Source organism: Solanum lycopersicum, chromosome 1 (genome assembly GCF_036512215.1).
Source record: "Solanum lycopersicum chromosome 1, SLM_r2.1".
In the NCBI taxonomy this organism is placed as follows: domain Eukaryota; kingdom Viridiplantae; phylum Streptophyta; class Magnoliopsida; order Solanales; family Solanaceae; genus Solanum; species Solanum lycopersicum.
The window spans coordinates 83,171,162-83,239,237 of NC_090800.1; the positions used below are offsets into that span (position 1 = coordinate 83,171,162).

Consider the following 68,076-nt stretch of genomic DNA (forward strand, 5'->3'; position numbering starts at 1 on the left):
ATATGAAAATTGCCCTAAAAAATAAAACAAAATGTACTAATGAATTGAGGTAGGAGGAGGGGTAAGTGAAAGTTGAGGACATGTTGTAAACCACCTAACACATGTTTTGTAGCTTCTTGTTTGTTTTTGGGCCTATGCGTCAGACCAAAGGAAACGTTTTCTGGACCCGCTTTTGCCAGCCCAGTTCTGACTGTGACCTGCTAGTTGGTATACCTATTTGAAAATATAATTAAATAATAAAAAATATATAATTAAATAATAAAAATGTGTTCTTTCTAACACTTAAGTTTATGGACGAGATTATTACACACTTTGATATGATATTAGAGTAAGCAGAGCTCTTGGGATATAATTTCACTGCAGTCCAAAAGTAAAAAGACTTTTTATTGACCCATTAAAAAGAATCAGACTCGCACATAAAGAAACACGTTACAAATAGTCACCTACTTTAACAATACCAAACCTGCTGGGCATATAAGTGAGATAGATTTTGGAATATTGTGGTAAGAGTGATTTGGAGCATTAAAGATTGACGGTACTTGTTGATTGTGCTGTTTGTAACTATAACAAACAAAAAAAATGATCCTAAAGTCTTTGATTATGTTGTTTGTAACCATAATTCAAAATGTTTACAAGGCTGGATATTTTGATCAATTTAAGGTTGCTCTCTAGCTAAATTGAGATTTTTTTAAAAAAAATCATGAGGACTGGCATCAACCTTTGATCTGAAAATTTGTATAGATGTTAGTTGTTATTATTAAGATATAAACGCGAGTAGCAAATTTCCATTGTTCTGGTCATTTAATGTCCATTTTCTTTAATTTTGTCGTATTTACATACTTAATTTCCTTATTTTATGTGGTTTTCGTTTGGCAGTTGGCACTGATATTTACAAACTTATTGCTTATAAATTACTGTCCGTCCTTAATTATTTATTAATTTTTTTAGTTATTTTTAATTATTTATTTATTTTGATAAATTAATGATAAATTTTTTTTGGCAACTTTCACATATAGCAAACAAAAAATTCATATTTATATGCTATAGCAAACTTTGCATAATTGCGCTTCATAGCAAACATAAAACTGTATAATTTGCTATACATATACAATTGTATAATTCGCTGGCCTATTTCGCTGCAATTGTATAATTTATTTTGCATACAGTTGAATCGAATTAAAATGTATGTATATTGCATAATTATAAGTGTATAGCAAGAAGATATATGTTTTTCTCGCTTTATACAAAAACAGAAACACAATATATACACTTCTGTTGTATAAAGCTAGAGAAAATTGTATTTCACTGCAATTGTATAATTCGCAATTGTATAATTCGTTGGCCTTTTTCTCTGCAATATTTGAAGTAAAATGTTTGTAAATTGTATAATTAAGTGTATAACACGAAGATATACATTTTTGCATGTGTATATACAATTTTCTCTCGCTTTATACAAAACAGAAACAGAATTATACACTTCTGTGTATAAAGCGAGAGAGGCGAGCGAGAATGGAGAGTGGCGAGCGAGATTTTTGGGAGAGAGACACTGGCAAATTTTAGCTAATGTTTGCTATGGAGTACAATTAAATCAAACCCTAGCTATTCCATTTAATTTAGGTTATTAGTTTGCTATTATATATACAATTTTCCCATTTTTTTACCTGATATATTCTCAATTAATTATTTTTAAAAAGATTGAACTTTTTGAAAATTTTAAAATTTTAATTTATCTACTTCATAATTAATAGGGGTAAAACGATAAACTTGCTATGCTAATCATTATCTCCTTTAAATATCAATTTAAAAAGAGAGTATTTAGCTTAAGTTTTGAAAAATTTTCTGTGTCAATTACGAAAAGCCTGATTTTGAGCCTTCACAAAGAAAATTCAATCTTGATTCAAAAAAGAAAAAATAATAAAAATAGGTTAAACAAATTTGAAATAGAATGACATAACACATTTGTGCATTATTAGTTGAATTTTTGAACTATCAAAGTTAATTACTTTAGTTGATATAAACAACTCCTAAATCTAATAGTATGGTTTTTGGTTTAGACAACAAATTGGCAAATAATAGTGTCGGTGCTGCCACTCTCAAGAAAATGAGAATGACCCCTGCTTTATGTACCTTTTGACCATTCAATCATGACTTGTTACTTCACCTACACTTTGACTTACCTTCCTCCTCCGTCCATCCGTTAAAAAATATTATATGACTAATTTAAAAAAAGAAATATGAGTAATTTTTAAAATTTGTTATTTATAAAATTAATATTTTACAATTAAATATTCGATAAATAGAAAATATATGGGTGTATTTTGAAAAGAAAAACTCAAATTACTGCCATAATATTATGTCTCTTTTGTGGGAGAGTTATCAGATTGCATTAAGGTTACATTATTGTCGTCACGTGAATTTGCTGGAACTGTACACTAAAAGCCCATTATTTACTTTTGAATCCTTTTTTCAACAACAAAAATAGAGAGCAAGGAGAAACAAAAAATGTATACATTATCAAAACAGTCAGAATTGCTTTTGACTTTTTTCCCTTCATATAATATATATATATTAGTAGAAATTCCAAATGTTTAATTCCTTTTTACCCTCATTATTCGAAATAAAAAATGAATCAACATTTATGGCCTCATTTTGCACTCTTTTGTTGTTGGAGTTGAGATTTTTCTTAAGATACAGATAGAGAAAAACGGATTGATAGAAGTTATTTCTGACTTCAAATTAAATGACTTACGTGCATGAATTCTTATGAGTCAAATTCTGTCAAAGAGTATAATTAAAATATTATTCTAAGCAAGCTCATAAATATAAATGTTACTTTCCTCTGCTCAGTGCACCAACCGTTCATTGAATATGATAGTTATATTATTTCTTTCGTTTTAAAATATTTATCTTTTTTTATTAGTCTATTTAGAAATAAAAATTATTTGAAAAAAATAACTTTTCATATGATATATTCGATTAAAAAATATTATTATATATCTATAGTTTAAAATAAAAATTTTATTTTAATTTAATTTTTCTTTATGTCAAATCAAAATCAAATAGAAAAGTTAAAATACAATAAATATTTATATTGATGCAACAGAAGTTACGGAGATAATGAGGTTTTGTCATTTTAGGGCCCCCATTTGGTTGTCTAATGTAGGGTCCCACACCAAACCAATCAACTTTAACTTTTTGATTAAATTTTCATAATTGGAAAAAGGTTGTTGTAATTATAAGGCACATAAGCACTATGGTCCCTCCATATAATCATTAGTTGTTTTCTTGAAAGGCTAATTACAACGCATTTTCCCGGGCATTTCGCCTTAAATTAAGATCCCCACATTAGAAAATAAAATCAATCAAAATAGTAACAATCTTTACATAAATGGAAGATTTTAATAAAACACACCAACATACACACACATTTATTCAGTGGCCGAATTGAAACAATTCATGTCAGGTCACTGTCCAGTGTCACTCACTCTATACAAAATGCATCATCAAGACCAGTAAAGGAGTAAATTACTAATCATCCAATATTTTTGTGTGTGAAGAATTTCAGGAACAAGTTGGACAAGACGATGAATCAAGAAATGAGTGGCTTTGAGGATCAAATGAAACGTGTAAATGGGGTTCATCATAATGAGGATAAAATAGATTACGTGTTTAAGGTTGTGGTGATTGGAGACTCTGCTGTTGGTAAAACTCAGGTGCTTTCCAGGTTTGCTAAGAATGAGTTTTGTTTTGACTCAAAATCAACAATCGGTGTTGAGTTTCAGACTAGAACTGTGTCGATGCAGTCTAAAGTGGTTAAGGCACAGATCTGGGACACTGCTGGACAAGAAAGGTTTGCCTCTCTGTTCTTCTCATTAGTAATCGATTCATTCATCTTCACATATTTAGTTTCCCTTCCATTTAGACGTTGGGTGTACGAACAAAGTCTTAAATAAGAGATGGAAGCTACATATAAGGTTGTGAGGCTGGCCTAAAAGTGGACAATTTGAGTTGTATTAGCTCAACATTAGTTTTATGATGACTGCTGCTATAAGCAATTTAACTCATCATTTTTTCAACCCAATAGGAACTTGCATTACGACATTTGTGCAATCACTAAGTCAATGGAGTTGCCGCAACAGAAAAATCACTATAAAATGTTCGGTGGTTATTTTCAGAGATACTTTAATTGAATACGTGAGAATCGAAAAAATAGCAATGATTTCATATGAAAAATTTATGAACTTTCTCCACTATTTCAGTAAGGATATGTTTTTCACTACGCATTTTTTTAGTGAGCTTGTTTGGTGAAAAATTAGCACGGTTTTAAGTGAAAAAAAAATCATTGTTTCTGGTAGTGAGCCGAATAAGTTAATTTTGAGATATTGTAGTGATGTTTTAGTCAAGCTAAGCACAGTAGCAGGAACATGGTTGTGGAATTAATAAATTGATTGTACCTGCTACCTTTCACAATCTAACTTAACGAGGGCCCAAATCATATATTTGATTTCGTAGCTGTTAAGATAGGATGATATCATGTAATGACAATGTTATTCCACCTACTATGAATTTAAGAATTTAACTTAGTTGTAAGCTATAATTTTTTAAAATAGTTTGAGCTAAAGTCAATGCGTCTCAATAATGTACATTGTCGCGGGTATTGAACAGATACAGAGCTGTAACAAGTGCATACTACAGAGGAGCGTTAGGAGCCATGTTAGTTTACGACATAACAAAGAGACAAACATTTGATCATGTAGCTAGATGGGTTGAGGAGCTCAGGGCTCACGCGGATAGTTCCATTGTGATCATGTTGATCGGTAACAAAGCTGATCTAGTAGATTCGAGGGCAGTTCCAACTGAAGACGCGGTTGAATTTGCAGAGAGGCAGGGGCTATTTTTCTCTGAGACATCCGCTCTTAGCGGGCACAATGTGGAATCAGCCTTCTTCAAACTTTTGCAAGAAATATTCGACATGGTATCGAGGAAGACTTTGTTGGTGCCTTCTGGTGCTAATGGAAATTACATCAAAGAGACTAGTAATGGATTGCTTAAAGGATTGAAAATTGATGTTATTTCTGGTCCTGATTTTGAAGTTAGTGAGATGAAGAAACTATCTTCTTGCTCTTGCTAAATATATTCAAACAAAAAGATTTGACTATATAATGATGGTAAGTGTGTGGTTGTATATGGGATGCTTGTCAACAGAATTATTGCTCCCTATTTTGGCTTTATATGTAGCTAATGTTTAGATTATATTATATGAGAATGTGAAGTGTGTTGTGATCAATATTTTTGTATGCAATTGATTCTCTAATGTAATGAACTTTAGTTAATTATGTATGTACATGATTTTCTCAAAGTATCATAACAAGAAAAAGACGGTAAAACAGAATATAAAAGGAAGAGGTTAAATTATATATACCATCACGATAAGCAATGTTTATATCATCAAATTTTTATTTGTGTTTTAACGAATAATTATTTTATTTTCAAGATTATAAATTTTATAGAGAAAAAACATATTCGCATATATCATGTGAGTGACCATTCAAAGGCAGTAAGTAATGTGGAAATGAATAGGATCAAATTTTCACAGCATCAAAACACGTGTAAAACAAAAAATTTAAAAAGAAGAGAAAATTAGATAAAAAAAATATACATTGAGTCAAAATTCTTTATCCAAAATAACTCAATTATCACTTATTACCTAAAATGGTCATTCGTCGATGTTGTCACAGGCGAAGTTTACTTGATACAAAACTCCGTTGCACGAAGCCAACAAGGTAAGTTTTCAATCATCTGAAATTGTGATACATTATATATACACTATTTTTACAGTATCGATATATTACATAACATGCGTTGGTATGATTTGGTTCTTTTTTATTTGCTTACATTATATATCCACAATTATACACTATTTATACAATATCAATACGAGCCATTTTAATTGATCTTTTTCAATCGTCTATACAACAGTTATATAAGAAGCTGAACAAAATCCGTGAAATGCATAGATTAGTGCTTAATAATTTTACAATTTCACAAAATGACTTCAATATTTAAGAAGAGACCGTCGTAAAATAGAGATGGTTATATTTCATTCTTTTTATCGAAATTACTATTGGCTACATTTGGTTAAATGTGTAAATTTAACCCTATGAACATCAATTGCTTTTTAATGTGTAAATATAAACTCCTTATAAGTTGGAATAATAGAAAACCTACACGGAAAGTTATATTCTATAACTAGCGTAACTACTTAAGAGTTTTATTATATAATTAGGAATGACCCCTTAAAATCGTGAATCATCTATTTCATTTAGGTTTGAACAAATTAATAAATCACTTATTTTATGAAGTCAAGTAGTTTTGATTCAGTCTATTAAACAAAACATACAAATATAATCCAAATTAATTCTGAGAAACTTTGTTTAAATATTTAAAAAAAGATAATCCTAATATTTTTTATTTGAAAGATATTTAGTGCTGCAAGTGTAGAGGAGTAGGAGAAAGAAAGGGCCCGGATGGATGAAGAAAAAATAGTGATTTGGTAATGTTAGGCAGAAGAAGAATTCAAATATGATTTGACCACTCAACAATAATCACATCAAATATCCAACCTAATTACTATCGTTAAGTACTCCTCCAGTAATTCCAACTTCCAAGAATACGTAATTTAAACGTATTTTATATGTTTCAATTTTATTTATCAAGTTATTAATCTCACCTTTTCTTGAGTGTGATATATTCTTTTGTCACTTAATTTATAGAGTTCAAAGTTTAGGCAGGGGCATATTTTGGTTCTATTAATATGGTTACCTCTTTTCTACCAGCAAAATAATTTAAATCTTCGGTTACAAGTTACAACCACCTCTTATAACTACTTATTACTTACTAATTTATAAATGAGATCACATCATTTATAAATGCTTTTACTTAAAAAAAGATTTAAATAAGTCTTTCACTATTTAACTTATTTTATTTAGGGAAAATGGTATATAATAACAAATTAATAGCCTAAATTAAATGAAATAGCTAAGGTTTGATTTAATTGTGCTCCATAGCAAACATTAGCTAAAATTTACCAGCGTCTCTCTCCCAAAAATCTCGCTCGTCTCTCTCACTTTATACACAGAAGTGTATAATTCTATTTCTGTTTTGTATAAAGCGAGAGAAAATTGTATATACACATGCAAAAATGTATATCTTCGTGTTATACACTTAATTATATAATTTACAAACATTTTACTTCAAATATTGCAGAGAAAAAGGCCAACGAATTATACAATTGTGAATTATACAATTGTATTGAAATACAATTTTCTCTAGCTTTATACAACAAAAGTGTATATATTGTGTTTCTGTTTTTGTATAAAGCGAGAGAAAAACATGTATCTTCTTGCTATACACTTATAATTATGCAATATACATACATTTTAATTCGATTCAACTGTATGCAAAACAAATTATACAATTGCAGTGAAATAGGCCAGCGAATTATACAATTTAGGCCAGCGAATTATACAATTGTATATATATAGCAAATTATACAATTTTATGTTTGCTATGGAGCGCAATTATGCAAAGTTTGCTATAATACAAATATGAATTTTTTGTTTGCTATATGTGAAAGCTGCCTTATTTATTCTTTATTATATCTAACTAAAGGGGATCCTAATTGACATAATTTACCACAAGATTAGAGTAATCCTATCAAAAAAGATAACAGTAAGCTTTAAATTTTTTGTATTATCTAAAAATTATTTACAATTTGAAAGCTAATTCGATCTAAACCACAAACTCTAAAATATAAGAAAATAAAATAAAAAGACACCTACGAGACAATTACTTCATAATTTTTTGAAAAATAAGGTGAAAATAATAGAAAAATTTGTCACCGTTCGATCATCCCGGGGTCATGATCGAACGAACTAGGACTCTTACAGCTTTTCAATCTCAACAGTCCGTACAATTTACGCACCTCCTTCGCTCCCGGAACAGAGTCCTTCCAGTTTGCGCCACCTGTCTCCTCCGCATGTGGCGGCGGCTCCAGTCGTAGCGGCGACGATGCACTGTCACTCAACCGTTTTCCCTTCCCGCCGATCTTTCCCTCCGTTCCGCTTGATTGTAACGCCGTGATGACGGACTTCATAGCTCTGCTTGGGGAGCTTCGGTTGACTATCATCAACTCTCCGATCGCCGCCGGACTCATTGTTGCGCCGCTATGGAAAATCTCCTCTACTTGTGGAAACAGCTTGTGTTCCTTAACACCCAGATAATTGTTTGCTAAATATTTGAAGGAATTGAAATCACAGTAAGGGAAGTGTATGTGTACATCGATTCGTCCTGGCCTAAGCATCGCTGGGTCAATTTGCTCTTTGCTGTTCATCGTGAAAACCATTATCTTCTCGTCGCCGCAGCAAGAATTTACAATTCCGTCCATGAAATTGAGCAACCCTGATAAGGTCGTCGTCGTTAATTTCTCGTTGATCAATCGATCGAGATCTTCGATTACAATTAGGGATCTGCTTGAAGTTTGTAGCAAAAGGAGTTTGAGATCTGAATCATCGGAAACTCTGGATAAATCAATGTCGTAAACATCGTAGTTCAAGAAATTCGCCATGGCGCCGATGAAGCTTGATTTTCCGGTGCCGGAGGGACCGTAAAGGAGGTAATTGCGCTTCCAGGCACGGCCCATTTTGTGATAGTAGTTTTGGGATTTAACAAAATTTTCAAGATCCGATTTTACCTTGTTCTTGAGGTCTGCGTCCATGGCTATGGTGTCCAAAGTAGAATGATGAGTAAACGGAACAGATCTCCACCGTCCGCTTATAGGATTTTCCGACGGCCCATTATTGATAAACAATTTCAATTCACTTCTTCGCTGTTCGATATCATCTGAGACGGCATGAATATGCTGAAGATACGGCCGTAGAGTCCTGCGTTTGTCCTTCTTCTTAATCCTCAACAAGAAACTCCGATTACAAACTCCCCCATGATCGAATCTTTCAACTTTGTTCACCCAATCAACTCTTGCTCCGAGAAATTCATCTTGAATCACCTGATTATCATCCAGAGATAGAATGATATCAGTAGATTTCTTACCGGAGAACAAATTAGTGAAATTTGAATCTTCAATGGATGGCAACGAATTGATATAAAGGAAGACCCTCCGGTAGAACTCATTATCCTGGCCATTTTCATTGAGCTCTGCAACTTTAAGATACTGATGAACATGAATTCTGTCATCCATCCAATTCGCCCATTTTCGCAAAACTAATATCAAAGCTGTTCTGTACAAGATAAATCTAACAAGAAACAAAAAACAAGGAACCAAGAAGAGAATCAAAAGTATATTTACAACCAACATGGTGCAACAAAGATGGAATCTTTCGCCGGAAAATTAACAAGAAGAATTCATATTTTGTAGTATATAAATATCAGAAGAGGGCAGAGTAATCGGTGAAGAAGTTTAACGAAGAAGAAAGTGAAATTAGGAAGGTTTATATAGTTTTTTAAAAAATACACGATGCTTCTTTTGGTGTCAGCCTAGCAACTTTCCAGCCAAAAACACAGTTGACACTATTTTTCCCTCTGGCCCATCAATTACAAAAATAAAAATAAATTATTTATATACGTTTTATATTTATTTTCTCTTTTTCCAAAATAATTTTGGGAAGGCCAGGATTTTGTACGGGTTTTTAATGATTTTTTAAAAAAAATTATTGGACTATCAGTTTGGTTTTAATTTTAGTATTAGATTATTAGATAATTTGATAAGGCAATAAATCATTGAAACGATAGTAATTTTCTACTTTATTTTTTATAATCATTAAATATTAATAATTTAACATAATTAGACACTATATCACGACTTTACATACAATTTATACGATTAAATATTTATCTTACATATTTCATTTATATTAAAGTATTTATAATTGATTTACTTGTCACATGTACAATATTATTTTTTTTTAAAAAAAAAGTAGTGTTGGATGACATTTCTTGTGAGAAAAAATAATATTATACTATATGTATATGTGTGGTATTTGAAGTTTGATGGGATAGTAGAACCCCACGTCTAAATACGAGGTGCCTTTGTGACCATTCTCTTCTTCCTTTTTCACATAACGATAATTACGAATTATGAGTATGACTTGGACTACCTTTTTCCACTCATTTTAATTCATTCTATATAATGAATATAAATATCCATATGTTTTATGTGTTTTTTATACCATAGTCTTAGAGTTTATTGAGCACGACGATGAAGACAATGTTTTTTTAGTTGGCTTTTCTTGTCGAATTAGTATTATATACAATACGACTCTACTAGCAATTAAATGAGTTACCCTACTTTCTTACGCTTAAAACAACTTGGCATGACAAGTTATATTCTTTTTTAATTGCTAAGCATTAATGTTTCAAGTTTTAAAAATGGCATGCTATGCTTTTAAGTCATGTTGTTAATTACATTTTCATATTGGTAGATTCAAGAATAAGCTAATTAGTATAGCAAAAAACAATTACTTATTATTATTTTTATCTAGCAGTATATAAATAATCGACTTACATCAAAAAAAAAAAAATGGTACAAAAATATGTAGCAAAAAATTATTGTTTGTATCAATTAAAAAAGTTACATGACTAATATCTTAATAAAGAGATCGTGGAATTCTGAATTTGTTACATTAAATGTTTGAATTCAGCATTCACTTTTTATTCTTCCTATTATATCATATTCAAACTTTGACGAACGTATTTCAGCATTCTTACCTTTCTTTTTCTCAATTCAACTCCCCAAGCCAACTTCATCTAACCACAATTTTCAACCGGTTGACTCTATTTAATTCAATTTTTTTGAAAAAAATAATAATTTCTTGTATTCACCGTAATTAGTATCCTTTTATTTTGATTTATGTGATAATATTTTTGTTTCCGCTCCTATTTGATCATAATTTTTTAAATAAAATTTTGAAAATAATATTTGCTCTTGAAATTTGGTCTTTTTTGAAATTTTAAAAAAAGAGTTCCAAAAATTGGTCTTATTTTGTGTGAAATTTCACTTTCACTCGTAAAATTTCAAGTAAAATACATGTCTAATCACATTTTAATTTCAAAACAAATTATATTTTCGGAATAGAGCCTAAAATATCCTTGAAGTATTAAAATTGGTACAAAACTATCTTCCATTCACCTATTGGCTCCAAAATACCATTTTCAACCATATATTGACTCCAACATACCCTTTCAACCATATATTGGCTCTTAGAAACCATTGTCAACCACATTTGACTTTAAAATTGACTACTTATTTAGCGATTTTAAATTTAAACTATTTAAATATTTTTTAAAATACGTGGCGCTCAACTATTTGTTATAATTTAACTTATTAATATTATTTATAAACAAATATACTACCCACACATTACTTATTAAACTCCACCAATTAATAAACCCGTCCCATTACTAATGCAACAACAAGAAAGCTAGTGCCTACGAGTGTTTCTAAAACTTTGAGGCGAAAATGTTTATATGAGTACATTATCATATATACATTCAAGTCTTCATTTAAAATATATTATAATTGAAGTGTCTAAATAAAAATTACCGATAAACTTAAAAGTATAACTATGTTTATCTTAATTATTTCTTCGTCTCAATTATGTGATGTTATTTAATATATATTTTTTTAGAAAAATAATATATTAAAGTTTTAATAATTAAAAAAAATTATAAATAATTATAAAATTATATTTTTAAAAGGTTCATGAATTATTCGAGATGACTATTTCTTTACATTTAATCATAAATTCGAATTCAAGCTTGAAAGTGTCCTCCTAAATAAGCGGTTCAACCTAAATTTAATTGAGGATTCAATTCGGACTTGAATCTTTTTGAATTTCAGTTTTAGGAATCTCTAATTTTGTCGTGTTTTAGTAGTGTTTAGGTGATTTTTATATTAGAATTGATTTATTAATTGGGTGGGTAGTGGATTTGTTTATAAATGATATTAATAAATTAAACTATAACCAATAGTTGAGCATCAAATATTTTTAAAAAATTTAAATGGTTTAAATTTAAAATTGTTAAATAAGTAGTTAATTTTAAACCCAAAGGTAAATTGACAAGGATATTTTGGATACAATAGATGGATGAGAAGGGCATTTTGGAGTCAACAGGTGAATGAAAGATATTTTTATATCATTTTCAATACTTCAAAAATATTTTAAGCCCTTTTCCGTTATATTTTTAACAAACTTCAAAGACTATTTTTTTTTCTATCCAAGTTTTAATTAAATCTATCGACAAGTACTTAGTCAATTTAGAAAAGAATATCATTTTCTTTTATATAATTAGAAGTAATTAACTTTAAATATTTGAATTTACTTTCATGAAATATTTTATAACTACATAGATCTCCAAGACTTATTTTAGTCCACAAAATTTATGTATATCTTTTTATAAGAAAAAATAAATTAAAAATGATATCCCATAAATCGATATGAACAAAATAAAAATAAGAATTGTTTGAGTTGGCTTAAAAAGTACATTTTAAGTAAGAAGAAAAAAGTAGATGGAAACTTACTTTTAATTTTAAACTTTTTCTAAAGTCAGTTTTAATCCTGGAAAAAACTTTGAAAAGGAAAAAGCTTATCCGTACCGAATGTTCCAAGTCAATATAATTTTTATCATCATCTAATTAATAAAGTAAAACACATGTCAATTAATTATGATTAGGTAAAATAAAATATAAATTTAAACACATGTCATGCATGTATGACTTGGTGTAAACACCTGATGCGGGTAAGTTTTACCTTTTTAAAAAGTTTAAAATGACTTTAGAATAGGTTTAAACCAACTTTTAAATGAAACTACTCTCATGCAATGAATTCGTGTGGTCAAACTTGTTGACCCAAGTCTAATACTCCTCCATTAATAGTTGTCCATTATATTATTTTGAAATGTACAATAATATTAGTTCATTTTATAAAATTAATGGATAATTTTACACATAGTTTCTAATTCTTCCTTATCATTAACTAGGGGTGTACGTTGGTGCGGATTTTTTAAATATCAAACCAAATCATTTGTGTCAGATTTTTGAATTTATAAATTAAATCAAACCAACAAAACTCTGATTTTCCGACTTCAAGCTTTTTTTTCGAATTTTTCAGGTTTTTTCGATAAAGTATTTGTATAAACATATAATTTACTTGTATTTCAAACATTTCTTTAGTCTTACCAAAATGCAACAATCTAAGTTATTTCTAAAAAAAATAACAAAAAATATGATATGATTAATGACACTAAAATATCCAACAAAATAATAATAATAAATCGTGTAAAACAAATATGCATTAGTACTAATTTGATTTCTATTTAAACTTTATTATAATTATTAATATGTATGAACTATAATCTTTATTAGATCATTAAGAATTCTAACTTCCAAACATGAAAATAAATATATTAAAAGATAAAAACTATGAAAAAGTATAAGAGATATTTAAAAATTATATCAAGCAAGTACTTTTACGTATAAAAAAAAATTTTAAAATTATATATATTGTCGAGTTGATTTGGTTTCGAGTTGGTTTATTTTAGTTGAAACCAAACTAACCCAAATATAGTCTTCCAACACCAAACCAAGTCAAACCAAACCATTACTCAGATTTTTTCCGATTTAACTTGATTTGTGGTTTGGTTCGATTTTATACACCCCTTTTATTAATTATATTCATTTCCTTGTGATATTTTTCAAAATATTATATTTATTTTATTCAAAAAACAAAATAATAAAATTATAATTTTTGAAAACCATAAAATATTAATAATGAACAGATATTATTCAACATTGAATATAACGTTGCACTCTAAACGCAATCTTCCGAGTGGCAAATTAACTCAATTATCTTTTAATAATAATGATGAGTGACGAGCTGATCCACTCACAAATTGAAAATGAACCCCTTCCTTAAATTTATAGGGTTATCTTTTGAAATACAAACTCTTCAAAGATTAAACGGCTAAGTAACCCCTGATTAAGTCCAAAATCCAATTTCTCATTACAAATCACAATTAATTAGCATTAATCCATTGCCGAAAACGACAAGCCCCCTTGGCCCCAATTTCATACTTTTCTGGCCAAGCCGAAAGGTACTTTAATTTGTCCGAAAAAAAGCCTTTTATTTTTTTTTTCATTTGTCAAATTTTCTTGTACTTTTTTTTGTTTGTTTGAATATTCTATGTTTTCTATTTAGTTAAAAATTAAAAAAAAATCCGAAATTAAAACAATTTTTGTTTTGTTTTTGTAGTTAGGACAAATAATAGGGGAAATTAAAACATTACAGATTCAACATTCCATATAATGTCTTTTTCCTTGTAATCCAAACAAAATATGAAAATCGACGTAAATAATTGTTGATCAGAATAATTTGATAAATATATGTTTTATTAATGTGATATATTAAAAAAAATATTTATTTATAATGTAAAATAATATATTTGACTAACAAATGTAATTATTTTTAGTCAGTACTAAGAAAATATACAAAAGCCTTGTAAGTTTAAGTAAAGGGTAACTCTTAACCTATTTTCTTAGATGAAGTATTCATTTTCATTAATAATGTGGAGAATTTTAAAAAAATCAAGCACGTTAGTTTAATAATGTCTTTAATTAGGTAATTACATTCCTTAATCCTAGCAACTTTTCTATATAGAATATAAATGCACAGATCAAGTGCATAAAAGGGAAAAGTCCAACTAGAACTATTCCAAGATCCTTATTGTCCAAAAATATGAACATAATTGTAGATTATAAAATCTCTTTTTGAAAAAAGAAAAGATTGGAGGATATATTAATATTCTTATTTTCTTTTTTTTTCTTCCAAATCCTCATTTCATCAGAGAAATGCAAATTTGAATTTTATTCAATAGTGCAATTTTTAATCGTGGAGAGTTCATTATTTGAACTTTATGAGTTGAGTCCTAAATTCTTTTACTATCTTATTTTCATACTAGTCAAATATATTATTTATATTAATTTAGTGATATTTAATATTTCACGGATTTGAGATCCAATTAATCTGAATTCACGCTCTCACTTGCTTTCTTGAGTTGATTCTTTTAACAAACATCAAAAGACTTTTCAAATACTAAAGTCATGTTTTTAATTTTTTGAGTCTAAAATTAAAGAATAAATTATTTATGGTTATACGTATCTTAATCTGAAAAAAAGAGATTGTACGTAGATAATACTCATGAAAGCACAATTGATGAAGACATATAACTACTAGTATTTAGTTGCTAATTTTATACCTATAACCTATGAGTATATGACCTATTATGACCTATTCCTTTCACAAAATACATTAATATGTATTGTTTTCCCTCTACCTTCAAGGTAGTCGCAATTTGCAACTCCATCTTCAGTGTATATGTACATAGTAGTTTTATTACCCATTTTTAGGCGGTTCTCTCAGTAGTATTTTTCCTAATTCTTATTAATATCGAATTCAAAACAAATAATTAAAAATGGAAGGATTTCAATCATTACATCACGATCATTCCTATTTATTATTCCTTAGTGATTCAAGACGTAACTTTAGTTCGTAGTATCATTTTGGACCTAAGCGAATAAAAAAAGTTGTGTGCTTTACTAATTTCTGTGGTCTAAAATTCTTTGGCCCTTTTCATTTGCCACAGTAGTTGTGTGTTTGAAGTGCTTTTAAATGTAAAATATTAATGATTATTTTCTTTTATTATTACAAGTTTAATTTGCATGTAATCAAGGAGAAATAATAAACAGACACAACAATCCAAATATTGTTTGTAAAGTAAGAAATTGATGTACAAATAATGGCAAGGGACTATAATTAATAATTACATAGTATAACAAATATAAAAAGTATTAGGAAGCGAATTGAATTGGTTGCCACTTAATTCGAAAGGTTTTTCGGAAACAGTTTGTCTATCTTTAGGAGATAGTATCAAGGTTTGCATTGTTGAAGAAGAAGGAAGCTAACGATTGGAACACGTCCAATAAAGCTGACTAACGTGTTTACAACAAGTGTTGATGAAGAAGGAAGTTGACGATTGGAACATGTCAAAGGAACGTCCAACAAAGCTGACGAGTTGACATCACTGTTGTAGAATTACAGTCACACTAATTTATTATATCGACTAGGCTGCTACTTATTGTACTAATTGAAGTCGATTAGGATTCCAATCGTCATCTTTCTTTTTCATCAACACTTGTTGTAGACACGTTAGTCAATTTTGTTGGACATGTTTCAATCGTCAACTTCCTTCTTTTTCAACATGCATATATTTCACCCTCTCCAAATCTCACTCGTAGAATTTTAGTTAGATATGGTGTTGTTGTATTGGGAAGTGAATTTTGATTTGTATGGCTGAAAGTTGTAGTAGGTTATTTTAAGGTACATAAAAATAATATTTGATAATATTATAAATGTTGAAGGCAATGAACGTGGTCCAATCCAAAAACATATTTAGTCAGTTAGGGTATCATATCATATTAAAAATTGATGCCCCTTCGAACAGCGGCGATATGCTGGTGGCCTACTCATTCTGTTTTACTGTCGTCACAGTCAGTATCATATTTATTTTCTTAAAAAACAAAAGTGAAAAGTTCAGAAATATATAAATAGAACCTGTTAAAATAAAATTAAATACCATAATTGTAAGAATAATCTTTCAGAAAATTGGAGATTCCAATATTCTTAAGCGATAGCGAGAATTATTATACCACTAAGCATATTCTCCGCGACACATAATAAAAATAATAATATTATTATTCGAAAGAAAAGTCAATTAACTACATGATATTTTGATCATTATGTTTATGCCACAATTTTGTAATTAATTGGCTTTAATTTGTTATCTCCGTTCCTTTTATTTTAATTAATAATGCTTAAAGTTAAACAGTATATGTGATTACGCGTACCTAACGTGTAAGCAATATTAGTAGTTCTATAACAAGGAACTACCACATATATTATACTACTATTAACTATATAATATAATTATGCATATATGACCTTTTCATCTCAGCTCTGTTCTTTTTTTAGTTTTTTTGTTTCCCTTTCATTATTTTATGCTGTAAAATAGCATTTTATAACCAGAAATTGCTAATCTGAACGGAAATTTCTTATGGAAATTAAGGCTAGTTCGACTAATTTTCGTGGAAATCCTTGTAAAAAATTCAATATTTTTTCAATTTTTAGGAACATATATACTAACAAGAAAGTAATATTAATAAATTTCGTTGTTAGGTTATCAATCCTTTTCGATTTTCAGTTTAACAATTCTTATACTATTTGGGATTATTGGATCAGCCAAATTGGACTTGTTCACTAAGATGACTTAGCCCGCACGATCAATCACCATGTCTAAAATTTTTCTTGCTACAAAACATGGCTTTAAGTTTCTCTTATCTAATAAAAAATTAAAATTATAGAAAACATCAACTCTTAAAAAATAGATTTTAATAAGAAAAGGGAAAAAAAAAGGTGAAAAGAAAAAGAAGTAGACCAGATCTCACAGCCAGGGTGGCTAACTGGAAAAACATAATTATGGGCAAAATTAAGAAAACATAAAATTCCACTTGATTGTTTTGCACGTACGTATACAATAAATAGATAGTACTGAATATATTAGTAATATATAATATAATGTGTAGAATGGAAAATAATTTGAGAAACTTCCTCGCAAGAAAATGCACAAAAGTTTGTCAGTTGCAAGTGTAGCATAAATAAATCTTCTACTTGTATCCATATCCACTGCACATGTGTGCATGTATTTTTGTATAATTCATTACACACACCACATGACTAATGTATATTACATTTGCCAAGGTGTATTGTTTTTTTTTTTTTAAAAAAATATTTGGGTAAGTATTCAAAACACACTTAAATTTAGCATTATTTAACAAATTTATTCCTAAATTATTGATAGTCTTAAGAACATCACTTTATTCGACTAACTGAATTTACATATACGTTCAATTTGTAATATGAGTGAAATATCACCCTGAGTTCTCACCAAATTTAGGAGTCTTTCGATACTTGTCTCTGATATATACTGTCTCATGCTCCTACAAGAGTTTGACATCATTTGTTATGTCATGTGATATATCGGGGGTGTATCTAAATTTGGTCAATCAAATAGAAGAGTGTTTCAACAATTATCAATAGTTCAGAGACGAAATTAATAATTTATGATAAATTTATGAATTTTTTCAATACTCTGTATCATCCCTCGGAACATAGAGGGGAGGTATATATGACCTCTTCATTAGCAAAAATAAAATTGTTCAACATTTTGTTTTTTAGGTTAAGTTTTCACTGTTTGATTTGTTTGTCTAAAAATGTTCGAATTATTAATTTAAGTTGCGGACTTTTCTCATTGAAATATATCATTTCATATTGAGAATTTGAGATCATGTAAAGAGAAGTTTTTCATACTTAAAAGATATAGAAACATGGGCTTGCTAAATTAGTTGGGCCAATGAGCATGGGCCCATAAATATTGATTCATGGGCTAATGACTAATGATCATGAAAAAATGAAGGGAATTGAATATCTTAAGTTTATAGTTTCTACTACTTTCTACTAAAGACTTGACCATTTAGGTGTCCTACTGAGACGTTACTCGAAGTTTCGTACTTCTAGTAAGAAGGAAAAATATTAAAGTACGAATGGCTGTGTTTGGTTTGATATCAAAATATCAAATACGTGGCACATAACGAACGCAGAATGTTAAATGTAGTAAATTTTTTTTTATTATAACTGAGCTAAATAAGCGTATTTCAAAGCATATACTTAGTATTCTATTTTTTGAGTTGAAATAAATAAAAACTGCCGGTAATTTCTTTTTTTACCATATGGAGCTTATCCAAGAACAACAGCATGATAGTATGATTCTTGGCAACAATAAAATATTTAGATTCCTTGTGACATTTCTCAAATGTAAGATGATGCAATTTTTTTATGATGCATTGATACTAAATATTTCGTATTTAATATATTGTAGAAATGTTTATTTATCAATAATTTTTTCAAACATAGAATGATTTTAGCTTTCTTGATCTTAAAAATATCGAACCACACTTTTAGTTAATCTTAAGGAAAGAATATCCCTAGACAATGATTTACAAAAAGTAAATATTCTGATGTTTTAATAGCTTAGTAAATATGCAAATATATAAAATGTGCATCCCTTTTATAGATATGCCTTTGTGAATTCAGTTTTAGAATGAAATGACCTATATTGAACCTTAAAAAATTTGAAGAATATGAATTGGACAGTAATGTTGTGAAAATATATTCAACAAAAGAACTAAACCTAAAGAAAGTAAGAGCATATTTTTGATTTTATTTATAAAAGTAAAAATAGGTACAAAATCAATTCTTTGGAAAGGAGCGGACAAAAAATTTCCTTATCTTTTTCTCCTCCTGTCAATAACATTATCGTCCCCTTTTGTTTTCTTGAGGTTTCTCCTTCCTAAACGTGTCAGACAAAATCTTAGCAGAGACCATGGCTGCCACACTTAGCCTTCTCAAACTTCCAATCTTGCCCTCAAAACCCAAATTCAAGATTTCAATTCCCAGCTGCAAACATTCTCCAGTGACTCTTCTGCCACAACAATGTCATCAAGATTCTTACAACCATCAAAAGTTGCTCCTTCATGACACCATTGAACAGCTCAAATCAGCTTCTCTTCCTCTTACTGCACTCACATTACCTTTCTTTCTTGATGCCCAGGCATGTTTTTACGTTTTTATCGGGAAAGTTTTGATCTTTTTGTAATTTTACTTGTCATAGTGATGATTTTGAATCTTGGGGTTTTGTGAATTTTTGATGGATTTACAGGATGCATTTGCGGCAGGTGGAGAATTTGGGATTTTTGAGGGGAGGAGTTTTGCTCTGATTCATCCCATTGTTATGGGTGGTTTATTTGTTTACACTTTATATGCTGGTTATCTTGGATGGCAATGGAGGAGAGTTAGGACTATACAAAATGAGATTAATGAGCTCAAGAAGGAAGTTAAACCTGTCGCTGTGACTCCTGAGGGCACCCCTGTTGAAAACCCCAAGCCATCCCCTGTTGAAGCTAAAATTCAGCAACTCACTGAGGTCCCTTCTTTTTTGAATCAGTATAATTTTGTTCTTTATACCCTTTAAGAATGTATTCGGAGGATCTAGAGGAGTCCTAGTTGTTCACCCAAACCCCTTGGCAAAATATTATACTGTATATATAAGGTAAGTTTTTACATTTTTATGTATATATAGAGATTTTAAATACCCTAATCACAAGACTAAAGGTTGACTAAGGAGTTCACTTTTCATCTTGAGATTCCAAGTTCAAATCCTAGGCACTACGTTTTTCAAACTCATCTTATGCAGTGGGGAGTTATGTGTGCTTTTTAGGAAGAAAGCATTATTGATCCTTTGTAGCCAAGCTATTGCAAAGTTTACCACACAATCTGTGGATATGCCTCTGTGTGATCTAATATGACTAACTAGTAGTAATTCTTTGATAGTTCTGTCCTTTTGCGATCTTAATGACCTATTTTGAATTAACTTTCCATTGCAAATATTGTATGTCACAGCAAATGAAGAGATATTTCACAACGTGTTGATGGAGTTTATAGTTGCAATCTTGTATTCCCTTTTGGTTGAGCTCCTAGTGAAATGACTTGCAGATGTACTACTAAAACCGGTGGTCATGCTTTATCCACTTTCCAACTTCTGAATGTTTTATGTTGCTTCTGTTGAACTTCAGGAGCGGAAGGAGTTAATCAAAGGTTCATTCAGGGATAGACACTTCAATGCAGGTTCAATATTGCTTGGTTTTGGGGTGTCTGAGGCAATTTTCGGAGGTTTGAATACCTGGCTTAGGACAGGAAAGTTATTTCCAGGGCCTCATTTGTTTGCAGGGGCAGGTAACGTTTACATCTTCTATCAATTACATGTATCTACATCAATATAAATGTGTCATATGTTTCATCCTATTTTGTGTTTTTTCTCTCATCTGTGAGTACTAAATGGTTGTATCATCTTTAATTTATGTGACAAAAAAGGTACCCGTAAAGAATTTTTCAGAATAGGACACTGTTTAAATATCTTTGCTGTACTTCAACTCAATGTGTTATATTTTTCTCTCAACTTGTAGTTCTAAATTACTCCAAACTAGTAACAACTAGGGGAAACAGTTCTATAAATAAATATCTTATCTTCTATACTTGTATTCAGCTATAGTATAGCAATTTTTATTTATGGTCACCCCTATGATTTTCGACTTAAATGCTACCTCACAGATTAGAAGTTGGTTGACACTTGAGAGCTCACTTATGGTTTTGAGGATTATCCGTAACTTCCTTTCTAGTCCCATGCCACTTGCATGCGTTTTCCTCCTATGGTTTTAGCCTTTTAGGCTATAGTTTGCCTTCATTAATCTTAACATAATACTATTTCGAGATTTCAAGCAACTCTTTTCATATTAATCATTACTCCATCTAGTATTGTTTTAAAAACTGTAAATATTTTTGGTAATACCTTAAATAAAATCATGTATGGTTATACTTTAATAGAATCATGTGGTCCACAGAAAAATTTGGCTTTTTTTCCTTCTATTTTTAGTAGTTATGAGCAGCAGTCCTTGACTATAAATAGGAAAAGATGTAGAGGTGCATGCCACTCACGAACGACTGAAAAGTTGATGAAGTAGCGAGTCAAATGAGAGGCTAGAGCCAAAGATACACGGAATAAAACACAAAGTAGGGTAAAAAGAAAAAACAATGCAAAAGCAACACGGAAGAAGAACTATTTGTTCTTGAAATGTTATTTGCCTTTCAATTGAGACGGAAAAAATATGCCTGGATCATACTTCCATTCCACTTCTAGTTCCTATGCTAATAGGTGTGGGACTTTTTCTTTTTCCAATGGCAACAAAAAAATTTCGCTGTATGTGGGCTTTTCAGAGTGTTCTATTGTTGATCATATACACAATTTTTTCTTGGAGAACTTTGTTATTGCTGCCTAAATGTGATTTTTAATTAGGAGTGGGAGCATAGATCTACAATCAGTGGAAATTGGGAGTTGTTGCTCCGGCCAAATTAAAACATTATTATAGCAGACTCTAATCTTCAAAAAATTTCCTGTTTATAGAGTTCCTTGTATTTACAGATGACTTGTTAGATATAAAATATTCTCGATCTGTTATCAGTGAGTTTGATGGAGTAACTTAACGTTGTTTGAGGTGATCAGGTCCTGCATTTCTAAGCTGCATATATTACAAGGCTTTAAAGCCTATACACCTTTGTATAGTTCTTACAAGTTCCAAGGTTATAAAATGTTGTAGAACATAATGTTGGTGCAAACTTGCAACCTTATCTGGAATATTAATTTCTAGATCATTAACCGGGTAGCTCTACATAACTTAATTTGTTTCAACTTTCACGGAACAGGTATTACAGTTCTATGGGCAGTAGCAGCAGCTCTTGTACCAGCAATGCAAAAGGGAAACGAAACAGCTAGGAGTCTGCACATAGCTTTGAATGCAATAAACGTTATCCTATTTGTTTGGCAAATCCCTACTGGAATTGACATTGTCTTCAAAGTATTCCAATTTACCAACTGGCCTTGAATTGGCTTGAAGTTTGAAGGTCGAGGTGTCTGCATCCTTGTGTGTAAAACATTAACTGTAGAAGAGATCCTACTTAGTGTGGCAAAGTTGTTCTACACCAGATGTAATGACCCCTTCAAGGAATTGTCTAGAAAAAAAAAGAATGATTAGTTTGGATGTCAAAACTAGTTGTGTAAGTATTGTTATATCAATCAAAATCTACTATGCCTCAATTCACAATTAGTTGGGGTTTACTATATTTAATCTTTTGTATCCATTCAATTCTGTTCTGGTATTAGAGTTCTCTGTTACAATCCTTTGAATTTATATTCCTTAATTTGTTTAAGCTAAAATACTTCATGGGATCAATAATACACAAGATGTAAGAATGGATGGTTGAAAAGAACTTACTATTCTACAACTAAGATGGAAGTACTAGGAAATCAATCAAGATAGAGAAAAAGTAAGAGAAAGGACTAATGAAAAGCAGCTGATTTATCTTAGAACCCTATTGAAGCCTCTTGAAAGGGGGAGACAGCATCATATTTCAAGCAAGCAAAGTCAAGACAGAGACAGTTGAAGTGAATTACACCCCATATCAAAATACCCCTTTTTTGTTCAACTTCAAATTCAAGAATCTTTATTAGTCGAAAATACAGTAACCTGTTATTCGTTATTGTTCGTTGATTTTTCCCTTTTTGCTTTTGATGTCTGTGTTCTTGTAACAAAATTGAATCTTGAGGCAAAGATAAACAATGGGAAGAGGAAGGACCATAGTTTGAAACAGAGTCTGCATGATCAACAGTACTGTACAATTTTAGAAGCCGCGATTCAAACATTTTACTTCATATGCATACAATATCTAAGATAGATTCTGCATCTGTCTGTCTTGAAAACGGCTTGTTCTAGACTCAGAACTGTTAAAAATTCTGTTACCCCACCACCAGGGTTGTTTCTGCTGTAAGTTGTTATTAGTTGTCACCGAGTCTTTGAGAAGCCAATCAAAGTGAAACCTTCATTCCACTAACAAAAAAGTATGTGATGTATTCTTGATGAATGCAGACAACAAAGATTTGATACCAAACCTTGTAAATGAACCAGATGCTTTTCTTACTTCTTTTTCATCTTTTTATTTGTCAGTTTAGGTAACTTTTTGTCCCCGTTTTCCACGGTGAATTCATCAACAATCCTTACTCATACACATGTATAAATTTATGTGTGCAACAAAGAATTGAATGACCAAACTCATTGAAGTTACCTAAACTCGAGTTTAATTTAATTAGTCCAGTGGGGGTTCTCTACTGTGAGGTGTGTTCCTAAAGAATGTCTAACCAACAAAGACCATTTTCATGGTTTCGTTTAGCTCCTTTTGGTCGCCAAACACAACCAACTCCACCACCAACCCCTCGGCCAACAGCATTTCGATCTCCTGCTCCACGACCATATAGGCCTCCTGCCCCTCAGCCTCGACCAACCATTCGACCACCTGCTGCCACATCTCCTCCTCCACCTGCTACTCCAATTCGAGCATTTTTCCCTGCACCAAAATCTCCAACACCATCTACTGCCCCTGTCTCTCCAGCCAAATCAATACTTTCTTCATCACCTACATCTCCTGCATTTCTCCCAATTGCTTCCTCTTCCTTCAGTTTAAAAAGCCCTGAAACCAAGACCCCTGCCCCTTATTCCTCTTCATTGACAACTGCTCCACTCCCAAAACCAACAGCACCTCCACCTCCTTCCCCTGCCACCACCACTCTCACTGCTCCTACTACTTCAAGAACCGTCAAGCCATGGAACGAATCTCCACCAAAATTACACCCCGAAACAAAGCCTCTGTTTCGTCTAGCCGGGAAAGAAGCCGCTGGAAATTCTAAGATGAATGAGAAATCTGCTATGGATAACAACAAAGTTAGTAGTACTAAATTTGAAAAATTACCAAGGAGGTTGGTAACCCTGATCGGCGAAAACAAAGGGGCAATAATGCTATTGAAACCAAATTCCATCAAGAAATCTTATACTACTACTAGTAATGTATTTGGAGGTAAGTCCCAAACGGTTGGCAAGAAAGAAGAAGGCAATACTGATCAAAAGAAGAAGAAGAAAGAAGATGAAGGTGACATGGAAGAATCTACTATGTTCATTAACAGTAATGTACAAGGAGTGAACAACTCGATTTTAGACGAATCGAGTTTCACCGATCATGATCCTGGTTTCCATATCTTCTTCTCAACAGATTAATTATAGATACAATGTGTTCTTGGTGAAACGCAAGCATATGAAGTTCGGGTAACAATACTATATACTATATACTATATGATGTTTGAGAAATTTTTCCAATTGATAATAAACAAATTAAAATGAGGAGGACGTGGATTCTGGATTCACCATGTTTGAGTTGTACTCCACCTTTCATGTAATATATTATCGGCATTAATTTATGAATTTCCTTTCAACTTGTTGTTCTGTTTTACAAATATTTGTGTATAGGCTAAGCCTTTTTGGACTAGCAAAGTTGGCTCTAATTTGATTTTAAATAAAATACTGGAAAATAAAGTAAGAACCGGACAAATAGGAAAGAAATATAATTACGTAACTTAATCCCTGTATACAACGAACAACCAAATCACAGAGCTTACTAATCGATAGAAGTCTATGCACAAACACATGTCATGCATGTATTGATCATCTGGTTCAAACGTAGGCGGGTAAATTTTGTAACTCCTCTAAAACATGTCTTTGCGACATCTCCATCTTCCAAGAGTTGTAGGACCGAAATTCTTCAAAACGTTCCACATGTATTGATCGACAGAGTTGGGCATCGGAAGGATATCTGCAACATTGCTTCATTTTAGTACAGCAATTTACAAAAGATTATGAACTGTATTTGACTATTTCAACATGTTATTTACTACGACCTTCTTTTTATTAGGAATATTGACTTTCAAGTAAACAAAATTGTGTACATGGCCTGATTGCACCATTTAAGAGAAATTATAACGTAATTAAGCATTGAAACCTAGGGGGGACACTTATGCCCCATTTTTTGCAATTAAGTGACAGTAATGTAACGGTGCCTTAACTTTTTATGTGACAGTGATTCAATTGATGGTTCAATTGAGAAAGACGTGAGGTATAAAATCCTTTGGAAATCTACCAAAGTCTAAAAAGAATAAAGATATTTTTGCCTCTAAGTCGCCATTTCACTATTATGAGCATAAAGATATTTTTTGATTCTTCACTTATCCTCAATTTTGGATCAGCCCATTAACAACCCCCCAGATAGAATTACTCCAGTAGTTTATTGGCCTTTGATAATAATTACTATATGTTATTTCTTGTATCAGACTAGTCATTAACATATTATTTTGTTCCTATTGGTTGTTTCTATTATTATAGATTATCTTTTATACACTACAAAATTCACTTTGTATGTTTATACTGAATATGTTATTGTTGTTAAAACACAACGCTCAGGTATTAGTATTGTGACTTTAGATAGTCTTGAAAACTACTTAGCTAGTAGAAGTCCAAACAAACTAGCACATAATTTAGTTAACTGATTTTTCTATTACTTGGTTGAATGACATATATGTAGGGGAGCACCTGTACGCAGTAGTACTATAAATATAATATCTACCTTTTGTGGTTAAAAAAAAATGGAAAAAAATGAGAGGATCAAAATAAGAGAAGACCCACGTCTGCTAGAGGAACAAATGCAAATGCATGTTGAATGAAATACCATGATTCTTTGTATTCAGAGAATCCAAAGCAAAATCTTACTCATAACAGACTGGCAGATGAGAATTGGCTGCAATAAGACATGCCACAACCCGTCAAAATTACAGCCTCTCCGCAAAGCTTGATAATCTATCATACGCAACACCGATACTAAATGTGTTTGTTCAATTATCATGATTCGTTGCGCGCGTTATGTCCTTTTAATTAAGATGGTCACTCAACTAATTAATATATTATTATTTCACATAGTCGTTTTTCGTATAGATTTCAATATTTCTTCAATAATAATAACTACTACTAGTCGATTCACCGTAGGAGAAATCAACTCTGCGCTATAATATTGATCGGATATTATAACTTAAATCCATTACGTGTTACAGTTGTTTGATAAAAGTCTGAGAAAAATTAAACTTAATTATTTAGATTCATAGTATATATATTTATCGGACTAGGTGCATGATCTTTTTTATTTAGGTGACTTTTACAGTATCAATCTGCATATTGGTTAGATTCTAGTCAGTCTGTGTGAAAGTGCAATTGATAGGTGTGAATGCAGAAGATATTATGAGCACCTACATTAGTCCTTTTTGTAATAATATTATGTAAGAGTGGAACTTTTTTTTCTCTTATGATATAGGAGGTGATCAACTTAGGGTCGTTTGGTTAGAGAGATAAATTAAATAGTCCTCGGATATAAATTTGGCGTCTTGTTTGATTGTCAAGTCTGAAATAATTTATTCCATCATTTATACCATTGTTCCCGACCAAACGACCCCTTAATATTTATCTTCATTTTCCTTCTCTTTTGTACAGTATGATACTATCAAGGGTCCGCCTAATTAGTATTCCGACATAAAGAAAAAGAAAAAGGTATCAAAGTAAAGATTCCAAAATGGAAGTCTATCTAAATTCTTACATATTGCAATAATGCAAAAGGTAGCAGCTTGGCGATTTGTTAGTTCAAGGAAAATAATTGATGAAAAACTAGAATTTTAGTAAGAATAATTGTGTATATGAATTACTATTTCTTTCGAAATATCTAGGTAAAGTGCAACAATTATTTGCATCGTTGCTTTTTTTTTTTTTTTTATGAAACGAGGACTTAGACATATGCATGCACTACTAGATGATTGTCATGGCATTCTTGGATTAGTATTAGCTTCTGCCCATTGCCTAACTCATATAGTGGTCGGGTTTATCATGTGAAAAATACCTTACAAATAGAAGCCAAATGACATGACAAGTGAATCAATTTGTGGGATGTTCTCTCTCTTATTTGCCATTTGCTTCTACAAGTTGATGAACATTAGTTATTATGAGCAATGACACATACCAATAATATAGTTAGATGTACAAAATCCTATCAAAATTTTAAAAAGATAGTCGCGTAATTATGAAGAATTCGAAGTGGATTATATTAGAAATCATTAATAGGTTTAATATTTAGGTTCTTAATATGAACTTATTACACCTTTGATCATATGTTTAAGAAGTGAACAATTTATTGCACCTAACATCTTGACTCAAAGTCTTGAGCCACGTAAATTGATTCCAACGCTAAAAGACGTTGAATAGAGTCAATTAAAAGGGAAAGGCCGACTCATTCTTTATAATTATACGAAGATGTGATCCATTTCGCCACAAATCTCTATCTATTTGGTACTTGTGGACTGTATCGAAGAAGTCATAGAGATATATAGAGATGGAACTTGCGTAGTTTTTTTCTACAGAAACATGCTATAATATATGACATACAATATAATCTTACAAACAAAGGTCCCTCTATTTAGCCTTATACATTTGTCAAGTAGTTCAACCTTGTACCTAATTGGTCCCCCTTAATTCCCCCACCCTCCACAACGCCACTTATTAGTTATTTATTTATCTGTCCATTAAGATTCCACTCCACATATTTCAACTTCAATCAATTTCCCATAGCCAACTTCCCAAACAACAAATGAAGGTATACAATTTAATTTAATCATCTATAGCTCGCCGGTCTTTTCTTTTTATTGTTAATTAAAAAATAAATGTATTTATTGTCTTTCAAATTGTTGTGACAAAGCTCTAAACTCTCTTCTTCTTTTTGTTGGACGCGGGTGTAGATCTTCAGTTGGGTTCACCGTAAACTTAATCAGAAAGGTGAAGCTATTCGATCCTCCTTTTATTTATTTTTTTGGCTAATTAGTACTCCCCATTTTAAAAAAGAATGAACTTTCCTTTTTTTGGTAATAACTTTTCACGTGGCATGTTTAAGAGCACAAAATTAAAGAATAATTTGTACATCTGACATAAATTTAATTTAAGACCACATGATCAGAATTTCTTCTTTATTTTCTTAAACTCTGGAGGAAGTAGTATCTTTTTTTTTTGTTTGTTGAAGATTTTACTATATTATGGCAGATGGATTGTTTTGTGGGAATGTGAAAACAGATGAAGTGATAGTTATCAATGATCACAAGCAACTTCTTATTCAAGATGAGTTCTCTATGTTGGGCGGCTGGAAAGAAGGAATCCTTACAATTGGCACATTTGGATTCGATCCAATTAAAGATGAGTTAAGTAGTTGCCTACATGACGAAAATGAAGTACCTGAGATAATTGCAGTTAGTGATCATGAAGAACCTAACGCGTTGATGTCTGCAAATAATGAACCTGAGGAGTCACCAATTATGGCAAATGTAATTACAAGCAACAATCCTCTTGTTACTGCGGGTGATGAGTCAAACATGGATATTAAGAAGGAAAGGATCACACTTGCAGATTTATTCTCAGCTGATCTTTCTGATGACGATGATGATGATGACGACAAGGAGGAGAAAGTTCAGCTTCCGGATTTGTATGATGACGTTACTAATATTCATAAGAAATCGTTGAAATTACCTAAAGTGAAAAATGGTGTTACTTTTGCTAAGAAGATTATCCCTCGAGTTAAAGAGGATTCTCGTCGCATACAAAAAGTGAGCTAGCTAACAACTTATGAATCACTTAATTGACATGTTTTCAGTTAATTATAAAACGTAACGATTTGATTGTGTGTAGTTGATGACAAGGGCATTAAAAAGGAAGATTCATCCAGATATGGAAGGAAAAAATCAAAAGAACAGTCAGGCGATAGCAGCCAGTACTATGCTCGAGCTTTTCCCTATCACCTCCAAATCTATTTCACTACGCGAAATTCTAGGTGCTCATTATTCCTTCTGTTTCAATTTATTTGTCTTTCCTTTTTTTGACAACTGCGTTGATTCTTATTTTTGCTTCATTGCATTTGCAGAAATTCCTGCCTAAGCTGTTCTGTTGCAGTGTCCTGATTACTTGGAAATGAAGCAATGTTTATCCTTATAATGTATGTGCAAGTTGTAGTAGTTGTTAAATTTGTCATGTGGTACCCATATTATTCGTTTGGTGAAAGTAATGTATTTCCAGCACAGCTAGACCCTGTGAATTCTACATGTAAACTGGCTTTTGGTCTTCGTTGTAACGAGACTCTATTTCAATTTATGCAATCTATTAATTTACTTATTTGACAGCATAGAGTTATAAAATGGTAGATATTTATATATTTGTGTAGTTATACTTGACGTTTTTGAAACTAATGTGAGAGACAAATTTAAGATTTGAAAGTTTATCGATTCCGGTAATAATCTTAAGTTAATATATAATAACGGAATTTACAATTAACTGCTATATTAATTCTTCATACATATATATATACATGATACCCCACTTCGTGCGTAACATTGCGAAGCTGTTATATATGCATGTGTAATGTCAAAGCGCCACATACAAACACCAAAATAGAATGATATATTCTTAATTATGTCATGTGTAATGTCAATTGTTGTCAACTTTGGTATATATGGCGAACATATTTCTTCTTGTCCCATGGAGTGGTTATCTCATTCCCTTTGGTCAATCCCCTTAGCGTTTAGACGTATTATTTTTGGTGTTATTAATTGGAATCCATCAACTAAGGATCGATTCAGTCATTTAGCTTTGTTCCCATGCTATTTTCTTTGTTTTTTTTATGGGATAATGCACAAGTACCCCCTCAATTTATGTTCGAAATTTCAAAAACACATTTATACTATACTAAAGTCCTATTACCCCTGAACTTATTTTATTAATAATTTTCTACCCTTTTTCGGCCTACGTGACTATCTTGTGGGCCCAATATTGGTTGATTTTTTTTCAAGCTATTGCCACGTAGGTCAAAAAGGGGTAGAAAATTACTTATAAAATAAGTTCAAGGGGGTAATAGGATTTTAGTATAGTATAAATGTGTTTTTGAAATTTCGAACATAAATTGAGGGGGTACTTGTGCATTTTTCCTTTTTTTTTTGTTGAACAAGGAGCTATTACAGATAGGGAAAATGACAAATATATCTCGAATTGTCGTAAATGTTATGCAAATATTATCCATCATATTTTTCGGACATTGATGCCCCTGCCATCCAAAAATTAGAGCATATATATGCCCTTCACTCTAACGAAAGACTAAATAGGGACACATGAAATAATCTTATTCGTCGATTCGGTATTAAATAAATATCCGATCGATTGATAAGATGATGATACATGTATGCCTGTTAGCATAAAGGGTATATATGTTCTAATTTTTGGACAACAAGGACAACACTGACCCAAAAGTATAATGAAGGTTTCTGCATACCATTTATTATAGCTCAAGGGTATATTTATCATTTTTTTCCTTTACAGATATAATTGACAGGGTGTGCAGATGCGCTAAAAATAGTGTTTTGAGGGGATTTAACGTAACAATAACAATAACCCGAAATTAGCTTGGTTGATACTCCTTAGTTGTCATAGTTTTATTTTTGAGAGATACGGATTTTTACTAAAATTTTTATCATCATATAATTATGATTTGTAATACTTTTTATATAATTTTTAAATATTTAATTTATATTTGGGCTTTTGATCTTTATACAAGTTTTGTTAATTCAATTAACTAAAACGTAATTGTACTTCATACATGAATATTTACTTCAAACCATTCCTCAAAAATTACAGAAATGGTATCCAATTTTCGTGTTTAAAATTAATATACATATCTTTTTGGAGAAACTATTTGATCATATATCTAGTGATTGATCCATCTTATTGTCATGTTGACTCAAGACGTTTACCATATATGTAGGAAATTCACACAATTGTAGAATTCAATTTCATCTTCTCACAAATTTTTTATTAAAATTATACTTTAACTAAAAATATCATTTTATAGATCGAATCGAATTTGTATATACATTCTAAATCTAAAATTAAAAAAATATAATGAATAATGAATTGTCTAGAATAATGTTGGAGATATATTGTATATTGAATACCCTAAGTAAAGACATATCCTAAAATTAAGAATGAAATCAAGGACAATGAAATCTTCCAATTTGAGTTCAAGTTGCCGTATAAGTACAACTAAGTATTTACTTAAATAAAGTTTAAAATAATTAAAAGTTTTACTTATTGTAATTCTTTAAAGTAAACTTCAAATTAATTAACTTCAAAAAATAAAAAAAGAAACTTTGTTATTAATGATGTAAAATAAAATTACACTGAGGATACTATAGTTAAGCTTTTCTATTATCTCACCTAGGGAGAGCGTTTGATATTTGACTCAGATTTTTTAAATTTTAAATTTGATAATTGATAATTAAAAGTACGTGTGCACTAATACCCTATAGCCGATTGTATTACAAAATTAATACTTATTTCTTCACATTTTTATTTTTTATGTAGAGAAAAAATATTATAGAAGATCGATAAGTAAGAAGAAATCAAGAAAGCAAATTATACATACATATTTGAATTGTTTATGCTTAAAGTCTGTTAGATATTGCTATTGGGAGTTCAGAAGTGTTTTCTTTTTTTAGAAATTTTTTTTAAAAATTAAGTGTTTAGCAAATCCTCAAAGTTTGCTTTTAAATTGAAGCTTTTGTTTGCATGAAGAACATCAAATTTTTGTTTTTTTTAAAAAAAAAGTAGAAGCAAAAAGTTATTTATTTTAAAACTAAAATATCCTTTACATATTACATATTTATCAATTTACCCTTTATTAATTATTAAAAGCTTAAAATAAATTTTTTTCCTATTAAAAAAGTAGATGCATATTTTTTATCTCATAAATTTGGTTAATTTTCATTCAGGAATTTTATTTTTTATTTTTTATATTATAATTTTTATTTTATTTATGTTTTTATATTATTATCTATTTATATATTGTTTATATTAGTTTACGTATTATTTTATAGAATTAGAATTACAAGTAACAATAATATTTTTGCAAGACTAAAAAAAGAGAGAAATAGTAACAATTAAGATTTAGACCGTCCCAAAAAGAGTAACAAATAACATTTTTTTTCTTTTCATTATCTATTTATTATTTTATTTTATTTTTTTAAAACTATAGATTATTATAACAAAAGAGGATATTAGCTAAGATGGAATCCAAATTAACAAAACAAAGAGATTCTTTATTCAATATTTTTCAACAAGTTTTATCTATGTATAATATTGATTGAAAATCTCAATAATGTACATTTTGATTAAATAAATTAACGATGCAATTAAAGTTTTTATATTAAATGTTTGAAATTATTTTTCTCAATAAAATAATATTTTTTACTATTAAAAATACATTGATACTTATTCTTTTCGTAACTCTTAAAAATATTAATCACATCAACAACTTTTCAGACATTGATACAAAACAAAGAGTTGCTTTTTGTTACCAAAACAAAGAGATTCTTTATTCAATATTTTTCATACATTTTAATAAAAAAAGAGATTCTTTATTCAATATTTTTCAGATATTTGATAAAAAAAGAGATTTTTTATTCAATATTTTTCGGACATTTTGATAAAAAAAAAGTATTATTAGCACTTATTTGTCTAACACATCAATAACTTTTTTTTTCAATTGAAGCATTTTTATCTAAATACATAACTACTTATTTTAAAATAAGATTCAGCACTTTAAGAAATATTTTTTAAAAGTTCTTTTTTTTAAGCCCATCCAGCTGTTAAGCTCATCCAAACATATTCTTATTCTTTAACTTTCTCCTTGAATTTGAATTAATAAGTAATAGATATGTTAATATATGACCTTTATTAAGTAAATAATTTTGTATTCGAAAAATACCGAATATCAAAGATCTATATATCATAATACTAAAGTTTTATTCTCGTATATCATAACAAATACCAAGTTATTGAATATACAAATTATCAAAATTTTTGATATAATTTATGATATTTTATGTTTAGCCCTAATATCACCTTTTAATAAATATAATAAATTTAAGTTATTAAAACTAATTATGATTAATAATATAAATAAATCAAAAATGAACTGAAGATTAAATTTGAATTTAATAAATAAAAACATACTATATTATCAATTAAAAATAAACAGAAAAATAACATTAAATGAAAACTTTGGAGGTGTAAAAGGGATAAAATAATACATCCTATTAATACAATGGGATCGGACATCGGTAATCCCAATTTGGTATATGCATACTAAACACGTTACTCAACTTTGACTTCTGGCGTGCGTTCGGCGGAAGTTCAGAGGTAACCCTCAATTTCTGCAGTCTTTAACTTTGATTTTAGTTTCTGCGCTTAACTTTTTGTGTTCCCATTGTAAGCAAGATCGGTGAAGATGACCAAACTTCATGCTTTTAACGACTTGTTGGAGCACAACAACAAAGATGATTGCTGGCTTCTCATCTCTGGAAAGGTAAGTTTATTAGAATCTACAACTATCATTTTATACGAGTTCCGTTTGCTGTTTTTGGTGAAAAAGAAATTGTTGTTGTTGAGAGTTTTTATAGCTTCCCAGTTAGAAGGCCGATAGGCCTGCTTGGTTAAAATTTTGGGAATTGATGTTCATAGATAGATTAATCAATCAATTACAACTAGGTTTCAATCTCAAACTTGTTTGGGTTGGATATATGAATTTCTTTGTGTTCATTCTCTGCTATTTTGATTTTTGGGCCATTTAAACTATTGTTAGTATAAAATGAACTGTTTCTCTCTAAAAAAAAAGTAACTAAAATGTCGGTCAGTGGATCCAGGAGTCTTAGCAAATATCGGTCAGTGGGAATTGGGATGGAAAAGACTCTTAACGAGTATCGGTTAGTGGATCCAGGATTGAAGTTTATGGGTTGCTACAACGTTCTCAAGTTCTGAATTTCTTAATACATATACAATGTTTGAGCAAAGCTTATGGGTTATATGAACCTCCATTGGCGAGTATAACATCAGATGCTAAAGTATCAGTTGTAACTAGTTAGTATTGTGTATATAGATACTTTGTGTTAATTGTGTTTTGTTGTTAGCTAAGTCCACCTTAATTCATAGAGACTAATGGTCATATGAAATGCTTTCCGTCATAACATTCTCTTATTCATTTCTTGTACCATAACTACATTGCAATGTGGTCAGCCGAAATCATCACTGAATCAACCTAGACATGTCCATTCAATCTTCCTTAATATATTGTTGGTGATTTAAAAGCCCTTTCATCAAGGTGGCCATATTATTTTTAAGTTTAGGTTTAGTTTCTTCATCTAATTCTATTTGTGGAATATGTGCGTTAGTGTTTTTGATTGGCTAATTTCCCTTTACCAGTTATGGAGGTAGCCTATCACCTATTCTCTTCTACAGATTTATTCTTATTCTGGTTTAACAATGATTACCATCTCCTCCTAATTTTTTACATCCCCTGGTGTCACTTTTATAACACGTGTTATCAATCTTTTTAGCATTTTACTCTCCCTGGATTATGTATCCTGGAATTGGTTAGTAGATAATCTAAATGATTACTAATCAAAGCTTGCAATCTTTAGGTCATATTTGGTTTGACGCAAGAGATGGAATGAGGAGTCATCATCCTCATCCTATCATAGTACAAGGGAACATTTAATCCCAGGAAAGCAGTATTAATCATTCCAAAGACTATTGACGTAATTTGGAAAAATATGCTTTATGCCATATGAAAATAACAAATAAAATACAAGTTGAATGAGAAATTGGGTAAAATGCACCGCCTCACCCTCCATGGAAACATGAATTGTAGATTCTGGTTGATATTGCATGCTGTTTAGATGAGGTTTGGAAGAAAACATTTATGTTGTTTGCAAAATAGTGAAAAGAAGATGAACTAGAAAGATATTAAACCATTTAAGTAGTAATAGCCCATCTTTTTTTTTTTTTGAAACTGGTAACTTGCAATAGTCCATCTTTAGAACAAGTTATTGTATAGTTGAGAAAATATCATTAGGATGCAAACAAATCCCCACCAAAATTCATGGAGTAGGGTCTGTAATGTAAATAGTAGTGAATTTTTTTGGATTTAATAGCTCTTGAAACTTTGTTAGAAGTAATTTGGCGATGTAAAGGATCTATTTTTGTTTTTGTAATCCTTTGCATCTTCTGGATCTTGAGTTTGATGTTTACCTTTACTTTATTAAAAGTAGAAGTTGACAATTCAGTAATAGGATTGCTTATCTGAAGACTTCCCATAATTAATATGGTTTATATCCAACAATATAAGCTCCAATTTTCATTTTATAGGGTTGGGAGACCTATGTAGTGGAACGGGAAACCGAAAATTTAAGAAATGGAGTAAATAGAAATAAGAAAAGCAGACTATGAAACGAAATTAAGACGTGTAAGTAAGAAAGATGCACTGGACATTTTCTAAGTAAGCATTCGGGTTAAGATGTGGCTAAAGTCTCTCCGAGGGTAGCGTATATTACGCTCGAGGTCTCTCGAGTTCGGTTCAATTGAATCACCCGATATTTTTTTAAAGCTATAGACTAAAAAGCCAAATACTTCTCCTTTTTTGACATATTTATGATCATTCAACTTAACTTCCAGTTCAGGCTCCTTTTAGACAAGGAAGATTGCTTATGACATCAATCAGCTAGGTCATCCTGTGTCAAATAGTTTGTCAATGTATACTTTCTTTTCTTATGCTAAAGTTAGTTTATAGAAACTTCTCTGATGAGCGCAAGCACCTTTGATCACATTTCCTAGTATGGTAGAAAAAGATAGTCCATTTGCAGGAAGAATCGTTCAAAAGCACGGGATGGAAATCCACAGCTCTGTTCTATCCACTCTCCCCAAAATCTCTACTCGTAATTTACCCGAAAAAAACATATAGAAATTGCCATTTGACGGGCAAATATAGAAGAAAGAAATCCTTTTACCCCTTCATTAGCATTTACTTGTCAAGGTAGAATGGAGTTTCAGGTAGGGGGATAAGAAAAAGTAGTAACAGAAGGGAGAAAGGAATAGAACATTGAAGATAGAGAAGGGTGAAAAGCGAGAGGTAGAATGAAAAGCAAAGGCCGTATAGTGCATAAACCGGTGCATACAACTCCGGAAATAATAACTAAAGGAAATGAAGTAACCATTTATGTTGGGTAGCATCAAAAGGTATGAATTGTAATGAGATGGATGGGGATTTGGGACGTGATAAGTCCATAAAATTGAGTGATGAGGGGAAGGTAACAACAATAATTAAAATATTAAAGTAAAATCAACATTAGGATAAATAACTATTCGTTTTCATCTTATATAACAACTAAGGGACTGTTTTCCTCCTCCTCCCATTGCATGTCATCCCATGACTTAAGGGCTCATAGGATTAGAATTAAGAGAAGAAAAATATGAATATGCTGAAGTAAGGTGAATTAGAACTTTTAGAGTTAGAGCACCAAGGAGATAGCTGGAAAACCAAAAAGAAGGAGAAAGAAAGAAAGACAAAAGGAGAGAATAATGTATAGAGTGTTAAGTACTGGTCTTAAATTCTAAAAACTTTTTGGCATCGGTTTGAATATCAAAGTGGCAATGAACTTGGAAGCTTACCTTACCTTGTTGGGAAAAAGAAGGAACATAAAAGTGAAGGGGTCAAAGCAAATCCTAGGTATGAAAGAATCAAAGATAAAAAAGAATGTCTTCCTGAGAATAAATTGGGATAAGAGGTACCTCGGGTGTTGGGGGTATTATTGTGTTACATTAGGGGAAGGATGCTAGAAAAAAATAAAGAAACTAAAGAAGTATTACAATTGAGAATGTTACAAAAAGTTTAAACTAAATTCATAAATTTGAATGTTTGTCTGGCAGAAAAGATAGTTTTGGGAGACTCCAGTATATCTGTTTTACAAAGTATACAGTAAAAAATAGAGGAAATATGAGATATAATTTAGATTTGGTTTCCAACAGTTAACTGAGATAAAGTCTGTCAGGGAAAGGTAATACAATTTGGTTTTATTTCTTCTATTATATTTGGGAGTGCTAAGAAATCAGTGGACTTTTAACTTCTTCCTAGAAGAATATTTATGCACCAGCATACAATGGTCTTTCAACTGGACACAGGACAATGTCACGAGGTAGAAGAAACTCTTTTATTGCTGTTCTTTACCAGTAGCCTTGTATGATATCACAGGTAAATGGTTGAAGGCTTGTACATGTGTGCTCTTTCATTGGACAAGCTGTGTTGACCTGCTCTGTGATTGTACTTCTTCCCAATGATCCGTTGGTATCAGTAACTTCTAAATCACCATTGGTTTCCAGCTAGAACAATTTATTCATTATCTCTTTTCATTTCATTCTGACACCTGCATTCCCTGATTGCAACTTTCTCTTACAATTGTAACTATTACCGTTGATCAAGTCCGAGTTACAAGAACACTGCTCAACATGTAATGAGTACATGTATATATACAAAATACATGGAGAGAAGTATTTGTTCCTTTGACAGAGAACAGTCTCTGTCAGTACCTAGCCACTGAGGCATAAAAGTGCTTGACCGGAACAATATAGCTTGGAACTATGTTGCTGAGGTTTAAAATTTGTTCCAATTTTAGTGTTTACTGGCTTTGATGCAATTGTAGAATGGTTTTTTGATGTTCTCTAAGATTTCTTAGATGTTGAACAAGGTATACAAAATCTAGATGAACAAATACATGAGCACCTGAATCTGTAATAATACAAGTTTGTCATTATTTTTGGTGTTTGACATACTCTCTTTGGTAAAAAATTATAATTCTCGTCAGGCATTCATCAAAACCTTTTCATCTGGAGGCATTATATTAGGGGTGTTGTTTTAATTGTTGTTTACTATTGTTCTCATTTAATTTCCATCCTATTGTCTCTTGATTCCATGTTTGAAAACTCTATGTTAGGTTTATGATGTAACCTCTTTTTTGGATGATCATCCTGGAGGTGATGAAGTGTTGCTAACTGCAACAGGTAAGCCTAAAATCTTGGTAATACATTGGTTTGTCGTGAACTGAACTTAGATGTGATACGTATAAATTTGTGTGATATATAGGCAAGGATGCGACAGATGATTTTGAAGATGTCGGTCACAGTGATGATGCAAGAGAGATGTTGAAGAAATACTTCATTGGTGAAATTGACAGTTCCACCATTCCTGCAGAACGCAAACATACCCCGCCTCCCTCAGCAACACCATCAGCTGGAGGACAGGGTTCTGGAAACTCATGGAAGCTATTGCAATTCTTGTTACCCTTGTTGATATTGGTTGCAGCCCTTGCCTTCCGTTCCTTTTACCAGAAAGAATAGATCAGCCAGTTGTCATGTTTCAAGCTGTGACTGGATACCCTTGCAGCATGTCATTTCATATGTTGTGCTTTCCTATTCAGGTTATGTCTATTTGCTACCTTTGTTGGATGTCCTTTACTGGTATAATGAGATATTAAGATGTTAGGTCTGTGTTGGTAATGTTGTCTTTTAGAATAAAAGTTATATGGTAAAAAACAAATGGTGTACTATGCAATTTGGTTCTTCCATGATTGCCATCATTTGTCTATTTTCTATTACGTAATAGTTCGCTCAGGTCACACTATACTTGTATCCATGGTGTGATATTGTCCGTTGGAAGATAAATTCACATGGTCCACCCCTTAAAGGTCTTGCAGTCTTTTCAGTTGGCACACTACCATTCCCTTTACTAGTAGGGGTCCTCTTGGTTCCATACCTTTGACATGAAGTGATAGCTTCTACTTTGATTGCAAATTTCTAAATCATTACGAGTGTATCATGTGATCTGTTCATTTCTACTAGCGTTCAGTGTGAGCACAAAATTGAAAAAAACAAAACAAAACTGACGTAATGTAAATTATGCTGTCAAAAAAGGAGGGAAAATTTACATAAAGTTAACCCTAGGAACTTGTCTAGAAAAATCTCAACTCTACATTTCAGGAATGTTTTGTTCTCATTCGGTGTGATCTCTATAAAAACAGTGTGTTTATGAGAGGTTTCTATCGTCCTGGCGTGAGCTTTCTATTTTTGCAGGATCTCCCCTATTCATAGTCACCGCGGAATAAAAGATGTCAAAAAAGAATTGAACTGTGCAACCCATTGTTAGGAACTTAATTTGTCCCCTTAGCAAAAGATTGCATAAAAGTTTAAAACTGTGTAAATACTACTCTCACATAAATTAAAACAAAAGTAGTTGAGGATAAAGAATTACACAAGATTTTAAGATTCATTAGACAACAAAAAATAAAAGGAATAATTCTTTTATTTAATCTAAAAGTTTGTATATAGCCAGAAAAATTTTAAGGTATAACTTCATATTGTATTTCAATCTTAAAAAACAACTTTATGATCTATTTTTATGTAATTTTTACTTTTTAAAGTCATATTTTAAGAACATTAAAGCAAAAAGAAAATAGAGAGAAAAATATTTATTCATTATTTTCAATCGACCGACAATACCTTCCATACTTGAACATCGTTCCAAATATAATGAAAGACACACATTTTTGAATTCTATAAAATTGAAAATGAATAATTAAACGCCTAGCAAGTTAAAATATGTGTGATATATGATGATTGACAGTCCCGAGGGGTCCAGATGAAGTATCAACATCAGGCATGGTGGAAAAAGATAAAACACCGACGCAAAGTGTAACAGTAAATTGAAATGAAGTGACTTCCACCAGAATCAGGTGAAATCTATCGACCTGTCCTTTTTAGAATCTAATCTTTTCTGATTTTTGTCTCTAACTATTTTAAAACACATTTTTTTAATTGTCATAACATCTCCCATGATCACTGAACTATAATTTTTTTCCACTTAACTAGCGACCTAAAAATTAAACACGTAATATACATGAAAAATTTTGAAAATAAAAAAATAAAAGAGTGCACCAGAATATACATGTAAATTTGTGAAAATAAAGTACATAACATACATGAATTTTTTTAAAAAACAAGAAAAAAATTTTAAAAAAAAGAGGCTTAAAGGTACTACTAGTGAGATTTTAACTCACAAACACTTAGATGCTTGACTTTTTCAAAGCACCTTAGACTACAATACCTTGTTATGTTAAGGGTGTTCAAAATATATTATTTAATCACTTTGTATATAATTTTATTGACATATACGATATAATTTGTTGACTAGAGTATGTAGCTACGCCCCGGCACTTAACTATGAGTTTTTTTCTTACAAAATCACTAAATTTTGTTTTTCAATTCAAAAGTTACTCAATTATGAAGTATATAGAATATATGTCGCCCCCCTTCAAAGCTTATGTATTATAACTCTTTTGGTATCAATTTAACTAGATATAAAAGTTAAAAATGTCTGTATAATTTTTTAAATTTTGTGATTTTAAATTAATTATCGAACAAAATGTTAAATTTAGAAAATTTACACAATATACAAAGAGATACACTCTTTTTGAGCAATGTCGTTTAACGAGAAAATGGTAATATTGAATTTATTTAAAATCAAAAACACGTATCTTGATTTAATTCGATAAGTGTAGTTATTAGCATTTAAATATATATGTTTGTGAATAAGTTAAAGTATTTGAAAAAGACTCGTATGAAGCTGTAGGGCTCCGACCGTGTTCGTTTGTATTAGATCAGGCGCTGCTCAAGTGTTGGGTCTCAATGAGTAAAAAATTGGAAGTAAAAGACTAGTAAAATATGAAGACGAAAAAGAAAAATAGAGTAAAAAAATAATTTAGTATTGTTAAGAATCAAAATATCTTATAATTGTGTCAAAGGCTACTCCATGTGATACATTAATTAACTGAAAAGTTCGACTCAAAGTTCTAAAGTATTACTGTTTAATGTTTTAATATAATTTATGTGAAAATATTATTAGTCGTGCCAACAAACATTTTATTAAAGTTCGACTCATAGTTCTAAAGTATTACTGTTTAATGTTTTAATATATTTTGTGTGAAAATATTATTAGTCGTTCCAACTAACGTTTTATTATCGTTAATAATATATATATAATTTATATAAATATATCTTGTGAATCCGTCCTTCTGTTAGGTTAATAGGATATGCAGTAAGGGATTTAAAATTTTCATTCTAGAAGTTTTAAAAATAAAAATTTAAATGTGCAAATAATTTTTAGGAAATGAAAATTTTGATATTTTTTAAATTTAAAATCACACTTTTAACATGTTTTTTATAGTAACAAAAAACACTAAAAAATGAAAAACAAAACTAAAAATTAAAAAACAAATATGCCACTGCATCATCAACTTCTTTTCGTTATTAAAAGGGTTCAAATATATATATATATATATACACGATGTAATTTTTTATCGAGGAGATTCATGAACCTCTGGAGACTACGTGAGTCCGCCCCTGAAAATATGAGTCCTTTCTTATCTTCAGATCATAAGTTTTCATCCTTTTTCAAGAAGTCATGATTTAATCTTGATAACAAATTGAGATAAATCTTTACTAGACACATTTCCAAACTAATCAATTCTATCGAATCAGTTTCTATAAGCACCCTTTATAAGTTTATCGGTGCCACGTATTTGTAGTTCATATCGCCATAAATATTAATTAATTTTGTATAATGTGTCTTTAAATAAAATAATATCGCCATATGTATTAATTAATTTTGTATAATATGTCTTTAAATAAAATTAGATACTCAAATTAAGACAGAAAAATAACTTTTTTTTTCCTTGTGGAAACTAGATAGCAACTTCCTAATTAGAAGTTGATGGCCTCATGCAATTCACAAAATACTTTTTAAAAAATTGACGAGTCAATCGAATAATATTTTCTTTCTAGTCAATACATTTCTGAATTCTGATAAAAAGAAAATAATGAACATGTGGTGGCTTGTCCTATGAATATCATCAGACATGTCTTTAAAACAGTTGAAGAGTCATTAATTGTTATAACAGACAAGAATGTGACTTTTAAAGAAAATATATGGGGGCAGCGATAGGAAAAATAGGAGAGAGGATCGATTACAAGTTCAGAAATGGAATTTTCATTTAAAAATATACAAGTACGAATAATTAATTAGTTGAGTTATTAAGATTTACGTATAAATGAATATGATAGAGTAAATGTGTTATTAAGTAAATATTTATTCATACAATATGGGAAAAAATCATACTCAACACGAAGAGTTTGTACCGTGATAACACTGATAACAATTATATTAAAAATTAATTAATTATTATTATTATTATCAAGTAGATCTGTACAAATTATGTGTATATAAACCACGAATATTTATTTATTAAAAAAATTATAGAGATATGCAATCAATGATCCTTAGAATATTTATATATTTGTTTATGAATTATGATTTTTCTTCTTTAGTAACAGTATATTATGTTAGATCTGAGAAAATTTCAATTATTTTCACTGAGATTTTTACATTTATAAAAAAAACATCTAACAAAACTAAATTATATATATAAACAAAAATTTCACCTCACAGCAATCTAATTTCAAATTATAGTTTTATATTGTTTGTCCAAACGACCCGCAAATAAAGAATTCACTGACAAAAATATTCTTTCAGCAACTTGTTTTAGTAGTACATCTGAATGTCCACATAATGTGCTAGGGATATGCCAGCAATGCAACAACAATTATAATTATATTTATAGTTGAAAATTAAATAAAACTACTGTATATAATATATAAGAAAATCCAACCAAACCCAAAGAGTTGAATTTTTGTAATCCAAAATAAGCATGATTTAAGGTCTGGTACTAAGAATATCCTTTTTCCTTAATTTACATGAATATCGATGTTATATATTATCAAATATGCCTTAAAAATATGTTTCTTCCTAAGAATATAAAAATGCACATGGGAAACTTACAAAAATAAAAATATTTTTTTTGGGAATGTAATTGGCATTGAATAAATAACTTTTGTGACAAGTGGTACTAAGTTGAAATAATTCAGAAAGTGATAGAATCCTCTCTAAAGACTCTTTAAGATTTGAAAGGTAAACATAATGCAAGTTGTTGATTTTAGTTAATTTGAATATGAGTGGTACGATAAAAGAATGTTAATTCATTGTACAAAGTTGGCCCGACATGAACCTAAAGATTCATTTGTTTTTATAATATAGTTGTAATTAAAACATTATATTCGTACAAATAGACCATGAATATGTAAATCTGATTCGATATTAACATCCTGTTCCTTATCCAAAACATTGGAAAATCGTACGTTAATTTGTTGATTAGTGTTTTCGATTTTAATTTTGAATGTCTCCATCAATTTATATTATGTTCATAACATAACCCGCAACCCACCCTTATGGATGCAACTTGAAGTAAAATTTTGAATATATAGGTGAAAGGTCGTTTTCAACACATCAAATTAAAAAAAAGGTTAGGGTGTTTGTTTCATAAGTAGGTTCATTACAAATTAAAATTGATCGTAGAGTATGTTTCATAATGTCCTGATTGATTTTCAAGTGTTTTTATTTCGAGTTGTCTAAAAAAAGGAGGAGGCAAAGACCAAATCTCTTCAATATATTGGTGAATTAAATACTCAGCCATTATGTTTGATGATGAACACTATTCACTACGACAAAAATGATCATTAGCGATAATTAATTTTTGTCGCTAAATATGTATTTTTAGCGACAATTGTTACTCTTTCTATATGTCCCTAAAGTCTTTAGCGACATTGGTTCTAATGGCAATTAACTAATATTGGTAAAAACTTTAGTACTATTTATTAATATCAATATTTAATCCCGCTAAAAGTTATTTTTATTGTAGTAAATGTACTGTTTGATTCATTTGTTTCTATACTTGTTGGCTCTTTACGGAAACAACAATTCGACATAAAAGATTGTTATCTTAGTTATTGTTATATGCAAAGACGGACCAAAAATTTCGACTTTCATATAGGTTGAATCTTTATGATTTTACCATTGTTCATTCCATTTTCAGAACAACAGATTTCAAAATGTAATAATTATTAATATTTCGGTGAACTATATATATCAATACCATATTTTGAAGAAAAATATAAGACAAAAAGTTAACTTTTAATTAACACGTTGAAAGTTTAGATAATCAATTAAATTAAATAAATAAGGTCCTTACAGAAGTACAATTGGATTCTTGTAGTTTGCGTTCCTCAAGATGATGGCAAGTTGGAGAGATAATTAATTTCCAACACAAATTCTTGGAATACATCAAACAAAAACAATATTATTTGATGATTTATAAACTAGCCAATTAGTCATGGTCATATATTAGCAGCATACTTTATAATATTTTGTTCTAGTGGTAGACTTGTCCCAGGAAAGAAATATATGAACTAAAACAATGTATAGACAACCGAAAACATTAATAGGACCATTTACATGCATTATTAAGAACCATTAATTTAAATTGAGGATTAATTGGAAGTGTCAACACTAACAAATAGTCTTTTTTTTGCAAGTCGTCACCAGTTCATAAACAGCTAATTCCTGACTATGTTATTCTTAATTTTTTGTAAGTATATATGCCAAGTTGACAGGACAACTTGTAATTTGTTGCTGGCTTGAGGCTTTCAATGATCTCATTAACATTAAGTTTTTAATTATACCCCCAGTTAACAGCATAAATCATAAGAATATTGCTAAATGGCAAAACATTTTTTTTTTTTGCACAATTTAGCTGAGTAAAATGACTAAATAATCCTTTGACTCCAAAACCACTTGTTGTTTTCGTTCAAAATAGAAAATCACTTTTAAATTTTTCTTTCTTATTTTCTCTCTCTTACTTTACTTATTTTTTCACCTTTACTTCACTCATCAGTTCTGTTTTATTTTATTGTTTAGGATTTTATTTTGTTGTTAGATTTATATAATTTTAACAAAATGAATCAGAATAATCAATTCAACGAAGTTTTGATTCATGTTTTGGGTTTAGATAATGATGATAATTTGTTGCCTCAAAATCATGAAGATTTCGGTAGTGCATACGATAGGCCTGAAAAGAAAAATAAAAAAATCTCGTGACCTATAGATTTGCAAGAAAAACTAAAAAAATACATAAAATTTGGATCTAAACTTACATTCAAACTCGTGACCTATAGACTATTTGTTTAAGCTTTAACTATTTGCGTTGCAATATCATTCATTCATAATTACGAAAGAAAATGTATTTGGTCTCTTTCATATAAGTTGTTTATTAAATATCACTAGTAAATTTAAAATGAGATATTATCGATAAATATAGTCTAATAACTACTAAAATGTGATCATGCATATATAATATCATTCAATTAATTCGTATTTGTGATGGAACATAACTCATATAATACTATATCCATTACATTTATTTTCATCATAATGATTCAACTTATAATAATGAAAAATCTTCAATTTTTGTGAAACAATTCTAATATAAACTTTTATAATCTTATTTACCAAAAAAAATGAATTTAAAAATTATTTAAATCCTAAAAGTTTCAAAAAGAGTCTATTTCTTTTCTTTTTTTTAAAAAATAATCTAAAATTGGGACGTATAAGTTTTAACTATTCGCGCTGCAAAAATATTCATTCATAATTACGTAAGAAAATGTATTTACTCTCTTTCATATCAATTGTTTAATGAATATCACTAGAAAATTAAAAATGTGATATTATCAATAAATATAGTCTAATAACCCCTAATATGTGAAGATAAATTGATCAAAGATTGACATGTAATATAACTAATGGTATTATGTGATTATAACTTGATCATGCATATATAATCACATTCAATTGACTTGTACTTGTGAGGGAGCATAACTCATATAATACTATATCTATTACGTTTATTATGATTCGACTTATAATAGTGAAAAATCTTCAATTTTTGTGAAACAATCTAAATAAAAACTTTTACAATCATATTCATCAAAGTAATATAAAATTAAAAATTATTTAAATCCTAATAGCTTCAAAGAGTCTAATTTTTTTATTAAAAAAATACTTAAAATTGTGACCTAACCTAGATTCGAATTTGTGATCTATAAACTATTCATTTAAGCTTTAACCATTTGACACTGCAACAGAATTCGTTCATAATTACGTAAGAACTGTATTAGCTCTCTTTCTTATTCATTTAATTGATTATTTTTATTTGAATCAAATATTAACAAGATACTTAAATAAATCGTCATCTTTAATATTGTAAGAAAATAGTAAAATTGTTAGAAATAATTTTATTATATTTCTTTAAAGTGAAACTTTTAGATAATTCGTAATTTATTTTTTGAAGGATCCTATATATATGTACCTTAAGAAAATTTTATAGTATCGTATATTTTTTAGAAGTCCACAAAAATCAAATAGCAAGAAAAAATAAAAAAAGTTAAAATTATGAAAAATTAACTTAATTAATTTGACTTGATTTTAACATTTGAAAAATCAAATTAATTAAATTTATTTTTATTTAATTAAAAAAATGATCCGAAAAAAATTACGAGCAAAACAATCCTACTAAAAATATGAAATTTTCAAGTTTGATAAATAAATATATTTAATAAGAATAATAATAAAAAATTATGAAGAAATGTAAATGAAAAAAAAAGAGAGTAGAAAAAGATACAAAATATGGAAAAGGAGAAAGAAAGTTACTTTTAACACATTTTTTGATAAGTGGCACGCTAATTTCTTTGACGTGTGAACTGAAACAATTATGAGTTTGACTTTTTAAAAGGATTTTTGATATATTCAAAATGATTTATTTTTAATGGTATTTTGGATTAAAAAAATAAATAAATTTACTCAATCATCATTCACTTATTAATAAAATTACAAAAAATCTAAAATTAACTATTCGAGTTAATTCGTGTTAAAAAGATATCCCGTCAAATATATTTTTCCAAATCATAATATATATTAATATTCATAAATCCCATCCTTGGTCAACTTTAAGATTCCTTAGGATGCAGTAAAAATGTTTTTCTCAGAATTTTTAGAATAAAAATATTTTTTTTTGAAAAAAGTAATTTCATGAAAATGAAAAAAATAGCTTTTATATTGAAAATAGAGTAAACAAGTTTGTTTTGTGTTTTCTTTCACCCTATAATATCAAGTTGCAGAATCAATTATCTTTGTTGTTTTGCACAAATAATTTTGGATTCAAACATAAGTGCAACATATCTAAAATGATCTTTAGTGATAATTATTTAATGATAATAGCTTAATTATAGCTAAATATTTATTTTTAGCGGCAATCAATATTTTATATATGTCTCTAAAACAGTTAGTAACATTGAATCTAATGACAGTTACATAATATCGAAAGATTATAATACTCTTTATTAATATATTTATTTATTATTGTTAAAAGTTATTTTTATTATACTATATTCAATCTTTTTAAAGTACAAAGATCCATAAATATATTTTGATCTATTCAAGAAAATATGTAAAGAAAATATATTGGCTCTATAGCAAAAGATAATGAATTCACATGTAACAAAGACATTTAGCAGCATCTATAATTTTATTGCCTCATTCAAATATACTTAAAATTGTTTATCATTCAAACAACTTTCTTTAAATATCATAAGTTTTCTTGTATAACTATTAAATAGTGAGTTACTCATCTCTTTCGAGAATGTAGATTGAATGACGACTATTATTACATTAAATCTTTATGTTTCTTTTAATATATACTTTCCCTTTGTTGTCGGAATCATTATTATTTAGGGCTTACTTTCTCAAAATTCTACACATCATCCAAGATTCATTTAGTTGAATATTTTGGATGATTACATTATTAGCGTCCATGACGTGGAGTTGACTTTTGGTATACTAATTTTATTCTATAAATATATTAGCTACTTATTTTAGCAAAAAAACTAGGCATACTATAATACCGTACTATATTCTATGTATATGTAGAGAGAGCTTTGTGAGTGATAATAAAATTTATTTTATTGTACCTAAAACAATTGTTGAAAAGTTTAAATAATACGAACTAATTAAAGTTTTGATACATACGTGTGCAAGTATTTTATGTACTGACAATATACGTTAGGACTAAAAGAAATTGTTTTAAAAAATGAAATATATATTATAGACGAAACAATGCCCAAAGGTACACTTATAAAGAATTGTCCATGTATTAGGCCTTCTTAATTTATTCCAATAAAAATGCAAAAATAAAAAATGATCAACCAATAAGGATTATAATAGAATGGTGATTATCTTTTCATCGAGCCTTAGCATTAATATGAAGAGTAATTTTAGTAGAAATTGTTTTACTTTAAAGTTAGGATTCTTTAATGTAATTTCAACTAAAGTAATTTAATTAAACACTGAATCGAATATTATACACGGAGAAACTAATCTACAAAAGAACAAAGAAATGAGTCCACATATTCATTCAACTCATCATACAAAATATAATGCCCATTTCAAATCCATCAATAATTGTGTTATGCCAAAATTAGAATGACATAAAAAGGACTCTGTACAATAAATATTCTAATGTAAAATAAAAGCCTTCTTTTAGGATACATACGTAGATTCTCATTAATAATTAAAGAGAAAAGTTGTAGTGCTTGTCATGCTTATTCTTGTAACTATGGTGTACATTAATCACATATCTCATTTCGTAATAACAATGTTAGCATGAATAACGCTAATTGCGTTAAAAAAAAAACAATAAAGAGTTGCTTGTTTCTGAAAGGCATAATACATGTGTCATTTAATTTGACTTTAAATTATATTTATGCCTTTCAACTTTAAATGTGCGCGTAAACACTTAAACTTATATAAAGTTGAACAAATATACACACATGTTCTACATGTCATCCTACATGTCATTTTTGTCCTACGTGGTGTCCTCCGTATATTTTGTCATGTAGGACTCATGTGTTTATTTCTTTAAAAGTTAGATAGTTAAAGTGTCTGTTTGTACATTATGAAATTGGAGGTTAAAGTTAAAATTTAAGTTAAATTTAGGATCTAATATATGTATTTATGCCTTTATATAAGGTAGTTGCATTTTGATTTAAAACATAACCAAATACTATTTGTGTATAAAATAATAATGTAAATGTGCATACAATATCTCTATAACGAAATACATTGTATCTTACATATAAATATAGGTGTACCTACCTAGTCCACATAATTTTTCCTTTTCTTGAATAATTTGACTTTAATAAGTATCATCTAGTTTAACATATATAACGAGTATTAAGATTATAAATGCATAGAATATATGTGTCTTTTGTGAAACTTATGTTTAATTTAAACATATCATTTGTACATACAAAGTCAAATGAACTCTCTAAATATCAAAATACAAATATAAAACAAAACATTAAAACGTTTTTAATAAAGAAGGGGTTTTAGAAAAATAAAAATAAAATCTTTTTTTTTTTAATTTCAATTATTGGGTTTGGTGAAGAGCATGTCTTGGTCTGACCCTAACGGTAAGTGGGTTGACCATTTCACAAGATAGCCTCAACACCTCAGATAAGTCAACAGGCCCGTTATTATCAATGGGCTCAAAACGGAATTCATGTAGAAGCGTTGCAACCCAAAACGTAACTGTAGTAAGGCCCAGTGTTTTACCGGGGCAAGTTCTCCTACCGGATCCAAACGGTGCAAGCCTCAAATCAGATCCTAAAACGGAAAAATCCGGCCCGTTGAAAAACCTTTCGGGTTTGAATTCAAGTGGGTCAGCCCAAACATCTGGATCTCGGGTTATGGCCCACATGTTTACCATGGCAGTAGTCCCAGCCGGCACGTGATACCCATCCACCGTTGTATCCGTTATTGCAAGGCGGGCCCATGAGAGTAGAGGACCTGGAGGGTGTAACCTTAGTACTTCTTTTATCACGGCAGGTAGATATGTCATTTCTGATACATCGGACTCCATCAAGGCACGTGATTTTCCGACGACACTGTCCAACTCCGCTTGGACCTTTGATTGAACTTGAGGATGAATTATCATTCTTGCTAATATCCATTCTATTAATACTGCTACCGTATCAGTCCCCCTAAATATCATTTCCTACATTTATCACAGTACAATTTTAATAAAAAATCTGTATGGCTTAAGAGAATTTAGTGCATTCTTTTGATTGTATGTCCGCGTGTATGCTGAAGTAGAATAAGATAATGTTATTACATCAAGTGCAATGACTCTTTTTATTCTTTTTAAAGGTACCATTTATTTGCCATCCTATTTGTTTGTAATATTTAAAGGAGTTAAATGAAAATGAAAAGGCAACTAGTTCCACGTAAGAAAAGAGGGCAATATAAAAAGTAGTTGCTTTGAGAACAAGTGCGATTGTGAAATCAGAAATTGACCCTGAATATATTCTCACAAGCAGGGTGGCATGGTTGAATTTTTTAAAATAACAATCAGTTCATAAATTTTTTACTAATTGCACAGAAAATGTTAAACTAAGTTTCAATTAGTAAACCAATGAGTAATTAATTAACCATAATTGTGAAAAAGGTCTATAAACCATCGTGGCATAAAACTTAAAAATTCAAACTATTTTATGCTTACATATCATTAAAAGATAACAACGCTATGTGGACTAAATGCATAGGGAGAAATATAATGCTTACCCAAAGTACGGCGATCATATCAGAGTCTGATAATCGTTCAGAGCCTTGAAGACAGAGCAATACATGCACAAAATCATGATGAACATCACCAGATTGAGCCTTATGTTCGTTGATGATCCTGCTAACAAACTTGTTAACTCTAGGTACCAACCGAGAGCACCTGAGCCGTATTTTTTGTGGATCAAATTCAGCTAGCCAAGGTAAATGATCAGACCAATTAAGCATACCCAAAAGCTCATAACCTTCCTCAACCAGTTTTCCCAATTCCTCTGTTTCTGCGTTACAACAATCAAGACTATATTTTCGCCCAAAAACAGAACACATCATGTTATTTAAAGAAGCCAATTTTAAAGCATCTCTAACTCGAACAACGTCTTGTCCGCCTAATTGGAACATTGTAACCATCTGTCTTGCAATTTGAAAACGTTGAGCTTCTGAAGCTTTAATTTGCTTGGGACAGAACAAGTGCGTAGCTGCAATTTTTCGAAGGGTACGCCAGTAGACACCGTAAGGAGCGAAACCAATTGCTCTGTTAAACATTAAACTGTATGCTGATTCTTTTACAGGACGATCAGCGAAAACAGAGCTATTCAAAATCTCCTTAGCTACGTCTGGATTACACGTAATGATAACTCGGGTTTCACTTAGGCTAAAGGACATGAGACGCTTGGCTACACAAGATTGAGCCATCTCTGCTATTTTTCGATGTGCTAGACCAGACATGAGGTTCATACTTCCTATAATAGGAAATCCTCTAGGACCTGATATATTATAGTTATCATTATTATTATTATTAATATTAAAAGAAGCTAAACGGAATTTTTTGCTCCAATTATATTTTCCCCAAGCAGGACCTCCAGGGTGAGACCAGTAAATGATGTTCATAAGTAGCCAAAACAGAACAATGAAGAGAATAAAGTAGATGGAGGTGAAAGATTTGCATTTTGAAGCTAATGCAAATATCCAAAGGCTTTCTATATCTGTTCTCATTTTTTTTTTTTGATTATTTGCAGTTTGTTGGGAAGAAATTATTTTATGACAGACAGAGTATTGCAAGAGTTAGAAGAGAGCAAGAGTGAGAAAAGTGTTGTATTTGATCATGGGGCATCAAAGAAGGATGCTATTATTTATAGACAAAGAAAAAGAGGACGTACTTGAGAAAAATTAATTTTCTGGTCATACCTTAAAATATTTGTTATTTAAAGTAAACTTTAGTTATTTATGTGAAGATAAATTATTTCATATTAAAATTAAATTATGTGTAATTATAAAAAAGTTGCATTTTTAATATGGATTAAAATAAAAATTATATCACATAATATAAAAATAATAACAATAATATAATATTACTCGCACCATCCTACTCTCCGTCAATTTTAATTTATGCATCAATATTCCATTGAACATAAAATTTAAACACAAATAAATGTTTTTATAAATTTTGTAATCTTTTAGATCATACATAAATATTTAAATAATTATAAATTATTTTATTAAATATAAAATAATAAGGTCAAAAATCAACTATTTTAAAATTTAAAATATATGATTGTTGGGTATAAAGGGAACGTATGTCACCTAAATTGGAAGGGGGAATACTAATTTTACTCAGTCGTACATTTTTAGCCGCATAGTAATTTAGTTTCCGTTAGCGTGCGATTAGTAATAGCCCGTTAGCTCAAATGACATGTTTATAAATTTATCATAATAAATAAATAATTAAATGAATATATAGACGAATAATTAAGTTAATTAGATAGAGCAAGATATAAAGGCGCGTGAAGTTCACTCCAATAATAATAGATTTATTCCTTTTTTTTAATTCTCACAAAAAGTTTTCACTCATTTTGCTTTTTTGATGACTCGAACTCACAATCTTCGAATTAAAAATGAGAGGTGTTTCTTGTCAACAATAGATTGCTTGCTACCTAGCTAAACAGGATTAATTAAATAGTAATGGTCCGTAATTAAGTTAACAGTATATGGACTTCAGAATTTTTATTTATTTAGGTCAATCTCCCCATGAGGTCACCCCGCTGTCGGCACTATGCAGTGATCAATAAAACCCAACATTTTTTTAAATCTAATCTATGTGCCGCATAATTATAATCTTTGACATGAATTATTAGGACCTTAATTTGTGTTATGAAAAATTAGTCTATTTCATTAATATTATAATAAAAATAAGTTTTATCGGTATTAAATATTGACACTAATAAAGAGTACTAACATCTTTTATTGATATTAGTTAAGTGTTATTAGAATCAACGTCGTTAAAGACTTTAGGGACATATGAAAAGAGTGATAATTGCCGCTAAAAATACATATTTAGCGGCAATTAAGATTTAAATGTCACTAATGGTCATTTTTATTTTAGTGTAACTTTTGATTGACTATTTTTCAATTCTATCTTTTTGTTAATAGTGTTATAGAAGTCACTTATCTCTATCATCTGAATTTATATGATTCTATTTATAATCGTAAAGTTTTATGTCTTTTAAACTATTAATTATTATAATTTATAATATTATTTATATAATTTTTAAAAAGTTAAATCTTTAATAAGATAATTCACTCTATTAAAATTAGTTCGTCAATCGAAATTTGAAGGATAAAATATAGAAGGCATAACAATGCACGTCAACAAATGTAATTACACGAGTTCGGAATCAAAAGTGTATAAAATTTTGATAAAAATTTTAAAATGATATATAAAATTTTAATTGTAACATTTTGCTCGCCGGAAAAAGCAAATTCGCTGCAATAATAGCGATTTCCAATATAATTTTTTTTTGTAATTAAATCGCTGCCAAAGCAACGATTTAAAAAAAAAAATTTTTAGTAAATCGCTGCTACTGCAACGACTTTATATTTTAATTTTTTTTAAGAATATTTTTTAGTAAATCGCTGCTACTGTAGCGATTTTACACTTTGTAACTTTTTTTAAAAAAATATTTTTTAGTAAATCGCTGCTACTGCATCGATTTTTCATTGTTAATTTTTTTTGGGAAATCGCTGCAGTAGCAGCGATTTATCGAAAAAATATTTTTTAAAAAAATTAACAATGTAAAATCGCTGCTGTAGGAGCGATTTACTAAAAAATATATATAAAAAAATCTACTAAATGTAAAATCGCTGCAGTTGCAGTGATTTACTAAAAATTATTTTTTTTTAAAAAAAAAATGTAAAATCGTTGCAGAAACAACGATTTATTAATTTTTTATTTATTTTTTATATCTGCTAAAGCTGCGATTTAATTTACAAAAATTAAAAAAAATTGATACAAATCACTATCTTTGCTTTAAATATTTTTTTTTAAAAAAAATTATTAAATCGCTACCGATTTATTAAAAAAGAATTATATTGAAAATCGTTGTCATTGCAGAAATTTTTTGAAAAAAATATTTAAAATTAGCATATCACTGCTATTGCAGTGATTTTGCTTTTTTCCGGCGAGCAAAATCGCTACTCTATCAGCTTTTTTACCATTTTAGCTAAAATAAAATTTTTTATACCATTTTTAAATTTTTATTAAAATTTTTATACCATTTATACTCCGGACTGATAATTACACTGTTCTAATTGATTAGTATAGTAGTTAGAAAATAACGAATAGGTTTCATCTTTATTTTTGTGAACTTTAGTTACTTGATATTCTAATATTTGTATTCGAAGAAGCTTCGTTGTACTTGGTATGCATATATATGTTATAAGGGAAAAAGCTCAAATATAATATTGAATTTTTAGTAAAATTTATTTATGTCATTTGTTAAAAGCTTGGCTCATCTATGTTATTATCATTCAAGAAAAGGCTCACTAATGTCATTAGCTTTAACAGTTATTTCGCAAAACTATTTTTGACACGTGATCAATTATAATTCGGTTACGTCATCAATTTTTTTGATAAAAAATTTATAATTTTGAACAAAAATTGAATTTATTTATTTTTGATTTTTAATCAATTTTTTTTCATTAAAAAATTGAGCGGCCAATTATAATTGACCACGTATCAAAAATGATTTTTCAAAATCACTGTTAAAAGATAATGACATGAATAAGCCTTTAATATGAATAACACTTTCCAAAAGTTCAATAACATATTTAAGTTTTTTCTCTAATAACAATATTAATGTGTAATCTAAATTTAATTCGAACTTTAGAATGAGCCTCGATCACCGGATGAAAAATTCGAAAACAAATTATAACAGCATACAACAATGGAGGTGGCTAGAGATCATTCAGTAGATTAGTTAACGAAATAAAATAGTTTTTGCAACTGATAGACGTGCTAGCTAGTAGTATATTTGCGGGATATGCCATTCACAATTGATATCTTCGTATTTTAATGTGAGATTGTTTCTTTTGTCTGAATTCTGATTATGTATTTCACTTTTAAATCGTATATAGTAGTACAAATCATTAGGTGGTTAAATTAATAACTTCGTGTTTATATAGATTATATATATATATTCTGCAGTAAATTTTCTCACTAATAAAAAAAAACATATGTTTAAAATTCATTTATTTTTAACAAAAATATATTTAATTTTTATTTTAAAAAGATTAAAAGTAGTATCACAGATAAATATGAGATAAATGAAGTAGAATGTTCTTATCCAGTCGAGCAAAATAGGTTCTATATCTCATTTTTGTTCTATCTAAGCTAAGGATTTATTGAACATACATCTTTCACTTTTGAATTAGACAAAGACAAAACTTGTGTATACATTATCATTTCGAAACTCACTTTATGAAGGCCATAGGCGTATCCGCACCTTGATTTTAGGATCATTTGAATCACTTTCGATAGATAATTAATATTAATATATGACTAAAATAGTAAATATTGAATTTTTTTTTATTTATTGAGTCTGAATTTCTTTAATGAAAATTTTAACTCCGGAGACTATGACCTACATTTGGTGAGTTGTACGTATACCTCATCTGCCGATCAGTCAGTTGCTATTTTTTCAGTAATTGGATGCATGTCTGAAAAACGGAACAAATACAATGGATATATATAAGGAATAAGGAGTGGTAATATTGATGAGAATAATTGATGTTATAATATAATTCTCTCTTTAAAAAAAATGATTTCTTTTACTTTTTGGCAATAAATATTAACTTTCAACATAAAAAATATTTTAACATAACTTTAAAATTAATTAATTTTTTTTTTTAAAAAAGTGTGTTCTAAGTCAAATATAAAATGAAAGATAGCGCGTGAGCAGCATCTGATGAGATGATGAGTAAAGTGTGTGAAGACAAGAAATAGCAAACTCCAAGGGGAGTGTGGGTGTTTATTGTGGCGTGAAGTTGTCGGGAGAAAGCACATGAACATCAAATGTCAAGCCAAAAAACGAGGCTCAATTCTTCATATTTTTATTTACTATTAATACCGCAGTCGTGCATTTAGTGGTTGGCAGAAACTGCCCATAAGAGGTAGCGCCCATCGAGGTACACAGGTTTTATCAATGTTGTGGACTGATCGGTATGGCGCCGCCTGGTAGTGTTTGCCTGGTTAGCTCCTCTTCTTTTTTTTTTTCTTAGCCATCTTTGTTGTAATGCCACGTTTCAATAACTAAACATGCAAAAATTTCCAAAAAAATTTACCATTATCCCAAAAAGATGGTGACTACTCTTTCACCCCATTTTCCCAAGCTTCTGGCGGTTATGAATACTCATTTTTACACGTGTACTTTACCTTACCATAAACTTTCAAATACCACTCTCACATGTTGTCATTTTCCTTTTCTTTTTTTCTTTACTAAAATCCAATTAAATTTAGGTCCACGTTAAAGATGAAAGCGTACCATAATTAAGATGGAGGTCTTCCATCAAAGTATTTATCATTTTATTAAAAAAATAAAATTCCTTGTCATCTTGTAATTTTCCTGCCGTACTATCATTATTGCATTTTTAATTACTACAGATCTAACTTATGCTAGTGTTGTGTATAAATATCTTGTTGCTGGCCTACTAATAATGAAGTCATTCTGAGATGCGTTGGAAATCGATGTCTTAATTTATGAACTAAGATGCTCGAGACCAACAAGTTACAATGTTCATATGTCCATTTTTTTCCTTTTTTCTTAATCTCTTGTCCAATTTAACAAATAAAAAAAATATTTTTTTTCTTATTATATTCTTAATTAATTATTTTAAAAAAGTAAAACTTTTTTAAAAATTGTAGATTTTTAATTTTACTAAGTACACAATTTACTATGTCTATTGTTATTTTCTTAATTGGTATGTCCATATGATAATAATGGACAAATAATTAAAAGCAGAGATATTAAAGTATTCTTTTTAGAAAACCGTAATATATATTGAATTAATGGATCATATTTTATTACTACTGTACTACACACTAACTCAGACCTTATTAAGCGATGCTAAATAATTTTTCGGCTAACATTGAGACGTTAAAACATGTCTTGTAACATGATTGGCCAAAAAACTAAACCAAACAAACTATTAGAATGACTAGATGGCACTAAATATATATGGTGAGTACTCCCAGGATAAAATTGGGAAGTCCTACGACTCTGATTATGTTCCTTACATAATTTTCTTCATTCTTAAAATTCAAATCTAAGAATTTTAATTAAGATCTACGTTAACGAACTATGTTAGGTCAAACAAATGTTTTAACATATAGATGAACTGTGTTGATTCCTGTCATAAATTGAAATAAAGCCCTGTCCATTGATATTGCCACGGGAAACTGCTCAAGTGGGACCCACCTTTTAAAGATGAACTACGGAAGTCGAAAAAATAAATAAAATAAAGACATTGTGTCCTCGTTTATGTAATTAAAATTAATGAAGCTGAATATCCTCTCAATATAGTTGAAGAAATCAGTTGTTTTAGGCGTTTAAATTTGAAATGTCTTAGTTTAGTTTAATAGATTATAAATTATTTTAATAACTGTGCAAACTTAAATGTACACGATATTTACGTCCACTTAATTAGCGCTTACTCATTATAATTAAACATTAAAAAATAGTGATGGATAAGGGAGCCGATATGGACTTGTTGGTTATACTAAATAATTTAAAAGAAAAATTTTGGAGTATTATAAAAAGGTAAAAGCAGAAAAAAAAATAATATTTGACTACGGCCAGAAGGGCAATAAATAGATGCGATGACAATATCATCAACAAAATCTCCTGCCTAGCTAATCCAATGAACTCGGTCGCAACCAAATCTTAGAGGTGTTCATATCATAGATATGATTCTTAATTAGATCACTTATTCAAATAATATAATCATCAATAATTTGATTGCCTTTTTTCTTTTCAAATAATATCTCCATCATTTCAAAACTATTAAAAAGAATACAGTCTATAAGTATATAAAGCATCTCACATTTACGTAATATTTAAAATAGGATCACATGTTAAGAAATATGATATGGATAATTTAGAATAACAAAAGTTTAATAATTATTTTCATGACTTAAACGTGTAATTTATAAATCAAATGAAGATAATTTTATCATTACTTAAAAACTCTCGTTTAAATATATATCGTGGGGAATTTCCGGGAGACTGTTCCCTACCTAATTCTTCAAATATTAATTGATGAGTGTATGATTGTTGCAGTTAGTGGTCCTTCCCTTTTCTGATGTTGTTTTGTACAATTTATATGTTCAGTCACGCTCTTTCTTGCTTTATTCGTCAGTCCAGTATATTATAGAATTAATTATGACAAAAAAAACTTGAGGATTCATTGACTTAATTAGGGGTTTAAAGAAATTTATTTTCTCAAGTAACTTAAGAAAAAAAAATTAAAAGGGAAATATGGATTTTGCGTCCAGTGAAAAATTAAAGGGAATGGCATTAAGTTTATTTTGTATAACTCTTCAGAAATTCTCAATTCTTAAAATTCAAACGTAGCTAAGACCTTATATTAAGGGTAAGGAAACTTTATATATCCGACCACATTATTTGATAATAGTTACAATTATGATGAAACCAAAAGAATTATTTATTTTATTATAAAAGCCTTCCAAAGATCTAAATTAATCAATATAGAAATTACCACATATATCAATGGAAACTCATTATTATTTAAAAGCTATTAATAAAGCATAACATTATCTTCAAAGTTCAAACCATCCTAATCATCAATCAAAATTCATCCGATAAAATTTGTTTCAACAAAGATATAGTTTAAAATATAGAAACTCATGAATAATAATATTTTTTTAAAAAAAAATATACTAGTAATAACAATATTAGCAAGTCATTCATTACCTCACCCAAAACTACATCAATCTTTACTAGTACTAGTGTACTAATATGCAAGTACTAATGTACTAAAGATTGCATTAAGCAATGAGAAAAGAAATAGATATAATAATGTTCTAATACATGTAATGGAGCAATAAAATGGCTTCAAATTGAAATACGAATTTGAGAAGGGAAAAGAAATGGAAACGAAAGAATCTTATTCCTTTGGAAAATTTGAATTCGAAAAGTCATGTATACTAATAATTATATGGAGTAATTACCAATTATATCATCTCATCTTTAAAAAATATAATGAAAGAAATTGATTGTTTTCCCCCATATCGGAATAAATTCATATGAGTAAACTATGTCCTGCTAATCAAACTCCTAATCTCCACCTATAATACTTATTATTTAAGGTAAATGCCTAAAAGAGAAAATTAATTACAAAATTGTAAATAAAAGAAACATTAATGATAATTAGAACGTGCGCACTAGAGAAGTTATTAAGGATATATTATATTGTAATCAATCTCTCTATCTTTACGAGTTAAGATAATAATCATAAAATTGTTGCGGAAGTCGAATATATAGAGAGTGATGGAATCACAATTGATATATCTAATGTAGCTAATAAATAGTAAATGAGACAACAACAAAAAGAACACCAGGAATAAACGAGGTTCGGCAAACTTTTGTTTTCTTTTGCCTACTCCTCGGACACAACCAACCAATATTTATTTCACTTCAAAAAAGTACATGTGAAATGATACAAGAGAGAAAGAAGAACAAATGCCTTAGGAGATGAGAAGGCAAGTTAGAGATGTGTTACAAATGAATTAGAAGCTACCTATTTATAGGAGTAAATTCTTGCTATTGATGTCATCCATGACATCACAATATGTCAAAATGTCAACATTTACCTTGTGAAATCAATTAATGGTTCACATAAATTTCACCTACAAAAGTTGCTATCTTGACTTTTCTACCAATGAAGAATTATACTTCTAACTACCATATCTTCTCATTAATCCATTTTTAAATCTTGTCAAATTTAACCAAAATTGTATTTACATAAATTTTTTGAATGTCATGACTTGCGAAATCTCACTGATATGTTATCGTTGTTTAATTTATGTGATAATTTGAAGGGTGAACCACAAAATCCAACTATGTTGTTATTTTGGAGGGTCACATGCACTTTTTGAATGTCTTGACTTGCAAAATCTTACTGATATATTATCGTTATTTAATCTACGTGATAATTTGAAGGGTGAACCACAAAATCCAACTATGTTGTTACTTAGAGGGGTCACATGCAGTGAGTAAATGTAGATGAGCTACTACTTTTGTTACCACATATGATAGTGTCAAAAGAACCTTAAATTAAACATGGATTAAGATTACCTTAATCTTGTAAAGTATGAGTAGTGCATGAATAACATCAATTCTCTTCTTTGAGTGCGCAAGCTAGCTGTTCTTGTTGCCTAACCCACTTTCACTTCTTTTTTTTTTTACTTTAAAAATTGTTTAAATCAACCAATCGATCGAATTTAACTACCATAGGATTCGACCACATATAATATAAGTTAATTAGAATTCTCTCCTTGGCCCCCTTTTTGGGTGCTTAATTAGTTAAATATATATATGCCTTTCAACTTCTTGATTTGTTTCAAGAATATGTTCATATTCTTTTCCGCTATCCTGTTTTTTCACCCCCTCTTTATGCTTTTTCAATTCTACTATTTTAATCAAAATCGTATCATGTTGGGTTCTCTGCGTTTCCACAAGTTGTAATTGGATGGAGCTGTATTTATTTGCCACTAGATCATACTATGACTAAAATAGTTCGAACAAGTAGACTAAAGTCAGAAATTTCATTGAGAGTGTTTTGGATTTTATTTATACGCATGACGAATCATTTTTGACATGATATTTGTTTTTTTAATTTTTAATATACATAGTATAATTTTTTCACGAAAAGTGTTCGACTAATCAAGTAGCTAGGATTTCTTGACCAACAAAAAAAAATTTATTTTAAATATTATAAATAAAACATTAGCATTTGGGTCCTATTCTACCAGCCCTAGATTTTGGATGACAATATCTTTCCTCTTTGGGTAAACTTGGATTTTCATATATACCTCCATCCATATTGTGTTTGAATTTTATAATATTGGGTCAAAGTTTGATAAGTTGTGGGATGATTATCACAGAATCTGCATGAATTGTGGTTTGCCAAGTGGTTGGAATAATGTTAAAGCCAATTATCCAACAACAATTGGAGAACCCCTCTGATTAAGTATCCACTTATTTCTTGATTAATTAATCCTTTTTCTTCAAATTATAATTAGGAGGTCACCAGCTAGCCATACTAAAATCGAATCATTAATTTTCATACATATAAGTTTTTTAAAAAAGGCCAACATCTGAGCAAAAGAAAACACAAAATATTGTTACCTGTATGAATTTCTCGTTAAGCTACGTATTTCGTTAAAACTTTACAAAAATTAAAATATGTTTTTAATCACCAATCTCTTCTTTTGTTATTTAATTTCTTGAGGATTCCATAAATATGAAATGATAACGAAGTGACATCTATTGGCGTAGGGTTTCGTATTCTCTAGTGCTAATGGTTGGATTTGATTTGTGAGAATGATTGGTTCCCTAATCAAATCCTAATTATATCTAACTACAGGTAATTAATTGCTCCTCAACATTTATACCTACCTAGAGCCTAACTTTCAATATAACAATGTAGACATTTATATTTAATTGTATATAATTAACATTAAAATGGTATTTTGTTAAATAATTCCATCCCAATTATTAACTAATAATTATTTTACCTCGCATAAAATGATATATAAATTTTCAAATGACAATGTACATAATATTAATACGGCCAAATATATGTCACATTATATTAGTCATGCATGACGATTTTTTTATGAGATCAACCAATTAAGCTCTATATTATTGTTTACGGAATTTTAATGTGGCATTAATTGCTCCAATATATCACAACCAAACAAACCCTATGAGATCAACTAAGCACTATATTATATTATTCTTCAGAAATTAAGAAAATTACCTTCATAGTAAAAGTACAAAAGTGACATTCTCTAATAATGATGATCATTTTCATCCGGAATAAATTAAAAAATCTAATTTATTAGTAATGAAATGATATTACGTGCTAATTGTCTCCCACAGTGAGGCCTAGCCTACCCCACACTCCCCACCCAAATAAATCAACCCATCGAACCAACGTCTATCGGAGTTTGTCAAAATTATATATTTAAATATTCTTTTTTTGTAATTATTTACTAAGTAAATATCAAAATATAAGTATGAAAATTATTTATCTATCAAAAAATATTTTCTATTTGTACCAAAAGAACCCCTAACTTATTTGTTAAAAATAACATAGTAATCAAATTTAAAAGAGTCATTTTGATTAACTAGTAATTAGAAGCAAATTAATGTGAAGGAAGTTTGGTGCAGCTGTAAAGTATGTTTGTCGTCTGTTGGGTATGTAATGCACTATTTTTATGTTATGATCGGTTTGCATAACAAGAACAAAATGCTGCTTTTCCGGTTATTAATTAAGGACATAATTCATGTAGTGTTATTATTTATTATACATATAGACAAACAAGTATTAAATAGACTTAAGAGTCAACTAATTAAAACAAATTAGGTCAACTTTGATAAGAACTTATAAAATTAAAATGAATGAATCCCCTAAAAATAGTACACAATTAAGTTGGTTAGGCTGTTAAAATCTAGATGACTTGTATGGGTAGGTAAGCGGCAGAGGCATCTTATCCTTCATTTTCAGATGCACCATATAATATATTACACTGAAAATGAAATCTTTGATGTGTGTACCTAGCTTCATCATGATATTAATATTTTCAATCAAGTGGATTATGTCTAATAATATAAGAATATTCCACATTTAACCCCTCATAAAATAAGGCGTGTACAAAATAAATAAATCACACGACTATGTACGGGTGTATTTGATACTAAAGATAATGAATTTATAAGGGAAAAATACTTAAATATTTCATCGAACTTTCAAAAAAAGGTTTATTTATGTCATTATTTTTAATAATGGTTTTGCAAAATCATTTTGTGACACGTGTCTAATTATAATTCCGCCACGTCATTAATTTTTTTAAGTAAAAGAATCATAATTCGAAAAAAAAATTGAATTATTTTTTTTAGATTTTTTTAATTAAATAAATTGATGAGGAGGCCAATTATAATTGGCCACATCATTAATTTTTTGGATAACAACTCAAAATTCTGAATAAGAATTGAATTATTTTATTTTTCGATTTTTTTATTTAAAAAAATTAATGACATGATCAAATTATAATTGGTGCAAAAATGGTTTTGCAAAATCACAGTTTAAAAATAATGGCATAAATTAGCATTTATGTAACGCTAATGTAAATTAACCAAACTTTTTAATTGATGGCATAAATGAGTCTTTTCTGAGAGAGATAAGCATGTTAAAAAATAAAAGGACACGATACTTTTTCAATGTTTTATCTTTTCTTTTTTCGTATTTAGGTGCATCGTCTTTATACTATCTTTTTCCACCCTTGTTTTATTATATAAAATTACAGCAGAAAAGAGAAAGAGAAGAATATAAAACGCTGAGCTTAATAAGGATTTAAGACGAAATTTAGGAAACCAATAATTATTTTTCTTTTGTTGATAATGTTTAAACATTCTAGAAATGTAAGTTTTCTATATTAAATATCATTAATTTGTTGGCATTAAACCATCATCGTGATTTAAGGAATATTCAATTCTTTTGTGGATCTTTTTTCCTATTCTTTTATCTTGTGGGTTCTTTTCGCACTTTTACTTTTTTATTTTATGTGAAAGATAAAAAGATCTATTATTGATTTGGAGAAAAAAATCCTCTTTAATTATGATAATTGAAGGAAAAAAAGAGTGATTTCGTGCACGTGCGAAATGGATGAGCAAGATTGAAAAAGATCGATTTTCCATGCGTAATGCCAAATACAAATCAAAATTAGTAAAAACAATATTTTTAACATTTTAAGCCTACAAGAAAAGTGTCCAAATACAATGATATATAATGAAATGTGTCCAGATTCGTTAAAGAATGCATTCTCTTGTAACATTTAAATTTGAATCTTATAATACCCCATTTTGGAAACGGCCGGCTATAATAATTTGTATGTTCTTTGTTGAATCAAAAGAATGATTTATCACACCGTTAATATAATAAAGTTATATATTACAAATTTTAGTACAACGAACATTATATATAAAAAAAATAATTTCAATAGAAACATAATTGTTATAATAAAATATTATTATTAGTCATGTAGATGTGATAGATAATGAATAAAGAGTAATGCTTACACGTACGTTATATGAAATAATTACACTTTTCCTTCTAATGGGTTGAAGCGTGACACACAGTAGGTTTAAATTTAGACAACGCAGCAATAAAGGTGGAAAATCTTTTCTTCCTTTAAAGATTGATATATAAATTTTAACCATGCATGGACAAGAACAAATACTGACTAATCATAATAATAATAATAAAGTAGTAATAATTATATGTGTGAAGTGGTCAAAACAATGATTGATACATTAGCACTATAAGTAGCAGTAAATAGTAGGTCATTCTGGTTTAGAACACCCATGATCGTGAAATACAAAAAGTAATAGAAAATGACCTTTCTGAGTTAGTGATTGCAATTTTATGTATATATTTTAATTACAAATTTAATTAAATTTTGGACTAACATGTTATATGACTCATTTTTGAAGATATCTAACAATTTAAAATTGTCGATTTCAAGACTTTAATAATTAAGATCTCTTAAATGAACGAAAAAGAAAGGACAAAAAATAGGAATTGAGTGATGAAGCCCATATTCAGTGTTACTTTGTTAGGCTGTTGGCTTTTTATATATCGTGTATCGACAGAATTACTCTACCTTTAGAGTATATATATATATAATCTTTTTCTGAACTTGGGCAACTGCTAAATAAGGAAAGTTGAATGCATCATGACAAATGTTGGAAAAGAAAAACTTAGACAAAAATTGGACATAAACACACATATATATAGTAAAGTAAGTGTCATCGAATGTAGAATGTTTTTGTCTCAGTACGTATGCACACAGGCTGCTGCATTTGATTGTTGTTCTTGTCGTCTTAGACAAAGAGGGAATGAACATGTGCCTTCTAAGCTATGTCTAAATAAACTCTATTATCATTTGCCTACCATTTCTAGCAATTATACCTATAATAAGTACTCCATCTTACTGCATTTTTAACCCTCTCCCACATGTTCAGATCTCATTATCTGGAATCCGGAGCATGAACCCTATAATATGGAGTACAACATTGGTGAACAAAGAATTAAAATATAGATTTGATTTTGATAACGGATCTTAATTCTAATTCAATCACAAAATTTCCATATCTTTTCAGATGCGGAAATTCTTAACATCATCGATCGATCGGTGCATTATTGGCAAATCCACAGTTCCACAATTTATTAATGCCATACTTTTAACAAAATTGCCAACACGTGTAAGTTGATGACCGCTAGATTCGAGTGTACTTTTTTCATATGGTAGATACATAGTTTATATTTTAAAAGTTTTTTGTTTTTCCAATTTTAATTGGATTATAAATTTTCTCGTAAGACAATGGTATGGATTACACGTTATGTTATGTACTTAATATCTCTAGTGTTTAGACAATTAAATTATAATGCTAGTGAAATTTAGACTGAATATTGTCGAATATGTAGAACTTCTTTTCAATTCTCCCACGTATAAATTGTTATCAATGTAATTCTAATTTATTACTTTAGCTCACAATCATATAGAAAGATTTAGTCTTTGACGATTTACACTGCAGTTGCATTAACTACTTTTAATTAGCTCTAACCATGTATATGTATGTGACTAATTAAGTGTAATTAATCAAAATGTACATACAAATTTCTCTCCAAACAAGTTTCATCTTCTAAAATGTAATCACACCTTATAGATTTTCATTCATGTTGTAATTCCACATCGGTGGTTCAAAGGTCCTCGGTCTCCTTATATGATCTTCGGCCTAACTCACATTTCGAAGGTGAGCTCAAGAGGAAATTGTTGTTCAAGACTATAGAAGGAGACCAAGAACCTTTGAACTCCAAGAGTCATATGATCTTGATCAACCTTTCCCCGTGAGCTTACTTTTTTGAGATTCATTGTATTTTTATTTTTATCAATCCATTGACTTTATTTAATAAAAGAGAAAATATATAATCCTTGTTAGCAAGTGTAAAACCAATTTTTGTGTCAATAAGCGTTGGGTGCAGCTAGCCTACAAGTCCTTCCATAATTTCAAGTTGCATCATTCACACAACGAATAGCACATATTACACTTTTAGTTTGATAAACACTAAAGTGCGTGTAAGATTAAATCAGTAAAAATCATAAGTTAGTTATTTTTTAATTTATGATGATTTCGTTTATAAACGTGTTTAGTTTGACCAAAAATTTTGTACCACTATTTTATCCTTGATTTTTTCACTTATTCTCAATATATTTATTTTCATAACAAAATTCCTAACTTTGCCCTTTAATGTCCATATCTTTTCGTCCCTTTTTTTCTTAATTACAAGATGTATTATCAAAAAAAAAAAAAAAAAAAAAAAAAAGATGTATTATCAGACATTTAATCAGAAAATCAGTAAAAAAAAATTCAAACACTCAACTACTTGTTATCAATTTAAGAATTTTTATTTAATTATATAACTGCTTATTTATAAAAATTAATAAAGGCAAATTATGTAAAGTGATCATTCTGGCAAAATTACTGAAATTGACAAAACCTTCGTCTTCTTACTTTGAGTTTCATCATTAATGGCTTCTTTTCCTTCTTCCTCTAATCCTCTTCAGTCTTCTTCCTCATCCTCCTTTCTCTTCTAGTTCATCATTCTTTTTGTCTTCTTCTCCTTCTCTTCCTTCTTCTTTTTATAATAAAAAATAAAAATTTGACGTATCATAAGCGTAAATCTTTTTGAGCAAATTTTACATAAAAAAAACTTAAAATGTCAAGAGGATTTTATATCTAAAATTTGGAACTTATTTGAGGTAATTTTGAGTCGATTGAGTTTGAATAGTTAATGTATACTTCATGTATATTTAAGTGTATACTTCAGATATAGTTATCTATATTCAGTTTTTTAAGCGTATGATAATGTATAGTCAGGGCATAACTCATGTACAAATAAATTATATTGTATAATCAATATATAGTTTTTATGATTTTTGTCGAGCTATATTGTATAGTCAGTGAATATTTTCTATAATTTTATTTTATTTTATTTAAAAAAAAACACAATTATATTTGTTATAAACTAATCATTTTATTATATATATTTAAAATTAGCCCAACTAATAACAACCGGTCAATCAACAAAGCTAGGTGTCATTTAGACATATATTCTCAAATAAATTGGGGGGAAATTTAGAAAA

General features: G+C 29.4%; 7 protein-coding genes across 8 annotated transcripts; 5 read left to right on the top strand and 2 right to left on the bottom strand.

Moving 5' to 3' along the window:
• The first annotated feature begins 3,215 nt into the window (after positions 1-3,215).
• On the top strand, positions 3,216-5,333 carry LOC101259980 (ras-related protein RABA3). The gene is made up of 2 exons (XM_004229959.5): positions 3,216-3,850; positions 4,666-5,333. The coding sequence occupies exons 1-2, from the start codon at positions 3,585-3,587 to the stop codon at positions 5,129-5,131; spliced, it is 732 nt and encodes a 243-aa protein (XP_004230007.1). The 5' UTR covers positions 3,216-3,584; the 3' UTR covers positions 5,132-5,333.
• Positions 5,334-7,732: 2,399 nt separating this feature from the next.
• On the bottom strand, positions 7,733-9,766 carry LOC101260271 (AAA-ATPase At2g46620). Its single transcript, XM_004229960.5, has one exon. The coding sequence runs from the start codon at positions 9,371-9,373 to the stop codon at positions 7,898-7,900; it is 1,476 nt and encodes a 491-aa protein (XP_004230008.1). The 5' UTR covers positions 9,374-9,766; the 3' UTR covers positions 7,733-7,897.
• A 9,503-nt stretch (positions 9,767-19,269) lies between these two features.
• Positions 19,270-22,921, top strand: LOC101260575 (uncharacterized). Its single transcript, XM_004229961.5, has 4 exons — positions 19,270-19,794; positions 19,903-20,166; positions 20,816-20,975; positions 22,500-22,921. Exons 1-4 carry the CDS (start codon positions 19,567-19,569, stop codon positions 22,676-22,678), a joined length of 831 nt encoding a protein of 276 aa, XP_004230009.1. The 5' UTR covers positions 19,270-19,566; the 3' UTR covers positions 22,679-22,921.
• Positions 22,914-25,113, top strand: LOC101260869 (extensin). Its single transcript, XM_004229962.5, has one exon. The coding sequence runs from the start codon at positions 23,981-23,983 to the stop codon at positions 24,896-24,898; it is 918 nt and encodes a 305-aa protein (XP_004230010.1). The 5' UTR covers positions 22,914-23,980; the 3' UTR covers positions 24,899-25,113.
• A 3,009-nt stretch (positions 25,114-28,122) lies between these two features.
• Positions 28,123-29,925, top strand: LOC101261161 (protein TILLER ANGLE CONTROL 1-like). The gene is made up of 5 exons (XM_004229963.5): positions 28,123-28,361; positions 28,504-28,540; positions 28,802-29,358; positions 29,441-29,582; positions 29,673-29,925. The coding sequence occupies exons 1-5, from the start codon at positions 28,356-28,358 to the stop codon at positions 29,684-29,686; spliced, it is 756 nt and encodes a 251-aa protein (XP_004230011.1). The 5' UTR covers positions 28,123-28,355; the 3' UTR covers positions 29,687-29,925.
• Positions 29,926-33,854: 3,929 nt separating this feature from the next.
• LOC101261457 (cytochrome b5) lies at positions 33,855-39,281 on the top strand. Of its 2 annotated transcripts, none has more exons than XM_004229964.4 (4): positions 33,855-33,994; positions 34,073-34,160; positions 38,617-38,683; positions 38,766-39,281. In XM_004229964.4, the coding sequence occupies exons 2-4, from the start codon at positions 34,083-34,085 to the stop codon at positions 39,017-39,019; spliced, it is 399 nt and encodes a 132-aa protein (XP_004230012.1). In that variant the 5' UTR covers positions 33,855-33,994; positions 34,073-34,082; the 3' UTR covers positions 39,020-39,281. The 2 variants fall into 2 exon arrangements, with proteins under 2 accessions (XP_004230012.1, XP_010327261.1); XM_010328959.4 differs by having other exon boundaries at positions 33,858-33,994; positions 34,069-34,160.
• Positions 39,282-49,939: 10,658 nt separating this feature from the next.
• LOC101261750 (cytochrome P450 78A3) lies at positions 49,940-52,392 on the bottom strand. The gene is made up of 2 exons (XM_004229965.5): positions 51,297-52,392; positions 49,940-50,730 (listed from the first exon to the last, which is right to left on the bottom strand). The coding sequence occupies exons 1-2, from the start codon at positions 52,284-52,286 to the stop codon at positions 50,104-50,106; spliced, it is 1,617 nt and encodes a 538-aa protein (XP_004230013.1). The 5' UTR covers positions 52,287-52,392; the 3' UTR covers positions 49,940-50,103.
• Positions 52,393-68,076: the final 15,684 nt, after the last annotated feature.

What these genes read in the sequence shown, in the direction of transcription:
- LOC101259980 (XM_004229959.5), top strand. Translation starts at nt 3,585, where the DNA reads ATGAATCAAGAAATGAGTGGCTTTGAGGATCAAATGAAACGTGTAAAT. An exon ending in GACACTGCTGGACAAGAAAG is followed by an intron (nt 3,851 to 4,665) that starts GTTTGCCTCTCT and finishes GGTATTGAACAG; the next exon opens with ATACAGAGCTGTAACAAGTG.
- LOC101260271 (XM_004229960.5), bottom strand. Translation starts at nt 9,373, where the DNA reads ATGTTGGTTGTAAATATACTTTTGATTCTCTTCTTGGTTCCTTGTTTT.
- LOC101260575 (XM_004229961.5), top strand. Translation starts at nt 19,567, where the DNA reads ATGGCTGCCACACTTAGCCTTCTCAAACTTCCAATCTTGCCCTCAAAA. An exon ending in AAATTCAGCAACTCACTGAG is followed by an intron (nt 20,167 to 20,815) that starts GTCCCTTCTTTT and finishes GTTGAACTTCAG; the next exon opens with GAGCGGAAGGAGTTAATCAA. An exon ending in TCATTTGTTTGCAGGGGCAG is followed by an intron (nt 20,976 to 22,499) that starts GTAACGTTTACA and finishes TTCACGGAACAG; the next exon opens with GTATTACAGTTCTATGGGCA.
- LOC101260869 (XM_004229962.5), top strand. Translation starts at nt 23,981, where the DNA reads ATGTCTAACCAACAAAGACCATTTTCATGGTTTCGTTTAGCTCCTTTT.
- LOC101261161 (XM_004229963.5), top strand. An exon ending in CCGTAAACTTAATCAGAAAG is followed by an intron (nt 28,541 to 28,801) that starts GTGAAGCTATTC and finishes ATATTATGGCAG; the next exon opens with ATGGATTGTTTTGTGGGAAT. An exon ending in ATTCTCGTCGCATACAAAAA is followed by an intron (nt 29,359 to 29,440) that starts GTGAGCTAGCTA and finishes GATTGTGTGTAG; the next exon opens with TTGATGACAAGGGCATTAAA.
- LOC101261457 (XM_004229964.4), top strand. Translation starts at nt 34,083, where the DNA reads ATGACCAAACTTCATGCTTTTAACGACTTGTTGGAGCACAACAACAAA. An exon ending in GGCTTCTCATCTCTGGAAAG is followed by an intron (nt 34,161 to 38,616) that starts GTAAGTTTATTA and finishes ACTCTATGTTAG; the next exon opens with GTTTATGATGTAACCTCTTT. An exon ending in AGTGTTGCTAACTGCAACAG is followed by an intron (nt 38,684 to 38,765) that starts GTAAGCCTAAAA and finishes TGTGATATATAG; the next exon opens with GCAAGGATGCGACAGATGAT.
- LOC101261750 (XM_004229965.5), bottom strand. Translation starts at nt 52,286, where the DNA reads ATGAGAACAGATATAGAAAGCCTTTGGATATTTGCATTAGCTTCAAAA. An exon ending in ATATGATCGCCGTACTTTGG is followed by an intron (nt 50,731 to 51,296) that starts GTAAGCATTATA and finishes TGATAAATGTAG; the next exon opens with GAAATGATATTTAGGGGGAC.